This window comes from Mauremys mutica, chromosome 21 (genome assembly GCF_020497125.1).
Source record: "Mauremys mutica isolate MM-2020 ecotype Southern chromosome 21, ASM2049712v1, whole genome shotgun sequence".
Lineage (NCBI taxonomy): Eukaryota > Metazoa > Chordata > Testudines > Geoemydidae > Mauremys > Mauremys mutica.
In genome coordinates this window covers 24634785-24706094 of record NC_059092.1, presented here as the reverse complement: position 1 = coordinate 24706094, position 71310 = coordinate 24634785, and the positions used below count along the sequence as shown (strand labels likewise).

The window sequence follows — 71310 nt, the reverse complement described above, 5'->3', positions numbered from 1 at the left end:
ACAGCAAGGCAAACAGCTGGTCAAATGTTGCATCCGAAGAAGTGGGTATTCACCCACGAAAGCTCATGCTGCAAAACGTCTGTTAGTCTATAAGGTGCCACAGGATTCTTTGCAGCTGGTCAAATAGCCATTCTCCACCAGGGGGAAGGTGTGAAGATGACATTTACATTCCATCACAGGGACACTTGAAGCTCGTATCTATGACAGCCTGTCACCATGACTCAGCTGAGAACTGAAGTGGTTTCTAGTACAAAGGACTGAATTATAAAAAGAGGTGAGGAAGATGCATGAGGCCTGGTCTACACTAGGACTTTAAATCGAATTTAGCAGCGTTAATTCGAACTAACCGCTCAACCGTCCACACCAGGAAGCCATTTAATTCGAACTAGAGGGCTCTTTAGTTCGAATTCGGTACTCCACCCCGACAGGTGGAGTAACGCTAAATTCGACATGGCTAGCTCGAATTAGGCTAGGTGTGGATGCAAATCGAACTTAGTAGCTCCGGGAGCTATCCCACAGTGCACCACTCTGTTGACGCTCTGGACAGCAGTCCGAGCTTGGATTCTCTGACCAGCCACACAGGAAATGACCCGGGAAAATTTGAATTCCTTTTCCTGTCTGGGCACTTTGAATCTGACGTCCTGGCTGGACATCGGGGCGAGCTCCGCAGCACCTGCCACGATGCAGAGCTCTCCAGCAGAGGAGTCCGGCCAATCCAAGAATAGAAAGAGGTCCCCAGCATGGACAGACCGGGAAATCCTTGATCTGATCGGTGTGTGGGGCGAGGAGTCTGTGCTGTCGGAGCTGCGCTCCAACAAGCGGAATGCAAAGACCTTCGAGAAGGTCTTCAAAGCCATGATAGACAAAGGATACAGCCGGGATGCAATGCAGTGCCGCGTGAAAATCAAGGACCTGAGACAAGGGTACCAAAAAGTCAGAGCGGCAAACGGACGCTCCGGAGCCCAGCCCCAGACATGCCGCTTCTACGAGGCACTGCATGCCATTCTAGGTGGGTCTGCCACCACTGCCCCACCAGTGACCGTGGACTCAGTGGATGGCATAGTGAACCTGGACAGTTCCTCCTCGATGCTCGCCGATGGGGAAGATGAGGAAGGGTCTGTGGAGGACGGCGCAGGCGACAGCGAACACAATACCGCTTTCCCTGACAGCCAGGATCTCTTCATCACCCTCACAGAGATCCCCTACCAACCCTCCCCGGCCGTTAACCCGGACTCTGAATCAGGGGAAGGATCAGGCGGTAAGTGCTATAAACATGTAAACATTTATTTTTTATAAAACAGGTATAAAAAATAGAAATACTATATATAAAATTTTCAATGAAAAACTATATGAAAAGTAGGTCCACATATATAGGGATTGAACAATAATCCTCCAGGGACAATTCAACAAAGGTCTCATTTAGGTCCTTGAAAAGCCTCCGCAGGAGGTTCCTGGGGAGAGGTGCCTTGTTGGGTGCTCCGTGGAAGCACACTCTTCCGCGCCAGGACATCCTTATGTAGATGGGAATCATCGCCTCCACAAGCATGGCCGCATATGGTCCTGGTCTCTGCAGGGCTTCCCTTAGCATCCGCTCTTTGTGACTCCGAGGGACCCGCATCAGGGTGATCTCGTTCATGAAATGCTGCATCTAATTAGGGCAATTAGTGTATTGTTACTGTTGTGAATGGTTGACTTTTACTTTGCATAACAATGACCCTCGCTTAACAGCCACGTGTTGTAGGCCACATAGGAAAAGCATACATTGATCTTTCCCGTGCACTGGCGGGAGTGGCTGGAAAAGGGTCAGAGTATATGATTTCCAGATTGCCTTTAGCGGGAGGGCACAGCTATCCATTAACTGATAAGCAGAATGTACTGTAAGGCTTACCAGGACTGTCTGCTAGACGGATTCAGCTGTCTCTCCCCACTTGTCCGCTCTCCTGTTCAATGCCACAGCCAATGAGAGCCTATTCCGAAATCTCGAACTTGTCCTGAGATCTCGTGAGACTTGTTGCCCTGTATGGTCTTGTTCAGAGAAACTGACTAGACTGTGTTCACTGTTCGCAAACATGTATCTGTTCAAGGAAATCAGTTACTTTTCCCATCACACAGCTTCGGCTCTTTCCCGGACTGCCCCGGCATCCCCCTCGCAGAGGCTGGCGCAGATTAGGCGGCGAAAGAAAAAGACTAGGGACGAGATGTTCGCGGAACTGATGGCCTGCTCCAGAGCCGAGGCAGCAGAGCAGAGACAGTGGAGGGAGACCCTATGTCAGCAGCATCGCACACACATCGAACGGGAGGATAGGTGGCGGCAGGAAGACCAGCAGGCGACTCAAACGCTGCTTGGGCTAATGAGGGAGCAAACGGACACGCTCCGGCGCCTTGTTGATGTTCTGCAGGACCGCAGGCAGGAGGACAGAGCCCCCCTGCAGTGTATCTGCAACCGCCCTCCCCCGCCAAGAAGTCCTGCCACCCCTCACCCAAAAGTACAAGACGGAGGGGCGGTAGGGGCCGTGAGAACTGTCACTGCACCACTGCATAGCGCTAATGTACCACACACCTCTCACGCTATAAATTTGTAGAAGTGCTTCCCTTACAGGCTCACCCAGTCCCAAATCCGAGTTTCATCCCCCCACTGTGTATTAGATTATTAAAAGCTGTTTGCTGTTATTCACTGTTTCGGTCACGTCTTTCGTGTCAGAGGATTTTTTTGTGTATGGGGGGGGGGGAGGGGATTTATAATTGCACGGTATAGCCTACATTACCAGGGTACAGACTTGGGGGCATGATCAACTGCAGGGCACACACACACTGCAGTCAGTAGGCACCATGGTCACTCTGTGTGGTGTATGCTGCCCCGGGTCATTCTGTGATGTGTATGTTTGTCCAGGGTCCTAGCGCCTGCCACCCCCTTAATGTTAAGGCACGCTGCCCTTACCATGCACTTCCACCGTAGCAACGAGCCTCTACGCTGCCCTGAGCCCCAACAAGAGCCCTCATCCACGGACAGATACTCACCCTTCCCCCACACCCCTCACCCCTTCCTACGCCCAAACCCGCAGCCCACTGCCGTCATCCAAACCCCTATCCAAAGAAGGCACCACTCGCCCCTTCCTGCAAACCCACCCCTTCCTGCAATCACTCCCCTTCATGCACAACCACTTGCAACCGTCCCCCACCCCAGAGACCTATGTAGGAGCAGGAGGATGTCATTCCTCTATGGAACAAGCGGTCTGTACATCAGTGCACACCGTGCCCAGCACAGTATGCGTCCATGTTTCAACACCTGAACAGAAATGCAAAGTAAAACAAAGATTTATTAATAATGACTGTAACAATAAATTTGCTTTAAAACGTGCTTTGGAAGTGGGGGAAACTTGGAGAACGGGGTATGTAACCGCAGATCGAAATCGACACATACAGACACAGGCCCAGGGTCAGTTTCTCTTGAAAGTAAGTGGAGAGTCATAGGTTACCCTGCTCTCCGAGGAAACTTGCTTTCAAAGCCTCCCGGATACACAGCGCTTCCCGCTGGGATATTCTCTCGGCACGGGTGTCTGGCTGAGCGTAAACTGCAGCCAGGCGATTTGCTTCAACCTCCCATCCGGACAAAAAGGTCTCGCCCTTGCTCTCACAGAGATTGTGTAGCACACAGCAAGCAGCAATAACTACGGGGATATTCTTTTCGCTGATGTCTGAGCGAGTCAGTAAGCTTCGCCATCTCCCCTTGAGACGTCCGAAAGCACACTCCACCACCATTCTGCACTTGCTCAGCCGGTAGTTGAAGAGTTCCTTCTCTCTGTCCAAGGCACCTGTATAGGGCTTCATGAGCCAGGGCATTAGCGGGTAGGCTGGATCCCCGAGGATCACTGTAGGCATCTGCACATCCCCAACCGTTATTTTGTGGTCCGGGAAGAAAGTACCTGCCTGGAGGCGTTTAAACAGACCAGAGTTCCTGAACACACGCGCGTCATGAACCTTGCCCGCCCACCCAACGAAGATGTTGGTAAAACGTCCCCTATGGTCTACCAGTGCTTGCAGCACCATTGAAAAGTAGCCCTTTCGGTTAATGTACTCGCTGGCCTGGTGGGCTGGTGCCAGGATAGGGATGTGAGTGCCATCTATAGCCCCACCGCAGTTTGGGAATCCCATCGCGGCGAAGCCATCTATGATGTCCTGGACGTTTCCGAGAGTCACTACCTTTGAGAGCAGTAGCTCAACGATTGCGTGGGCTACTTCAATCACAGCAACCCCCACGGTAGATTTGCCCACGCCAAAGTGGTTCGCTACTGACCGGCAGCTGTCTGGCGTTGCAAGTTTCCAGAGGGCTATGGCCACTCGCTTCTGCACAGTCAGGGCTGCTCGCATCCGGGTGTCCTGGCGCTTCAGGGCAGGGGACAGCAAGTCACAGAGTTCAAGGAAAGTACGCTTACGCATCCTGAAGTTTCGCAGCCACTGTGATTCGTCCCAGACCTGCAGCACTATGCGGTCCCACCACTCCGTGCTTGTTTCCCGGGCCCAGAATCGCCGTTCCACACCATGAACTTGACCCATTGCCACCATGATCTCCACGGCGCGGCGTACCCTGCTTTGTGAGAGGTCTGCGCCACTCTGTGAATTCCTGTCCTCACCGCGCTGCCGGAGCCTCCTCGCCCGATTTGGCAGCAGCTGACTGTGGAAGAGGTGGACGATAAGGTGCGAGGAGTTGACAACGGCCATAAGTGCAGCGATGATCGCAGCGGGCTCCATGCTCGCAGTGCTGTGGCATACGCGCTGTAACTGACAAGAGAAGGACGCGAACAGATTTCCCGCCGGAGCTTTCAGGGAGGGAGGGCGTGATTGACGGTTCAATGATGACAGTTACCCAAAAGCACCCTCGACACATTTTTCCCCCAGGAGGCATTGGGAGCTCTACCCAGCATTCCAATGGGCAGCGGGGACTGCGGGAACTGTGGGATAGCTGCCCATAGTGCACCGCTTCCAAAGTCGACGCCAGCCCCGTTACTGTGGACTCAGAAATTCGAATTAGTGTATTTACTGTGGATACACAAATTCGACTTCATAAGGTCGAATCCACAAATTCGACTTAAGTAGATTCGAAATAGTCTTGTAGTGTAGACAAGGCCTGAGACTCTCTCTCTCCCCCCTTTCCCTCTGCTCATGACAACTCCTGAAGAACTGAATGTGAGCGGCAGGGGCAGGTTAGGGGGAGTCCTGGCTGAAAGGAAAACCAGCCTGTCAGCAGATGGTGAGAAAAACATTTGTTTTAAATCCCTTTTAGCTTGTTAAGTTAAACATTAGTTTGTGTTTTATCTTTGCATTTCTTTCATAAACAATTCTGACTTTTATGCCTCATTACTTGTAGTCACTTCAAATCTTTTTTTTCAGTAGTTAATAATTTTGTTTCCTTTTTTTATCAAACCAGTGTGTTTGGATTAAAGTGTGTTGGAAACTCCATTTGGAATAACAAGGCTGGTGCATGTCATTTTCCACTAATGAAACAACAGATTTCATATGAGCTCCCATTGTTCAGGAGTGTGCTGGACAGTGCAAGATGCACATTTCTGGGGGAAGTCTGGGAGCAGAGAATTTTCTGGGGTTCTCCTGTGGGGCACTGTAATTTGTGAGTCACTGACTAGCAGCACTCAATATTGTGTCGCTGGGAGCGAGTTACATGCTGGAGACTGCATGTGAACTGCCCATGGGGTGGCTGCTCTCACAGTAGAGCAGTGTAAAAGGCACCCCAGCCTGGGGAACTGAGGGGACACAGCTGTTAACAGTCCAGATTGTACTGTGCTTAATGTCACAGACACTCAATTTCAGAGTCTCTTAAAACATACAGAAAGTAAATCCACATCCCAGAAATCGAAGTCTCCCTGGCACTGCTTCTCGCTGACAGATGGGTCCAGAGACAAAGACAGAGTCCTCGGGAAGCTGGGAACATAAGCGTGGGGCTCAGTGGAGAACGGGAACAGGAAGGGCAGGAATATTATTGAATGCAGGATCTCAGCAGTACTAGATGTCAGGATAACACATAGTGCAGCCCATTGGCAAACATAATCCCAAATATACATATAAAATGATGGGGTCTAAATTAGTTATTTCCATTGATTTATACAAGGGCAATAAGATATTCTCTGTATTACTGTCTATCCCTTTCTAAATAATTCCTAACATCCTGTTTGCTTTTTTGACTTCCGCTGCACACTGCTGGATGTCTTCAGAGAACTATCCACAATGACAAAAAGATCTTTTTCCTGATTAGCCTAATTTTGCCCCCATCATATTGTATGTATAATTGGGGTTATTTTTTCCAATCTGCATTACTTGACATTTATACACATTTGCCATTTTGTTGCCCAGTCACTTAGTTTTGTGAGATCTTTTTGACGTTCTTCACAGTTTGCTTTGGTCTGAACTATCTTGAGCAGTTTAGTATTGTGACGTTATTGATATAATCTGGGACCATATAGAATGTGGTTGCAACCAAGGTCCTGTAGTGGCACCAAATCTTATGTACAGGGGGTCATATAAGGTGTCCAAGACCAGTTTATGGGTTGCTGGTTATAATTATGGTGTCTATATGTATGTATCATTTTGTAGTTGAAGTTATGAGTATTGGCTCTATCCTGTCTGTATTTCAAACTTATGCTGTGCTTCTGGGAGACATCCCAGACAAGTTGGTGTTAGCTCTGCCTAGCCTGCTTGATGGCCCATTAAGGACCATCAGCTATTCAACTGACCCATTGAGAGAAGGCAGATATGCCTTGTGACTCAGCAAAGTATGCAGGGACTCGCCCATGTGACTCCAGACTCCATTTTGCTGTCATTTTCCACAGTAAGAACAAAGAAGTGTTCTTACACCTGGAAAAGCCTATAAAAGGCTGATGCCTTATCTCCATCTTGTTTTCAATCCTGCTTTTTACCTCTGGAGGAACTTTGCTACAAACTGAAGCTCTCAACAAAGGACTGACTGACCCATCCCACAGGAGGACATACTCCAGAGACTTGATTTGAACCTGCAGTTTACTCCATCACTGCTACAAGCCTGCACTAAGAACTTTGCTATTACTGCATGTAATTGATTCCATTTAACCAATTCTAGCTCTCATCTTTATCTTTTTCCTTTTATGAATAAACCTTTAGATTTTAGATTCTAAAGGATTGGCAACAGCATGATTTAAGGGTAAGATCTGATGTGTATATTGACCTGGGTCTGGGGCTTGATTCTTTGGAATCGAGAGAACCTTTTTCTTTTATTGGGGTGTTGGTTTTCATAACCATTCCTCCGCAGGACGAGTGCACTGGTGGTGATACTGGAAGACTGGAATGTCTAAGGGAATTGCTTGTGTGACTTGTGGTTAACCAGTGGGGTGAAACCAAAGCCCTCTTTGTCTGGCTGGTTTGGTTTGGTTTGCCTTAGAGGTGGAAAAATCCCAGCCTTGGGCTGTAACTGCCCTGTTTTAAGCGATTTGTCACTCTCAGTTGGGTCCCACCAGAACCGCATCATCACAAGTATCATCTGCAAACTTTGCCACCTCACAGTTTACCCCTTTCTCCAGATCATTTATGAATATGTTGAATACGATTGGTCATAGGACTGACCGTTGGGGAACACCACTCCTCTCCATTCTGAAAATTTACCATTTATTCCTACCCTTTGTTCCCTGTCTTTTAACCAGTTCTCAATCCATGAAAAGATCTTCCCTCTTATCCCATAATATAATTTATGTAAGAGCCTTTGGTGAGGGACCTTGTCAAAGGCTTTCTGGAAATCTAAGTACACTATGTCCAGTGGATCCCCCTTGTCCACATGTTTTTTGACACCTTCAAAGAACTCTAATAGATTAGTAAGACATGATTTACAGTAAGACATGGTCCCTTTACAGAAACCATATTGACTTTTGCTCAACAATTTTTGTTCTATGTGCCTGACAATTTTATTCCTTTACTATTGTTTCAACTAATTTGCCTGGTACAGACGTTAGACTTACCGGTCTGTAACTGCCAGGATCACCTCTAGACCCCTTTTTAAATATTGGCGTTACATTAGCAATCTTCCAGTCATTGGGTACAGAAGCCGATTTAAAGACAGGTTACAAACCATAGCTAATAGTGCCCCAATTTTACATTTGATTTCCTTCAGAGCTCTTGGTAAATACCATCTGGTTCTGGTGACTTGTTACAATTAAGTTTATCAAGTAGTTCCAAAACCTGCTCTATTGACATTTCAATCTGTGGCAGTTCCTCAGATTTGTCACCCACAAAAGGTTTGGGAATCTCACCAACATCCTCAGCCATGAAGACTGAAGCAAAGAATCCATTTAGTTTCTCCGTAATGACTTTCTCGTCTTTAAGGGCTCCTTTTGTATCTCAATCGTCCAGTGGCCCCAGGCTTCCTGCTTTTGTTATTACCTTTTGAGTTTTTGGCTAGCCCCTTCTTCAAACTCCTCCTTGGGTTTTCTTATTACATTTTTACACTTAATTTGCTAGTGTTTATGCTCCTTTCTATGTACCTCACTAGGATTTGACTTCCACTTTTTAAAAGATGCCTTTTTATCTCTCACTGCTTCTTTTACATGGTCATTAAGCCACGGTGACTCTTTTTTAGTTCTTTTGCTATGTTTTTTAATTTGGGGTATATATTTATGTTGGGCCTCTAATATTGTGTTTTTCAAAAGTGTCCATGCAGCTTGCAGGGATTTCACTCTAGTCATTGTACCTTTTAATTTCTGTTTAACTAACCCTCTCATTTTTGCATAGTTCCCCTTCCTGAAATTAAATGCCAGTGTTGAGCTGTTCTTCCCACCACAGGAATGTTAAATGTTGTTATATTATGGTCACTATTTCCAAGCAGTCCTGTTATAGTTAGCCCTTGGACTAGATCCTGCACTCCACTCAGGACTAAATCGAGAGTTGCTTCTCCCATTGCGGGTTCTTGTACCAGCTGCTCCAAGAAACAGTCATTTAAAGTATCCAGAAATTTTGTCTCTGCATTTTGTCCTGAGGTGATATGTACCCAGTCAATATGGGGATAATTGAAATCTCCCACTATTATAGAGTTCTTTATTTTGATAGCCTCTCTAATCTCCCTTCGCATTTCATCCTCACTATCGCTGTCTTTGACAGGTGGTCGATAACAGATCCCTATTCTAATATTCTTATTAGAGCATGGAATTACTATCCGTACAGATTCTATGGAACAGGTGGTTTCATTTAAGATTTTTACTTCATTTGAGTTTACATTTTCTTTAACATACAGTGCCACTCCCCTCTCCAACCCCCCCCCCCGAGTATGGGAAGATCCAGTGGACATAGTGTACTTAGATTTCCAGAAAGCCTTTGACAAGGTCCCTCACCAAAGGCTCTTACATAAATTATGTTATCATGGGATAAGATAACATTGGAAAAAATAACCCCAACTATACATACAACATGACGGGGGCTAATTTAGCTACAACGAGTCAGGAAAAAGATCTTGGAGTCATCGTGGATAGTTCTCTGAAGATGTCCACGCAGTGTGCAGAGGCGGTCAAAAAAGCAAACAGGATGTTAGGAATCATTAAAAAGGGGATAGAGAATAAGACTGAGAATATAGTATTGCCCTTATATAAATCCATGGTACACCCACATCTCGAATACTGTGTACAGATGTGATCTCCTCACCTCAAAAAAGATATTCTAGCACTAGAAAAGGTTCAGAAAAGGGCAACTAAAATGATTAGGGGGTTTAGAGAGGATCCCATATGAGGAAAGATTAAAGAGGCTAGGTCTCTTCAGCTTGGAAAAGAGAAGACTAAGGGGGGATATGATAGAGGTATATAAAATCATGTTGAGAAAGTGTTGAGTCATATTGAGAAAGTGTTGAGTCATGTTGAGAAAGTGGATAAGGAAAAGTTATTTACTTATTCCCATAACACAAGAACTAGGGGTCACCATATGAAATTAATAGGCAGCAGGTTTAAAACAAATAAAAGAAAGTTCTTTTTCACACAGCGCACAGTCAACTTGTGGAACTCCTTACCGGAGGAGGTTGTGAAGGCTAGGACTATAAGAATGTTTAAAAGGGAACTGGATAAATTCATGGTGGCTAAGTCCATAAATGGCTATTAGCCAGGATGGGTAAAGAATGGTGTCCCTAGCCTCTGTTCGTCAGAGGATGGAGATGGATGGCAGGAGAGAGATCACTTCATCATTGCCTGTTAGGTTCACTCCCTCTGGGGCACCTGGCATTGGCCACTATCAGTAGAGAGATACTGGGCTGGATGGACCTTTGGTCTGACCCGGTATGGCCGTTCTTATGACCTGCTCTGTCCTTCCGATATATTTTGTACCCTGGAATGATTGTGTCCCATTGATTGTCCTCACTCCACCAGGTTTCTGTGATGCCTATTATGTCAATATCCTCCTTTATCACAAGGCACTCTAATTCACCCATCCTATTATTTAGACTTCTAGCATTTGTGTACAAGCACTTGAAAAACTTGTCACTGTTTATTTGTCTGCCCTTTTCTGATGAGTCAGATTCTTGTGTGTGTGAATGCTTCTCGTCTGATCTGGCCCCTACTTTATCCTCTTCCAGCCTCTCTTCCTGACTAGAACTAGAAAATCTCTATCACTAGACTCTCCTCTAAGACAAGTCTCTGTCCGATCCACGAGCTCCTCTGCAGCCATTGGCTTTCCCCCATCTCTTAGTTTAAAAACTGCTCTGCAACCTTTTTAATGTTAAGTGCCAGCAGTCTGGTTCCACTTTGGTTTAGGTGGAGCCCATCCCCAAAGTTTCCCCAGTTCCTAATCAATCTAAACGCCTCCTCTCTACACCATCATCTCATCCACCCATTGAGACTCTGAAGCTCTGCCTGCCTACCTGGCCCTGTGTATGGAACTGGAAGCATTTCTGAGAATGCCACCATAGAGGTCCCAGATTTCAGTCTCTTTTCTAGCAGACTAAATTTGGCCTCCAGGACGTCTCACCTACTGTTCCTTATGTCACTGGTGCCTACATGTACCACGACCACCGGCTCCTCCCCAGCACTACACATAAATCTATCTAGATGCCTTGAGAAATCAGCAACCTTTGCACCAGGCAGACAAGTCACCATACGGTTCTCCGGGTCATCACAAACCCAGCTATCCTTGTTTCTAATGATCAAATCTCCCATTACTAACAGCTGCCTTTTCTTAATGCCTGGGGTTCCCTCCCCGGAGAGGTAACCTCAGTGCAAGAGGTTACCCCAACACCATCTGGGAGGAGGGTCCCAACTATGGGAAGGTTTCTCTCTGCTCCCATTGACTGCTCTCCTTCCCTGGGCCTTTCATCCTCCTCAACAGTGCAGTGGCTGTCTGACTGGAGGTGGGAGAAATCTACAATGTCCCGGAAAGCCTCATCAACATACTTCTCTGCCTCCCTTAGCGTCTCCAGTTCCACCACCCTGGCCTCCAAAGCCTCCACGTGGTCTCTGCGGGCCAGGAGCTCCTTGCACCGAATGCACACGTAAGCCACCCGCCCACAGGGCAGGTAATCATACATGTTACATTGAGAGCAACAAACAGGATAGCCCCCACTCTGCTGCTGGGCTTCTGCCTGCATTCTCTCTTACAGCTACCTAGGTTAACAACAGGGGTTTTGTTTCAATCAAGAAGTTTGTATTATAGCTTAAATGTTTTAAAGAATGGCAAGAGTACCTCGCCCCCTTCCCACTCCCCTTCCAAACTCCCTCATGAAACTCCCCGTTAGCAGCCCTGTTTGAAAAGCTCCCTGGTCACTTGCTCACTGCTTTACAAAGCACTCCCCTATCACATACCCCCCTGCCCCCAGCCCCTGCTTGAGCCACTCAGGGTAGGGGGCTGGGAGCACCCCCAGTACCCCAGCCCACCCTCCCAGCCCCCAGACCTGACTCCTGCATCCCCTCCCCATAACGAGCCCTCACACCCCATGCTCTGACTCCTGCACACCCCCCCACATCCTCAACCGCTCCCTGAGCACCAAATGGGAGCTCCTGCACACCCCCCTCTACATTGCCACCTGCACCCCTCACACCACATGGGAGCTGCCCCAGGTAAGCACTTCACACCCCAACCTCCTGCCCCAACCCTGAGCCCCCTCCTGCATCCTAAAATCTGGCCAGACCCTGCACCCCAATCTCCAGCTGCTCCTGCACCCTAACTCCCTCCCAGACCCTGCACCCCCAGCCCTGACTCCTGTACCCTGAACACCCTGCCCTCCCTGACCCCGGCACCCCCTCACACCCCCAGCCCTTACTCCTTCACCCCTCTCAAACACACCCCAGTTCCCTGCCCTCCCTGATTCCTGCAACCACCCATAACCCCTTCCCTCCCCCACCCCCTGCCCATCACACACCCCCAGCCCTGACTCCTGCCCCCCCACATCCCCACCTGCATTGCTCGCATGAAACAGGAGCTGCTCCAGGTAAGTGCTCCACACCCCAACCCCCTGCCCCCTCCCACACCCTAACTCCTGGCCAGACCCTGCACTCCAACATTTTTATTTTTTAATAAAGGGCTCTTATCCAAAGCACTTTACAATAGTTAGCTAACGGCACAAACAATACATGGAAAGATCATTAAGTGGTGCCAAGACTCTCAGCGATTTTCAAGTGATCTGTGGAAAAATCGGTTAGACGACAAAACCAATCAGTGTACCTCACTTTATTTTCATTTACTTCCTATTACTTATAGGAGGAGGAGGAGGAAGGAAAAAAAGAATGAAAAATGGGGGTGGGAGGGAAATGAGAGAATGTTCTTTTTCTTGCCTATGTCCCAAGGAGGGACCCCTAAAATGGAGCTGAGCACAGGGACCTACTAACGCTAAATCCGCCACTGAGCTTCCTTCTCTGGATACCCCCAGCCAGCATTCAAGGACGCACGGAGTGTCTGTGTGATAAGTGACCTTGGGCCAGCAGCTCTGACTCCAGCAGCCTGCTTGTTACACCCCAAGCATTATTGTGGTCTGGGTGGAGAAGGCTCAGGGTTTGAGAGGTCAGGGGTAGGAAGCTCCTGCTGATTATGCCGCACCTAACCCTGTTTCACTTGAGCAAACAGGAGATATTTGACACTGTGCGGTACGGCTCCTGTGCTCTGTTCCCAAAGCGTTCTGCAGCAGGGGAGGGTCTGTGGCAGTGTGTGTGTGTCACTGGCATATTGGAGTGATGCTGCAACAGGAGAGAGTAGAGGTGGCATTGTGGGGCTGGTGTGAACCATCTCTCTTCTTTTCCCCTTCCAAGAACAGAGGGGAGAGTAACCCTTACCCAGCGAGGTCACATTCTCATAGTTCTCCTGCATGACATCCCTGTAGAGGACTCTCTGAGTGGGGTCCAGCAGAGCCCCCTCTTCCCTGGTGAAATGCACAGCCACCTCCTCGAAGGTCACCGGCCCCTGAAAGAGCAAGAGTCCAACACTCAGTACCTGCTGCCCCACTCACAGCCCCCCCATACATGGGGGACAGGAGCCAAACAGAAGCTCTGGGTGGATTGCAGTCAGAGTCCCACCCCCACCCTGCTCAGAGCATCCAGGAAACACCAGGGGGAGGGGACGAAGCGAGAGCCCCTTGTCTCTCCCAGCAGATCCATCACACACCTACTAGCCACCGACTGATTCACGAGATGGAGCCTCTAGCAGGGTCCAGGGAGAGCTCGCTGGCAGGGAGTCCAACAACCTTCCCATTCTGAAGAGCTGGATGTGAAGGGAGGGGAAGCTCCCCTAAGCCTCACTGGTGGGTGCCCCCTTCATATCTCACAGCAGCCACTGGTTAGTCAGGTCAGGCTCCAGCACTATGAGTCTGGTCAGTTTTCCCAGCCCCATGCAGCTGGGTTATTTTCTGCTCCACAAACTAGAGCATTTCCACCGCCGAACCTCCTGGGTCTGTTCCTAGAATCTAGGCCACATATTAAATAACTCCCAGCAGGGTTAGCACACCCCTGTCCTCCTCCCTTTCTCCACCCTGTGCATTTCCTGCAAACCAGACTACAACCTCCAAACCAGCCTGTGCAAACCTTCCCATCTCCCACGTATTTGCTGTCCCTCTCCCGCCCTGGAGGAACCCACCAGCACCCCCCTGATAATACCTGCCTGAACTGGCTCCTCTGCAGCCATTTCTCTCCCCTGTCCAACGAGAGGACGGGATGAACTGGAGCGAAACATGGACGTTATTCTGCAGCCTGGCAGGGCGAGAAGGGCAGTTGTGAAGGTTTCAGAACAGGCTTTAACTCATTTCACAGCATGATTCCCCCAGGCCCTTTCCCTGCAGACAGACACCCTAGAGTCTGCCATGCTGAGAAAGTCTTGATCTCTTTATACGGTGTAGACCTGGCCTCTCCTGCCAGGCTAAGCCCACAGAGACATTTTTAACCTCCTGTCTCCCTCCCATCACCCCGTAACAAAGTCTCTGAACACAAGGCTAGAAAAAAGCAGAACCGAAGGAGTTACTGTGGGGGATCCCCTCAGACACTGACCCCATGGCAGCCACACCCCAGCAGGAGGGATATGGAGTCAGGAACTGGATTTTCCTCTGTCTGATTCTCATCTTTTCCACAGGAAAGTGACTCTATCCAGGGTGCAGCAATACATCTGTCTGGGCAGATCAGAGATCTGGAAATCTCTCTCCAAACTCTTCTCCCCCACAGCCCCTTTCAATCTCTCTTTCTCCTTCTATCTCCTTTTCCCCTCTCCCTGCCCGTCTGGTAGGAAAGTCCCATTCCTGGGTAGTTTGCTCCCCCATGGCTGGATTTGCTCCTACAATTGTTAATTGGATGAGAAACGAGGGGGGTCTGTTTGTGTGGAGTCATTTTAAGGCCAGACCCCAGCATTTTCCCTTCGTTTCTTTCAGTTACTTGGAATGTCTGGCTCAGAATTTAGTATTAACAGGGCCCAGGGCTGCCCTAGGGGGCTAGGACCAGCTGGAGAAAGTCATCCCCTGGGCCGGGCAGAGAAGCAGCTTTAATTCAGGTCACTTCCCAGCACAGAACCCCGCTGGGGGAGCAGCAGCTGCTAAGCCTGGTCTCCCAGATCACTATGGAGGCTGCAGCGTCTGACCCAGGAAGCTGAACCCCAGTATCCTGAGCAGAGAGGGACAGAGCGTTTGAGCAGCTTCCCTCCTTTAGCTCTCTGGGGAGAGCAGCTAATGAGAGCCCCTCCTCACAGGGAGAATTGCTGATCTCATTTGCCCCACTGTCCATCCGGAGTCACTCCTTGTCTTTCCATACAGTGACTCTGGATTAACATTGGTCTCAATGAAACCAGAGTTCAGAAAGAATGAGTCCAGAATGCTGGGGAAGGGACCATTGTGCAGCAGTGCTGACCCCCTTCCCACCTCCCTCATACCCCAGATCTAGGACAAGGACGGGGGGTGCACAATTTTCCAAATGGAACTGAAAGTTCCTGCAGTTTTCAAAAGAGTAGAAAAGCAAAATCTGTGATTTCACACTAACGGTGACTGATAAGTGGATAGAAAGTTATCACAGTGACAGGGCCTGTGACTGGGGAATGCCAGGCAGTGCTTGGAGCCAGGACTCTGACTCTGTTCTGCAGCCAACAGCGACACCCACCTCCAGGACCAAAGCCTCAGGGCTGGGCACATCAGAACCAACCCCCCCAAACCTCCAGAACCCACCAATTTGATTAGGGTCCCACCTGCCCAGTCACCTAAACAACTCCCACTACCACAACACCCCTTCAGCTCCAGCTGAAATCTCCCCACACAGACACCCCTTCCTCCAGTGCAACAGTGTTACCTGACAGTGCCTGAGAAGCGGATAGAAAGTGACCACCGCCCCCTGCTGGCCAGTCACACAGGCAGAGGGAGCCCTGGGGGATGTCTCTTGAACTGGAGTATGGAAGGCCTGGAGGGACAAAATAGGTAAAAAATGTTCGTGCCTGTTACTAACAAATAATGGCCACCATGGATCCACCCCAGAGGTGGCTACATCTTAGCACTGTGGGAATCAACCTCTCACAGAGACCATTTGTCATGGGGTTTGGGATACTTCTGGACCCACACTGCACTCAGAGTGACCTCCTCATCCCGTGCCAGCTGGAGAAAAGAAAAGGGTCCAGCCAACTCTCCCGTTACCAGCTGGGGACCACTGATCCCGAAACAGGGGGAGGGCTCGAGCTTTGATGTGTATTAAAGATGTGGCTGGTCTCTTTCTTCGGCAAACATTTTAACAGAGATAAGGGGGGGGGGGGAAGAAATGGTTCTCAAAGGAGAGGGGAAAGATCAACACTGGGAAATTTACCCCCCTGCAACCTCCAGGATGGAGAATGATTCAGGGCAACAGGTTTCCTCTAAGAAAGGAGAAGTTGCTGGGATTGAGAAACATGGGGAACAGCCCCAAACATGAAAGGATTTTTAATTGATATTTGATAATAATGTAGAACTGAAAGAGAAAGGGGGAAAATCTGAGAGATTTTGGCTCTATTTTTGCAAATAATAGAGAGGAAAGTGGAAAATCAAAGGGATTTTATATCAGTTTATATCTGATATGCAGTAAAATGTCAGTGTTTCACATCAGTATTTGTTAAATGAATAGAGAGGAAATGGGCAACATTTGCAAACATTTTATATCTATGTTCAAGAAGCTGAGAAAAGGGGCAAATCTGAGATTTTCTTTTTATTTTATAATTAGAGAGACAGGGGGAAATATCAGGGCATATTCAATTAGAAATAGACAAGTAGAGAGAAGTGGAGCAAATGTTTAGGGTATTTTATATCAACCTTTGAGATTTGCAGAAAAAACATGTCACAAACTATGCAACTGGAGGTGGAAAATCAGAATCCTGGAGAGACCAGGGGGAAAAGGGGGAGACGGGAGAGCGGCTCATTGGAGGGGAAAGGGGCGAATCTCCCCGGATTTTATAGCCCGGGTGAGACACTGAGCGAGAAAAGGGGCAGAACTAGAGAGAATTTGTATCGGGGGCGAGAGGCAAGTGGCACAAACAGGGACAGGATCCAATTAACCCCCCTCCCCCCTTTGCCCCCCCCCGCATCCCACTGACCTTCCCACCCCCCCACAATTCCGGCTTCTCTCCTCCCTGCCTGACACCCCCCCATCTCCCCCCACACCACAGGGGATCCCCCCGCCGGGCCCCGGCCCCCCCATCCCAGCGGGGGGGGGCGGATCCTGCTGCAGCTCCACTGGGGCCGAGGCGGCTCCGAGGCTTCTCCCGGGTTCCCCGGGGCAGAGTCACGTGCCCGCCCCCCCAGCACCCCCCCCCCGGGGTCTCTCACTCCCCGGGGGCTCCGGGCGGGGCTGGGGCGGGCAGAGCTGGAGAAACCCCCCCCCCCGGCCGGGCCCCCCCGCACAGACCCGCCCCCCTGGGGAGCAGCAGCGGCTCAGCCCGGGCCCGGGCCCGGCTCACGCGGAGGCGGCGGCAGCAGCAGCTTTGTTCTCCCGCCCGCAGCGGGGCTCGCACGGCGCATGCGCGATTTTACCTGCTGAAACCCTCCCTTCCCTGGGCTGGAGAGAGTGGAAGCGGCCCCGGGGCAGGCTGGAAGATGTAGTTCTTGACTCTCCCTGGAACGGAAGTGACGTTGGGGAGAGAGACCCCCCCCGCCGAGTTGCAAACGCGCGCGGGCCCCTGCGGCTCTGCCTGGCTCGCGCAGGGCCGTTGGAGCCTCTCTGCCCGCCCCAGCCCCAGGGAGTGAGAGACCCCGGGGGCGGGGCGGGAACGTGACTCTGCCCCGGGGAACCCGGGAGAAGCCTCGGAGCCGCGTTGGCCCCAGCGGAGCCGAAGCAGGAGCCGCCCCCCCCCCGCTGGGATGGGGGGGGCCCGGCGGGGGGTCCCTGGGGGGAGGGGGGTGTCGGGCGGGGGGGGAGAAGCTGGAGCTGGGGGGGGAAGGTCAGTGGGACGCGGGCGAAGGGGGGAGGGGGGTTAATTGGATCCTGTCCCTGTTGGTGCCACTTGCCTCTCGCCCCCGATACAAATTCTCTCCAGTTCTGCCCCTTTTCTCGCTCAGGGCTTGGCTACACTTACAAGTTGCAGCGCTGGGAGTTACAGCGCTGGTCATGCAGCTGTGTAGGGCCAGCGCTGGAGTGTGGCCACACTGACAGCTACCAGCGCTGCAGTGTGGCCACACTTGCAGCACTTTCCAGCGCTGTATTGAGAGGTGCATTGTGGGCAGCTATCCCACAGAGCACCTCGTCCCGTTTTGGCGCCGTTTTGGCGCTGAGTATTGTGGGAAGGGGAAGGAAGTGTGTGGGTCATTCCGCTTCCTGTTCCAACGCCCCGTGGTGCATCGCTTCACATCCCAGCATTCTGTCTTTCCGGCAACATTTGGCGCCATTGTGAGTGTCTTTCTGCTCTGTGTGTGAATCGCGATTTCTGTGGGAAATGGAGCCCGAGCTGCTGAGGACTGTGCTGATGAGTGTCGCCAGCACAACACGTTTGGCAGTCGAGCTATTCCTTCAGCTCCAAAGTGACAGTGAGGAGTCTGACGATGATATCGATATCGATTCTCCTGCCCCGTGTGACACTAAAGTGCTTGTGGCATTCACGGAAATGCTCAGCACCGTTGAACGCCGCTTTTGGGCTCGGGAAACAAGCACTGAGTGGTGGGATCACATCGTCATGGAAGTCTGGGATGATGAGCAGTGGCTGCAGAACTTTCGTATGAGAAAAGCCACTTTCATGGGACTGTGTGCTGAGCTCACCCCCACTCTGCGGTGCAAGGACACAAGATTGAGAGCTGCCCTGACGGTGGAAAAGCGGGTGGCTATTGCAATCTGGAAGCTGGCAACTCCAGACAGCTACTGGTCGGTCGGGAACCAGTTTGGAGTGGGAAAGTCGACCGTTGGAATCGTTTTGATGCAAGTTTGCAAGGCAATTAATCGCATCCTGCTAAGAAAGACCGTGACTCTGGGGAGCGTGCAGGACATTGTGGATGGCTTTGCACAAATGGGTTTCCCTAACTGTGGAGGGGCGATAGATGGGACGCATATTCCTATTCTGGCCCCCCACCACCTGGCATCAGAGTACGTTAATCGTAAGGGGTATTTCTCTATGGTTCTCCAGGCGCTTGTGGATCACCGTGGGCGTTTCATTGACATTTACACAGGCTGGCCTGGAAAGGTGCATGATGCACGCATCTTTCGGAACAGTGGCCTGTTCAGGAAGATGCAGGCAGGGACTTTTTTCCCAGACAGGAAGATCACAGTAGGGGACGTCGAAATGCCCATTGTGATCCTTGGAGACCCCGCTTACCCGTTACTGCCTTGGTTCATGAAACCCTATACAGGGAAGCTTGACAGGAGCAAGGACCGGTTCAACTACAGGCTGAGCCGGTGCCGAATGACTGTGGAGTGTGCTTTTGGCCGTTTAAAAGCTCGCTGGAGATGTCTCTATGGGAAGCTAGACTTGGGGGAAAGCAGCATCCCCGCGGTTATATGCGCTTGCTGTACCCTCCATAATATTTGTGAAGGGAAGGGTGAAACATTCAGTCAGGCATGGACCACCGAGGTTCAAGTCCTGGAGGCTGAATATGCACAGCCAGAGAGCAGGGCTAATAGAGAGGCCCAGCACAGGGCTTCAAGGATTAGGGATGCCTTGAGGGAAGAATTTGAGGCTGAAAGCCAACAGTAATGTTTGCTGCCTTGCATGGGAGTGAATTGCACTGTTTACACTGTTATTCTATTATCCCTAAAATGATTTGCAGTGCCTCTTTCTTTACTGGGCTAAGGAATCTTTCACTATCTGCTATAATAAAGACTGTTTTCAAAGCCAAGAATTGTTTTATTGAAAAGAAAAAAACTTCCTTGACAGACAGACACACAACATTTCATGAACACAAGAGGGCAGGGGTGTGGGTTGGTGAACTGTACAGTCACAAGTTTGCATATGTCCTGTCTGGAGTGCTGTTTAATGAATCCTGCACTTCAGGGTGCATATACTGCATGGTGATGGGGGTTGAGTGCAGAGGGTAAGGGTGGTAGGTATCAGGGCTGGTTGGTGAACGTACAGGTGTTGGAGGCAGCTGGTGGTGGTAAGAACCTGGATGCTGGGGAAAGGTGGTTTGAGCTGACATTGGGGTACAAGGCAAAAAGCTTTGGGACGGGGGGGGGTGTGGAGTAGCACGGTAGTGCTCTGCTTGCATGGCAACGAGTGACTCTATAGAGTCCGCTTGGTGCGACAGGATGCTTAGCAGCCGCTCTGTGCTTTTCCTCTTGGCCACTGCATTTCTCTTGCGGATCCTGCTTTCCTTCTCTCTCCACTCCTTCAATTCCTTACTCTCTCTAGCAGAGTGATGAAGAACAGTTTTCAGCATGTCCTCTTTGCTCTTTCGGGGATTTTTTCTCAAATTTTGAAGCCTCTGTGCTGTGGAACATCTGCTCAGTCCAGTAGTCAAGGTCACTGTAGAAACCCAGAAATGACAACATTTAACAGGGGCAGCATTGTATCCACTATCTCCAGACATGAATTGTTACACTGAGGGAGTTCTCACTTTAGCATTCTTTTACCACACGCATAACACGACAGAAGCCACGAAATGGTGAGTGAGGGGTGCTTATAGAGGGAGAAGTGGGGCTTGATTGATAGAGGGGAGCTGGTTGCTTCGGGTAATCTGGAGTGATAGAGGGGTTGAGTGAAGATGCAGCTGCAGGGGTGATCTTCACTATCTCCCTATCTCTTCACCAAAGAGTCTCCCAACATTTTTCACAGGAGTTAATCCTGGAAGATGTCTCCCTGCTGCGAGTCACTAGGGAACAGCGGGAGGCTCTTTTAGAGCAATGTGGATTCCGCCCGGGACCCTATGCGGCTTGCCTGTGTTCAGAAATGGTCCCCCCACCACTCGCAGCACAGTGGCGCGGACGCGTCAGCGTGACTGGGACAAGGAACACAGTGGCTCTGCCTATAAACCTGCGCAGGCATATTGCCCACGCTCTGGATGAAACTTTTGCTGAGATAACTGAAGCAGATTACCGCGACGTGATAGACCACATCAACGGGCTATTCCACATCTAGTCTGGCATGCATGCAGCCATAACCCCCCTTCCTCTCCAGAAACATTTCCACCCAGAAAATAAAAGCCGCTTACCGGTAACCCGCTCCTCTGCTTGTCCTTCTGCAACTGCTGGCTGCTGCGACTGGGTACTTTCCTCCTGGCTTGAGAAGAGCTCCTGGCTGCATGCCCACTCTGGGGTGTCTTCCCCCATCCCAGGAGCTTCACTCGCGGTTTCCTCCCCCCCCCGCCGCCGCCGCCTCCTCCTGTCCCCCAGCCTGCTCAGAAGTGTCCATCGTTGTCCTGGGATTGGCAGTGGGGTCACCCCCAAGTATCGCGTCCATCTCCCTGTAAAAACGGCAGGTCGTGGGGGCAGCTCCGGATCGGCGATTGCCCTCGCGGGCTTTGTAATAGGCACTCCGCAGCTCTTTAACTTTCACCCTGCATTGTAGTGCGTCCCGATCATGGCCCCTATCCAGCATGGACCTTGATACCTGCTCAAAGATATCGTAATTCCTACGGCTGGAGCGCAGCTGTGCCTGCACAGATTCCTCCCCCCAAACACTGATGAGGTCCATCAGCTCGCCATTGCTCCATGCTGGGGCTCGTTTGCCGCGTGGAGGCATGGTCACCTGGAAAGATTAACTGATTGCACTCCACACACACCTGGCTGCAGCAAACAGGAAGGAGATTTTTAAAATTCCCGGGGCATTTAAAGGGCGGGTCACCTGAGGCAAGAGCAGTAGAGTGCAAACTGATGAGCAGAGTGGCTTAACAGGAATTCTGGGATAACTCCTTATTCCCTGGAGGACAATTAAAGCGCTGGTGAGTGTCCACACCTGCTGAGCAGCGCTGGATCACCAGCGCTGCACTCCTTATACCCCTGCCGGGATGAGTTTTCAGCGAGCGCTGCAACCAGGGAGTTGCAGCGCTGGTTGTGCCCTGCAAGTGTGGACGGGGTGTAATTGCAGCGCTGGAAAGCCTCCACCAGCACTGCAACTTGTAAGTGTAGCCAAGCCCTCAGTGTCTCACCCGGGCTATAAAATCCGGGGAGATTCGCCCCTTTCCCCTCCAATGAGCCGCTCTCCCGTCTCCCCCATTTCCCCCTGGTCTCTCCAGGATTCTGATTTTCCACCTCCAGTTGCATAGTTTGTGACATGTTTTTTCTGCAAATCTCAAAGGTTGATATAAAATACCCTAAACATTTGCTCCACTTCTCTCTACTTGTCTATTTCTAATTGAATATGCCCTGAGATTTCCCCCTGTCTCTCTAATTATAAAATAAAAAGAAAATCTCAGATTTGCCCCTTTTCTCAGCTTCTTGAACATAGATATAAAATGTTTGCAAATGTTGCCCATTTCCTCTCTATTCATTTAACAAATACTGATGTGAAACACTGACATTTTACTGCACATCAGATATAAACTGATATAAAATCCCTTTGATTTTCCACTTTCCTCTCTATTATTTGCAAAAATAGAGCCAAAATCTCTCAGATTTCCCCCCTTTCTCTTTCAGTTCTACGTTATTATCAAATGTCAATTAAAAATCCTTTCATGTTTGGGGCTGTTCCCCGTGTCTCTCAATCCCAGCAACTTCTCCTTTCTTGGAGGAAACCTGTTGCCCTGAATCATTCTCCATCCTGGAGGTTGCAGGGGGTTAAATTTCCCAGTGCTGATCTTTCCCCTCTCCTTTGAGAACCATTTCTTCCCCCCTTTATCTGTGTTAAAATGTTTGCCGAAGAAAGAGACCAGCCACATCTTTAATACACATCAAAGCCAGAGGCCTCCCCCTGTTTGGGGCTCAGTGGTTCCCAGCTGGTAACGGGAGAGTTGGTTGGACCCTTTTTTTTTTCTCCAGCTGGCACAGGATGAGGAGGTCTCTGTGAGTGCAGTGTGGGTCCAGAAGTATCCCAAATCCCATGACAAATGGCCTCTGTGAGGGGTTGATTCCCCCTGTGCTAAGATGCAGCCACTTCTGGGGTGGATCCATGGTGGCCATTATTTGCTAGTGACAGGCCATGGACTTTTCTTACCTTTCTTGCCCTCCAGATCTTCCATTCTCCTGTTCAAGAGACATCCCCCAGGGCTCCCTCTGCCTGTGTGACTGGCCAGCAGGGGGCAGTGATAACTCTCTATCCACTTAGCAGACACTGTGAGGTAACAGTGTTGTGCGGGGTGGGGGGAGGTGTCTGTGGGGGGAGATTGCAGGGGGTACCCTAGTGAGGTTGGTGGGTTCTGGAGATTTGGGGTTTCAGGGGGTGGTTGTGATGTGCCCAGCCCTGAGGCTGTGGGTCCTGGAGGTGGGTATCGCTGGGGGCCGTTGGCTGCAGAACAGCCGGGGTGGGCGTCTCTTGGGGAGGCGGGACAGGGGGTTAGAGGGAGCCTGGTGCTGTGCCAGGAGCTCCGTCTGGGCTTCCCCGGCTGGCTCCTGGGATCGCTGCCGTGCCCAATGCACAGAGCTGGGGGAGGGGATCCCTGGCACTAGGTCAGGGGATACCAGGGAAGCAGAGTGAGGGGTCCCACTGAAAAGCATCAGGGGTCCCGCTGGGTGGAGGACGGGGTCCCAGACAAATGGCAGGGCAGTTCCTGCTGGTGGTGGTGTGCGGGGCGGGTCCTAGGCAGGCAGTGAGGAACTGAGTTCCCAGTAGGCAAGTCTCTGGCTGCTGGGGGCTCTTGGTGGGGGGAACCCTTTGGGATTCCCAACCTGACAGTCATGGTCTGGTGGGGCTTCCCTGGCCGGTGGGGCTTTGAGGGGTATCTGGGGTCCCTGGCTGGGGACTCTGGGGGCTGCATCCCAGGGAATAGCTGGTGGGACCCTGGCTGTGGGAACTTCTACTAACCATGATCCTTCTCTCTGATCAACTCGTGTCAGAGTCCTGGCTCCAAGCACTGCCCGGCATTCCCCAGTCACCGGCCCTGTCACTGTGGTAACTTTCTGTCCACTTATCAGTCACTGTGAGTGTGAAATCACAGATTTTGCTTTTCTCCTCTTTTGTAAACTGCAGGAACTTTTGGTTCAGTTTAGAAAATTTGTGCCCCCAGTCCTGAGAGCAGCTAGGGGGCATCACGGTGAGAGAACAAAGAGGGACCCCTTGTCCCTCCCAGCAGATCCATCACACACCTACTAGCCAGAGGCTGATACAACCCCATGGTGGGGAACCCAACACCCTCCCCACTGCCAGCAGCTGGATGTGAGGGGCCGGGACATCTTCCCTACACCTCCCTGCTGGGTGCCCCCTTTCCATGTCATACCAGCCCCTGGCTAGCAGACTGAGGATTCAGCACTGGAAGTCTGGTCAGTTTTCCCAGCCCTGCCCAGGGGGTTGGTTTCGCTATTTCCTGTTTCACAAATTAGGGAATTTTCTCCCCCAACACCCAAGTGTTTGTTCTGAGGATCTAGGCCCATGTTAACAAGTCCCAGCAGGTTTGTCACACTCTGTCCCCCTCCCTTTCCTCACCCAGGGTATTCCCTGCCCCCCTCCAGCCCTAACTCCCCAGAAGTTGCCACCTCTTCAGTATTTCCTGCCCCTCCCCCTCCAGCAGGAACCCACCAGCAACCCCCCAATTACCCCTACCTGAGCTGGCGCCACTGCAGCCGGAGAAGCCCCCCCCCCCGGCCAGGCACAGAGGGGTTAATGCCTTCCTGTGCCCTGCAATCCTCCCCCCCCCCCCACCCCCGCTCCCCGCCGCTCCAGACCCTCTCTGTGCTCCGCAACCCCCCGCCCCCCCGGGCTGCAGCGCTCACCAGGGCGGGCTGCAGCAGCTCATCACTGGCTGACACCCAATGCAGGGGCTGGGGGTGGGGGGGAGCTGCTACACTAGCCCCTGCCCCCGCTTTTCTCCTGGGGAGCCCCGGCCCCTCTCCTGCCCCCTCTGGGCTGAGGCGGGTCCCCACGTGTCCCACCCCCTGCGTGGGGCCCGGGGGCGGGGCCAGGCCTGGGGAGGAGCCGCCCCTTCCCGCCCCCCCCCCGGCCCTGCCCCCGCCCCCGCCCCTTGTATGGCAGCGGGGCCATGGCTGGGGCCGGAAGCGCAGCACGGGGGCTCCTGCAGCCCGCGGGGCAGCGCGGTGGGGCCGGGGGCAGTGCGGGGCGGGCAGGGCCGGGGACACGCGTGGGGCGGACACGCTCCTGCCGGGGGCGGGGTCAGGGCTGGGGGTTGGGCGGGGTGCGGTTATTACCTGGGGGTCACAAGCCCCCCCAGCTCTGCCGCTCGCCGGGAAAAGGCGGGGGGGGGGTCTGAGAGGCACCGGCTGGGAGAGGGGGCGGCGCCGGGGGAAAGGATGAGCGGTGGGGGGAGGGTCTCGCTGGCCCCGGGGACCTCCCTTCCCTGGGCTGCAGAGAGCGGAAGCGGCCCCGGGGCAGGCTGGGAGATGTAGTTCCTGACTCCCCCCGGAGCGGAAGTGATGTCAGCGGGGGAGCCGGAACCGGGCTGCGAAGGAGCGTTGGGCGCTGCGGCTCTGTCTGGCTCGCGCGGGGCCGTTGGAGCCTCTCCCGGGCCGTTGGAGGGTTGGTGCCGGTGGAGCTCTGGGCATGCGCAGATCGCGGCGGGAGAGCCCTTCATTAACCCCCCCCCCCCGTGCCCGGCCCGGGCCCTGCCCCGCTGGAGCCGCCCTGGGGCCGCCCCGGGCTCCGCCCGCCCCGCTGCGGAGCTGCAGCCTCCAGGTCCCGGAGCGAGCCCCGGGGGCGGGGCCGGGCGGTGACTCTGCCCCAGTGTCCGGGGCGGGGGGGACCAGGTGTACCGACAGAAACATGAACCGCTCCCGATTCGCTACTTTGGCTGCACTGAGCATGCGCGGCCGAACTGAGCATGCCCAGTAACCTCCGCTGTCGCCACTGCCCTCTCTCTGCCCTCACTGCTACTCACTATTTGCTGCCTGGTCTTTGGGGGCGTTTAAAAGGCTCAAGGGGGCAAATCGCAGCGGGGGGGCTGCCAGGGTCTGAGCAGGGGACACAAATTTACTGGCCAGGGGGGTTCAAGCTGCTGTAGGCAGCGGCAGGAGAGAGGCTGAAGGGGAAAAATCGGGGGTGGGGGGTGGGAGCCGCGGTTAAGCCCGGGGGGGAGACGCTGCCAGACCCTGTGCGGGGACAAAACCCCCGTTTAGGGAGGGGGTGGTGGGGGGGACAGGGGCCCCTCGGGATGAGCCACCTGCTGCGCTCGCAGATCTGGGGGTGTCGGGGTTGTGGGGGGGGGGGGGCACAGGCTGTTTTCAGTTGTGCCCTGTGTCAGCCCCGGAGCAGGGGGCGGGTTCCTGGGGCTGGGTCTTAAAGGCACAGGCAGCCCGATTCCTACACTGTCAAAGCGTAGACAGCGAGGCTCCTCTCTATCCTATACAAGTGCTGCGGGGCTGTTACTGCTCCAGCCAGGAGACTGAATGTGGGGAAATATTGTACAGACGCCCCCTCCCTCCCTCCCTCCCTCAAACTCTGCCTCTCACATTTTGACTATGTAAAAGTGTCTTCTATCATTTTCTATGTCTCTATGAAATCCCTGCAGCTCCTTTCTCTTATACAACGTGCTGATTTGGTAACTCCCTCCCAGAGCCCACATGTCTGTACCCCCTCCTGTACCCGAATCCCCTGCCCCAGGTCAGAACCTGCACCCGTCACTCAAACTCCCCATAGCCTGCAAGCCTCCTGCACCCCCAACTCCATCCCAGAGCCTGCACCCCAAACAGGGCCAGATTAACCTGTTGTGGGCCCAGTGCTAAACATATTTGTGGGTCCCCATGGGGGAAATGGGGACATGAGGCAGGGGGGCAGAGTCCTCAGAGCGAGGGGCTGACTTGGGGCAATGGGAGATGAGTCATGGCACGGCAGGGACAGCCCCACTCCACCCAGCCCAGTACAAGGGCCCTGTTTACAAACCAGGAGCTGCCAGACCCACGCTGTCCAGCCCAGCCCTGCACTGCCATCGTTCTTCCCCTTGGGGGTGGGCCCATGCTGCACCATGCTACCCCCTGCTCAGCACCCCTCTGGCTCCCTACGCCCAGTGCCGCACCACCCAGAGACCCCCACAGACCCCCTGCCCAGCACCCCTCCGGCTCCCTACGCACAGTGCCACACCACCCAGAGACCCCCACAAACCCCCTGCCCAGCACCCCTCCGGCTCCCTACGCACAGTGCCACACCACCCAGAGACCCCCACAAATCCCCTGCCCTGAACCCCTCTGACTCCCTTCACCCAGTGCCGCACCACCCAGAACCCCCACAAACCCCCTGCCCAGCACCCCTCCGGCTCCCTACGCCCAGTGCCGCACCACCCAGAGACCCCCACAAACCCCCTGCCCAGCACCCCTCCGACTCCCTACGCGCAGCGCCGCACCACCCAGAGACCCCCACAAATCCCCTGCCCTGAACCCCTCTGACTCCCTTCACCCAGTGCCGCACCACCCAGAACCCCCACAAACCCCCTGCCCAGCACCCCTCTGACTCCCTTCACCCAGTGCTGCACCATCCAGAGACCCCCACAAACCCCCCTGCCCAGTGCACTCCCAGATCACTCCCCCACCCACTCAGAACCCCCCCACAGATCCTCTCACTGACCAGTGCCCCACAGCTGAAGACCCCCCACAGCCCTCCCACAACTGCCCAGTGCCCCACACCTTCCCACCCAGAGCCCCCCTACAGATCCCCTCACTGTCCAGTGCCCCCCACCACCACAACTGCAGTGACCCGCACAGACCCCCCACACTTCCCAGCACCCCCTGACACACACACAGATCTCCCCACCCCCCAGTGCCCAGCACCTACCCAGACCCCCTAGAGACCTACTCTCCCAAACCCTAAGCCCCCAGCCACAGTAGCCAGCCCTGATGGGAGGTGACTGTGGCTGCGAGGCTGAGATGGCAGCGCAGCCAGAACTGCTCCTGGGGCAGGATAACTCTGGCCTCTTGGGAGTGGTGGAAGCAGCCAGGCTGGAGCAGGAGCAGAGCCTACCCGGGCCAGGCTCTCTCAGGACCCAGCTGAGCCTCCCCCCTCCCCGACTATTCCCTGTGAGTGGCTGAGACTGGCCCAGCCTCTGCACCAGTCCCAGGTGGCTCTTCCCCCAGGGAGGCAGGTGGGGCCCCACAGGTCCCAGGCAGTGGAGACAGCTCATAGCTGGAGCAGTGCTGGGTAGCGGGCAGATCCCTGAGATGTGACTCCCGCGATCCTACCCAGCCAACCCACACCCATTGGCCCCGTGGCCAGCAGCCTTGCAGAGCACACACCTCTCTCTCTCCCTGCTTTCCTATCACCAGTTATGTTACTACAGGAATGAAATCGAGACATCCCGTAAAACAGCTAGTTCCACATTGTTCTTCAAACCTCAGATCATTGAAATGTAGCTTTGCATTTGAGATACTATATGACTGTAGTACATTTTGCACCGCCTGCATCTACACTGACATCAGGAGAGGAGAAGAGGACAAGACTGTCCCTAGCATATATGATTTTAAAGAAAGGAGAGACACACACACCCACTATCAATACAACAAGAAGGGAGAACAGTAGCTGGTGCCAAGAGAGAAGATGCAATGAAACCCTTCTGTACCCACAACTGATGTCTGAAAAGCATCAGTCACTCTGTAGATCAAAGAAAGAAAGAGCAGCCAGTTTCAGACAGATAGGATCCTTATGACCTATATAGGAGAAGTGTACTTCCCTATAGCAGTTTCCCACCATAATAAATAAATCCATAAGAAAATTAAGCAAAAATTAAGATTAGGAGTCTGATTGAAATTATGTACATTTTCAGCGTTAGTTTAGTATGAAAATATTGCAGCTACTTTTCTTTTACTCCTGCCTTCATAAAAAGCAACAGAGTTATAACAGATAATTACAAAGACTAAAGTGCATGCTTTACTATAATTAGGACCAGGCAATCCAAGATGAAAACTACACCGTGGCAGAGTCCTATCACCAGGTGTTTGAGGCCAATCCCTTTATCAATAGAATCCTCAACCAAAATATGAGGAAGGAGACGAGTCACCCTCAAACTTTTGACAATAGCTCAAGGTCAGACACCAAGAAGACCAGCGCCATTCGTATTCTGGTTTTGGATAAAATACTTGATCTTGCCTACATCATAGAAACCTTCCTCTCTCCAAGTCTACACCCCACTACACCCTTTAGCGATAAAGTAACCATTAAAGAAGTTCTGAATCAGTCGTCTTTCTTCCCAATTTAGGTTTAACAATAAAGCTGCAACCTAAGTAGCTATGGGAGATGACAGTGCAACTACTAGGTATTGGTGGGGGAAAAGTGTGCTACTAATGTCCTGGATATACTGGCAGGGCCGGCTTTAGGCTAATTCAACCAATTCCCCTGAATCGGGCCCTGCCCCTAAGAGGGTCCCGCGCCCAAGCCCCGGTTCGGTGTATTGGCAAGAGTCAGTGCACTGTACCGGGGTGGCCCGGCTTCTCCAGGGGACAATTTAAAGGGCCTGGGGGCCCTTTAAATTGCCACCACTGCCACACTGCTGGAGCCATGGGGTAGAGGTGTTGGGATCTGTGGGCTACTTAAAAAGTCCGTGGCTCCCGTTGCTTCTATCGCCCCAGCCCTTTAAATAGCCACTGGAGCCCCGCCGCTTCCCCAGGGCTCCGGCAGCTGTGTACATGGCCAGGGCTGTGGAAGCAGGGGAGCCCCAGGTGGCTGCTGCTACTCTGGTGGGGGAGGGAGGAGGAGAAGGGAGCACTTACCATACCAGGTGGTCTGTACCCCCTGTACCTGCACCCCGTGCCCTATCTCCAGCTAACCCCTGCTGCACCCCCCCTGCCTGAAGCCAGCCATTCCTGCACTCCTCTGTCTTCAGCACTGCCAATCTATGCCACACCCCCCTATGGCCCTGCTTGAAGCCAGCCAGCCCACCCCACCCCACCCCATACACCCCTGTCTCCAGCCATTGCTGCACCCCTTGCCCTGCCTGCAGCCAGCCCCATGTCCACTGGTGCCCTGCAATTCCCTGGGCAGTAACCCTGCACACCTGCTTCAATGATGGGAGAAGAGAGCAGCTGGTACCCATGTGCACACCCTAGGGTGACCAGACATCAAGTGTGAAAAATCAGGATGGGGTGGAGGTTAATAGGATCCTATATAAGAAAAAGACCCCAAGATTGGGACTGTCTCTATAAAATCGGGACATCTGGTCACCCTAGCACACTCCCAGGGAGTGGCGGGGACCCACACATGTGAAACGGAGCTCATTTCTAGTTCAGTCCCATCTTTTTAAAAAAGAACTGTAGGTAGTGTTAACATACAGCCATATTTTCCCAGACATGTCAGACTTTTTGGTTCTTAAATTGCTGTCCAGGAGGAATTTTTAAATCTGGAAATATAGTAACCCTATTGGTACCAGAAATACATATTCTGGCACATCCCTTAAATCAGAACTTTTTATAGGGAACCGGTTGCTAAGAAAGGAAAGGCTTTTTTTCCCCACCTTTTTTTCCTTTTTTTTAAAGTCATCCCTGCTGGGGCCCCGCTGAAAATGTTTGAATTGGGTGGGCCCCAAACTTCCTAAAGCCAGCCCTAACTAGTCTGTTCAGTGTTATAGCTTTTAATATGCTACTGCAAACAATGTAACAGAGCATTAATGTCCCAGTGTACTGTAGCTTGTTTTAACTTACCGTAATACTAGAAGTGGTGCATGTGAACATTGCCGTAACGAGGGCAAGGAGAGTGAGGCACTTGCCTCGGGCACGGAAAGTGAGGGGCTCAGAAAGTCTCTCCTTCAGCGGCAATTCGGCAGCAAGTCCTTCCCTCTGAGAGGGACTGTGGTACTCATTGCCGAAGTGCCGCTGGTCGTCTTCAACGGAGAGGGGCGGCGCATACGGCTCTTTTGCAGAAATTCGTTGGTGGATCCTTCCCTCCAATAGGGAAGAGCCAGACATGCTGCCTCTGTTCCTTGCCTTGTGTGCCAAAAATCCCTAGTTACGGCTCTGCATGTGAAGCTCTCTTAAAAGCTGACACTACAGTAGTGATATTCCCAAGCCAGCATGCATAGGGCTGGCAGTGGGGAAGGGGAGTGCATTTAGGTATACCCCCAAACCTTACCTCCCTTTTCACGTACTCACACGCAAACGAGTGAAAGAGCGCGCCTCACTCATCCAATAGGTCAATTTGGCACATTAGCCAGGAGGAAGCAGATCGTGAGCGTTTTTGACCGCAAAGCCCATCCCTCCAGATTTGCAACCATCCCCGGACCAGTGACAGGGGCACAACCATCCCCAGAACAGTGACAGGTGCACAACCATCCCCAGAACAGTGACAGGTGCACAACCATCCCTGGACCAGTGACATGTGCATAGGGAGCCAAGTCATTGGAAATAATCAAGGAGGAAGCCAGTGGAAAAAATGAATGGGGCCACTCTGGTTACCACCTTGGGGTCAGGGGCGTCCTCTGTACCCCCAAACCTTACCTCCCTTTTCACTTATTCACACTGTGACGAGGCAGTTCTGGCGGTACCAAAGTGAGAGTGCCAGTTCAGGACAAATTGCTCAAACAGGGCAATTACAGCCCTCGGCTGGGGGTTTTCCACATCTCCCAGTATCACCACCAGACCCACTCGTCCTGGGGATGAATGGTTATGAAAACCAACACCCCAATAAAAGAAAACGGTTCTCTCGATCCCAAAGGACCAAGCCCCAGCCCCAGGTCAATATACACATCAGATCTTACCCACAAATCACGCTGTTGCCAATCCTTTAGAATCTAAAATCTAAAGGTTTATTCATAAAGGGAAAAAGGTAGAGATGAGAGGTAGAATTGGTTAAATGGAATCAATTACATAGAGTAATGACAAAGTTCTTAGTTCAGGCTTGTAACAGTGATGGAGTAAACTGCAGGTTCAAATCAAGTCTCTGGAGAACATCCCCCGCTGGGATGGGTCACTAGTCCCTTGTGTAGAGCTTCATTTCCTAGCAAAATCCCTCCAGAGGTAAGAAGCAGGACTGAAGACAAGATGGAGATGAGGCATTAGCCTTATATAGGCTTTTCCAGGTGTAAGAACCTCTTTGTCCTTACTGTGGAACATTACAGCAAAATAGAGTCTAGAGTCACATGGGCAAGTCCCTGCATACTTTGCTCAGTTACAAGACGTATCTGCCTTCTCTCCATGGGTCGATTGTGTAGCTGATGGTCCTTAATAGGCCATCAAGCGAACTTATCAGAGCTAACACCAACTTGTCTGCGGTGTCACCCAGAAGCAGAGCACAAATACAAAATACAGACAGTACAGAGCCAATACTTATAACTTCAACTACGAAATGATACAGACCGCATAATCATAACCACCAACCCATAACCTGGTCTTAGCCACCGTATATGACCACCTTTACCTAAGATTTGGTGCCACTACAGGACCTTGGTTGCAAACCATGTTCTATATGGTCCCAGTTTATATCAATAATGTCACACACACACAAATGAGTGGAAGCGCGTGCCTCAATCATCCAATAGGTCCATTTTGCACATTAGCCAGGAGGAAGCAAATCGTGAGCGTTTTCGACCACAAACCCCATCCCTCCAGATTTGCAACCATCCCTGGACCAGTGACAGGGACATAGGCAGAAAAGTCATTGGAAATAATCAAGGAGGAAGCCAGTGGAGAAAATGAATGGGGCCACTCTGGTTACCATCCTGGGGTCAGGGTAGTGCGCTGTACCCACAAACCTTACCTCCCTATTCACATATTCACACTCAAAAAAGTGGAAGTGCACGCCTCATTCATCCAATAGGTCAATTTGGCACATTAGCCAGGAGGAAGCAAATCGTGAGCGTTTTCGACCACAAACCCCATCCCTCCAGATTTGCAACCATGCCTGGACCAGTGACAGGTGCATAGGCAGCCAAGTCAATGGAAATAATCAAGGAGGAAGCCAGTGGAGAAAATGAATGGGGCCACTCTGGTTACCACCTTGGGGTCAGGGGAGTGCGCTGTACCCACAAACGTTACCTCCCTATTCACGTAGTCACACTCAAAAAAGTGGAAGTGCGCGCCTCACTCATCCAATAGGTCAATTTGGCACATTAGCCAGGAAGAAGCAAATCGTGAGCGTTTTCGACCACAAACCCCATCCCTCCAGATTTGCAACCATCCCTGGACCAGTGACAGGTGCACAGCCATCCCTGGACCAGTGACAGGTGCATAGGCAGCCAAGTCACTGGAAATAATCAAGGAGGAAGCCAGTGGAAAAAATGAATGGGGCCACTCTGGTTATCACCTTGGGGTCTGGGGCGTCCTCTGTACCCACAAACCTTACCTCCCTTTTCACGTATTCACACACAAAACAGTGAAAGAGCGCACCTCAATCATCCAATAGGTCAATTTGGCACATTAGACAGGAGGAAGCAAATCGTGAGCGTTTTCGACCACAAACCCCATCTCTCCAGATTTGCAACCATTCCCGGACCAGTGACAGGGACATAGGCAGCCAAGTCATTGGAAATAATCAAGGAGGAAGCCAGTGGAAAAAATGAATGGGACCACTCTGGTTATTACCTTGGGGTCAGGGGAGTGCTCTGTACCCACAAACCTTGCCTCCCTATTCACATATTCACACATAAAAAAGTGAAAGAGCATGCCTCAAGCATCCAAAAGATCAGGGTTCAGCAACCTTTCAGAAGAGCTGTGCCGAGTCTTCATTTAGTCTCTCTGATTCAAGGTTTCACATGCCAGTAATACATTTTAATATTTTTAGAAGGTCTCTTTTTATGGCTATAATATATAACTAAACTATTGTTGTATATAAAGTATATAAGTTTTTTAACATGCTTAAAACGCTTCATTTAAAATTAAATTAAAATGCAGAACCCCCCAGAACCCTGCAATAGGTCAAGTTGGCACATTAGCCAGGAGGAAGCAGAATGTGAGTGTTTTTGACCACAAACCCTGTCCCTCCTGATTTGCAACCCCATGGATCAGGCGGCAGCAAGTCCTGAGCAGGAACCCAGATGGCTACGTTGTCCGGCAGAAACTGCAACTGGTTGCAAAACGGGAGGGTTTCGAAATGTGTCGGTACACCGGCAGCTTGTGGTGCCTCCTCCACGGAGCTTTTCCCCGGGGGTGGCCTGGGCGCAGCTGCGATCAGCTGTTTGCTGGGCAGGCTCCACTCAGCTGCTCCCCCCCCCGCTGCTGGGGGCTGAGTGAGCCCCCCCCCCAAACAGCCCCAGGGGTCGGTGTGGGGGGGCGGGGCCAGCAGCTCCAGCCCGAGGAAGCTGGAGCAGCTGGGAGCGGGGTGGGGGGGTTGTGGGGCACGGGAAGGGGCCGGGGCAGCGGGGGCGGGGGTTGTGGGGCACGGGAAGGGGCCGGGGCAGCGGGGGCGGGGGTTGCGGGGCACAGGGAGGGGCTGGGGCAGCTGGGAGCGGGGGGGGGGTTGCGGGGCACGGGGAGGGGCTGGGGCAGCTGGGAGCGGGGGGGGGTTGCGGGGCACGGGGAGGGGCTGGGGCAGCTGGGAGCGGGGGGGGGTTTGCGGGGCACGGGAAGGGGCCGGGGCAGCGGGGGCGGGGGTTGCGGGGCACAGGGAGGGGCTGGGGCACCTGGGAGCGGGGGGGGGGTTGCGGGGCCCAGGGAGGGGCTGGGGCAGCTGGGAGCGGGGGGGGGGTTGCGGGGCACAGGGAGGGGCTGGGGCAGCTGGGAGCGGGGGGGGTTGCGGGGCACAGGGAGGGGCTGGGAGCGGGGGGGTTTTGCGGGGCATGGGAAGGGGCTGGAGCAGCTGGGAGCGGGGGGGGGTTTGCGGGGCAAAGGGGGGGGCTGGGGCAGCTGGGAGCGGGGGGGGGGTTGCGGGGCACAGGGAGGGGCTGGGGCAGCTGGGAGGGGTTTGCGGGGCACGGGGAGGGGCTGGGGCGGGGGTTGCGGGGCACAGGGAGGGGCTGGGGCAGCTGGGAGCGGGGGGGGTTGCGGGGCACAGGGAGGGGCTGGGAGCGGGGGGGTTTTGCGGGGCATGGGAAGGGGCTGGAGCAGCTGGGAGCGGGGGGGGGGTTTGCGGGGCACAGGGAGGGGCTGGGGCAGCTGGGAGCGGGGGGGGGTTGCGGGGCACAGGGAGGGGCTGGGGCAGCTGGGAGGGGTTTGCGGGGAACGGGGAGGGGCTGGGGCGGGGGTTGCGGGGCACAGGGAGGGGCTGGGGCAGCTGGGAGCGGCGGGTTTTTGCGGGGCACAGGGAGGGGCTGGGGCAGCTGGGAGCGGGGGGGGGGTTTCGGGGCACAGGGAGGGGCTGGGAGCGGGGGGGGTTGCGGGGCACAGGGAGGGGCTGGGGCACCAGGGAGCGGGGGGGGTTGCGGGGCACGGGGAGGGGCTGGGGCACCGGGGAGCGGGGGGGGGGTTGCGGGGCACGGGGAGGGGCTGGAGCAGCTGGGAGCGGGGGGGGGGGGTTGCGGGGCACGGGGAGGGGCTGGAGCAGCTGGGAGCGGGGGGGGGGTTTTCGGGGCACGGGGAGGGGCTGGGGCAGCTGGGAGCGGGGGGGAGGTTGCGGGGCACAGGGAGGGGCTGGGAGCGGGGGGGGTTGTGGGGCACAGGAGGGGCTGGGGCAGCTGGGAGCGGGGGGGATTGTGGGGCACGGGGAGGGGCTGGGGCAGCTGGGAGCGGGGGGGGGGGTTGCGGGGCACGGGGAGGGGCTGGAGCAGCTGGGAGCGGGGGGGGGGTTGCGGGGCACAGGGAGGGGCTGGGGCACCTGGGAGCGGGGGGGGGGGGGTTGCGGGGCACAGCGAGGGGCTGGGGCAGCTGGGAGCGGGGGGGGAGGTTGCGGGGCACAGGGAGGGGCTGGGAGCGGGGGGGGGTTGTGGGGCACAGGAGGGGCTGGGGCAGCTGGGAGCGGGGGGGATTGCGGGGCACGGGGAGGGGCTGGGGCAGCTGGGAGCGGGGGGGGGGTTTGCGGGGCACGGGGAGGGGCTGGGAGTGGGGGAGGCCCCAGGAGGAAGGAGGCAGGCGCCGGGAGAGAGAACAAAGAACCGGGACCATCAGCCCCCCGGCAGCTCCGGAGAGACCAGACGCTGCTGCCTCCATCGGGAACTGAGCAGCTGCTGCTTCCCCAGAGGGGTCTGTGCGCGGGGGGGGGTGTGTGACATTAACCCCTCCGTGCCCGGCGGGAGGGGAGGGTTCTCCGGCTAGAAACCGCCCCGGGCTCTGCTGAGCTGAGACTGATCAGACCCTGGAAGTACAGCCATGGAGACACCACACACCAGCCTTGCCTAGCTGGCAAGGATCAAACCTTCACAGAAAGGCACCCATGGTTTTCTAGCCCAGCTACCTAAGGCCTCAGCCACAACCACTTAACACAGGGGCCTTTCTACACTCTGGTTCTGTTCTCACTGAAGGGTCATTTCCAATTGTTTGCTCAGACAAGCTTCCCCAGCACACTCACTGCTGTGCAGCTCTGTACGTGTGGCCATGGCTGAACAGCCAGAGTTCCTGCCCATTTTCCTACTGGCTGGAGCATGATTAGAGTGTGTTTGTGGTTAATGATGTTGCTGTAGATTGTTCATTCCCTGCCTTGGCAATTCAGACAGTCCCTTTTCCCATTGTATTGCCAGCACCTCTGAGAGTCCAATAAGAGAGGCAAGTTTTCTCTGGGCACTGAGATTTTTGAGGACGTTGGTGGAGCCTTTCTTTCCTCACCCTGGAGTAAACTCAGCTTTTTATTCCATCCTTGATGACTCATGGAATAACAACAGCAGCATGAAGAGGAGAGTGAATATCTCACTGCCAGGGGGAAGGTGGACGCATTCCCTCTGTCTGACCATTGCCATTGCAGGAGAGAAGGTTTCAGTGGAATCGAATGCCCTGGCTCAGACAAGAGACACAGGGAGGTTTTGCTGTTCATGGATCTGTGCAAAAGAAATTGTGCCTCTGTGTGAAAATGAGGAGGGATATGAAATGTCCACGTGGTGGTGCCTAAGGCAAAAGGGAACCCTAGAGGATTAGAATAGGATAAGCTCTCAAGCAGCATGTTTCTTACTTTGCCCATCTGTTAGTTTTGATGATTATCGATGGAAAGATTTTGCCATTGGCTCGTGTGTTTACACAGAAATTGACATTTACCAACAAATACGTAATTCTTCCAAGCCTGCCTAGTCTGCTGGTGGTGAGTTTAGAGGGACACACTCCCTCTTCCCACCCCCCATGCCAGGCCTGTGCTCTCCAGAATGTCAACTTCCCACAGAGCTGGGATCCTTCCCTCATCTCCCCCCAGACCACTGCCCCACCCCCACTTCTGGGGTCCCCTCCCAACACTGTCCAACTCCCCTGCTGGCAGGATCCCTTCCCATTCCTTTCATTTCCTGCCTCCCCTCTGAGCAAAAGCTCTGCACTGTTCCCACACTGGGAATTGAACCGAGGCCGCCTGGGTGAAAACCAGGAATCCAGATCACAAGACCATATGGGACATGTAGAGTTAATAGCACATTTACACATTCACACCCAATAATTCAAAGTAGCCATTCAAAAAAACTTCAAAAACAGACTTCAAAGAGAAATTGCAGAGTTACAATTGATTTGCAAACGTAACACCATTAATTTGAGCTTGAATAAGGACTGGGAGTAGCTGGCTCACGACAAAAGCAATTTTCCCTCTCTTGATATTGGCACCTCCCCATCAATTATGGGGAGAGGACCACATCCACCCTGACTGAATTAGCCTTCAACACTGGTTCTCCCCTTGTACGGTAACTCCCGTCACTTCATGTTCCAATCTATATTTATGCCTGTATCTGCAATTTGCACTCCATGCATCTGAAGAAGTGGGCTTTTTACCCATGAATGCTTATGCCCAAATAAATCTGTTAGTCCTTAAGGTGCCACCAGACTCCTTATTGCTTTCAATTCTAAGCTGATCTTAACCCTTTCAGTACCCTTACAAACTCAGATGCTTCTCACCACAGGCTGGCTGGTGGCTTTTCAGCCGGGCTCTCCCCTTTCATCGGCTGTTCAGTTGCTTGGTGTGGGGGTGTCTGTAGATGAAGGTAGCAGAGAGAGATAAAGCCTGGCAAATGTCTCTCCTTTTATCATGTCCTTTCTTCCCTCATGGCTTTCCCCCCCCCTCAGAGTCAGGTGAGCATCACTGCGTCTCTCCAAGCAAGTCTGAGCAATTCCCCTGGGGTGTCCTCATGCAGGTGAGTCATTGCATTGTAGCTCTCTTGCTGGACAATGGCTGTCGATGGGTTGTTTGACACCCTGTCCGGGTGTTGGTTACTTGCCTTGCTGTTGCCACTGGGGAGCTAATATTTGGCTGACTCCCCCACCTTGCAGCACAGTGACAACCACACTGCACAATCCTCATAACTTCCTATGCATGAATGGTCTACATCTATGGGTAGAGAAGTGACTTTCAGCAGATCATATCCTTTCCCTGATACCTTACAAGTCATGCTCTATATGTAAGATCACGATGATATGAAAATGAGGATTATGGGGGTTACAGCCGCTCCCCCAAAGGTATAGAATGTCACACTGAGATTCTGTGTTCATTTGTTCTGTAACAGCATTACAGAGATCCAATGACTGACCAATGGCATTTCCAAGTGCTAAAATAGCAAGCGATGTTGGTCTCTCATTGGCTATCAGCGACTGAAGATGTGGTTTAATGAGCTGGAGCTTCAAGGCGAGGGTGGCTCTGTCCGCTGCCTTCCATTGCGCTGCTGGGCCCCAAGTCCCTGGTGGCCAATATGTGACGCTGGGAGAAGAGAGTGGGGTGGCAAGTGGTGGCAGGACTTTTGCCACCAGGGTCTAGCTGCCCAACTTCCTCCTGGTACTGCTGGCCCCCCGTCGCCTTCAGGTAACCCAGGAACTAAGGCAGGAATAGGGCGAGGAAGCAAGTAAAGCCGAGCAAGGAAGGCAAAAGTGAATCTTGTCTTCATGGGCCGCTCGCAATGACGTCCTTTTTCTGTGCCACAGCTGACAACAACATCCCAGACAGAAAAGTAATAGGCCAAAAAGAAACCGAGCAGCTGCTGAAGTAGTTCAGTTGGGAGCGTGCTAGACTAACAGGCTCTTCTATCCCCCTTTGTGCACAGGTGGGATGTTTTCTGAAAGTGCAGGAGTTCCTTTAACTGCCACGAGTCCCTCATATCAGGCTATGCAGCAGGAAAAGACAGCATGGGCTTCTGCACCGAGTTGGCCCACCTGACCTTTCATTCTTCTCTTGCTCTTTGTCAGCAAGGGGAAGAAAAAGAAGCTCTCCCTCAAGCTGGAGTCACAAGGGCGACGTAAGGACGACTTCCTGAGCGCCCGCTCCAGTGCTCTGCTCTGCCAGCTGACCCATCGAAGGGCTGTCACCACTTTCTCCAGGTTTGTCCATCGGTCTGTGCCAGGGTGAGCAAGAGCCAAGCAGATGGAGTTTCTGTAGTGTAGTGGTTATCACGTTTGCCTAACACGCAAAAGGTCCCTGGTTCAAAACCAGGCAGAAACATGCTCGCTTCCTTTTGCCAGATCCCCTTGCTGTTCAGGAAGATGCTCCTCCTTCTCCTATTGGCCTGTCCGTGGGATAACTCCAACCCCCGCATGAGAGAGGGTGCTGACAGCAGTGGAGAAAGCACCTTGGCATCAGGCTGGAGAACCTAGAGGAGTTAGGCGTGTTACCTTTTGGAGGCTTGTGGCTTGGTCTCCTCTGCTGTTGGAGGTTGGCTGGTGGAGGCCGGCTCTTCCTGCTGGCCTCCTCTGCGTGACTTGCCAAAGGAGGAAGTGAGGCAGGAATGGGGCAAAAGAGGAAAGTCGAGCTGAGAAAGGCAGGGCAGAAGCTAAGCACCTCAGTGCGGCTAAGTGGGATTAGTAGAGCGTCACCATTCGTTCTGCAAAGCCGGGGGAGGTGCGGTTGGCTGCTGGGAGGCAGAATCCTGTGCCTGCCTCTTGGCCTCCCAGGGATGGCTCCTTGCAGCCCAGGAGAAGCGGGGTTCTAGGGGGACGGAAAAGCAGCAATGGCGAGGCTGAGTGGGCTCCTTTCTGGCCGAGATGGTGGGCTGTGGTGGGTCTGGGAGTTGCCTGTAAGCCATAAGTGGACTTGGTGGAGTGAAAACCGCTGCTCCATTCTGGCTGACCTGGGGGAGCCATTAATGACTTGGGAGTGGGGGCAGGGCACTGGCTGTGAGCAAAGTCGTCATCTTCTCTCCTGCCATGGGGAGCCCGGCCTAGAGCCTGCCCAGCATGCACTGCAGCTCGAGCATTAAGCCTTCCTGTGGCATAACTACGGCCTAGTGTAATAAGGTGTAAAGTTTAGATTGTGAATTTATCTTTAATTTCCATGGTAACTTACTTTGATCTTTTATGCCTACCACTTATAATCCTTAAAACTCCATCTTTCCATAGTTAATAAATCTGTTTTATGAAACTGGTGTATTTTGCTTGAAGTTCTTGGGAAATCTGAGCTCCATTACAAGGCTGGTTCATGTACTATTCACAGTGAGGGAGGGGTGGACCCTGCGTAATAAACTCACTATTGTGTCATACAGGAGGCCTGTGATATGCAGGGGGTCAGATTAGATGCTCTAATGGTCTCTTCTGGCCATAAAGTCGACTCATTTCTGAAAAACTGAGTGTAGCATTGGGAGCAGCATCTGATGTTTCCCTGTCCAGCCGGCTTGCTGCCTAGAACAAACGCTGCTTGAGTGGGGTGATCCACAGGGAGTAGCTCAAACCTCCAAAGTGCCTGGCCAGGGGCAGGACATTAGCCCAGCAAGGGAGGGGTGTGGCAGTGACATCACAAAGGCCTTTTGCAGGACCTCAGGCTATTGGTCCAAGGCGGTGGGGAGGTGGTGACCTCACAGAGAGATGCTGACATCAGCCAGGCAGGACAGGGGCGAGGGGCCAGGGAAACCTCAGAGACCCTGTGGCTTTGCTTCAGCAAGTCTCCTTCTCCAGGTCTCTCTCTGAGGACTGAGAGAGTATTCGGGTTCACGGACGTGAGCGCCAGGAGGAACCTCTTTCAAGTTTTCTCCTTCCCTTTTAGTGATTTTACTAGAAAACAGCCGTCCCTGTTTAGAAGGTAAGAGCCTCCTGGAGGTTTGAAACCTGTTCAGTCTGATCCAGCTGGTAAGAGTTGAATTCTAGGCATGGAAAACACAAGCTTAAGGATGCAGAATTTTATTCCACACCTGGGATTTTGTCCCTTAGAATCACTGGGGACATTAGGGTTTGTCCTTTTTGTTTCACCGTTTCCTCCCTCCCTCCTTTCTCTCTGTCTCTTGCTTCTTTTTTCCTTTCTCCTGTTCCCCTCCCAACACTAGGAGAGGTAGGGGTGTGTGTGTGTGTGTGTGTGTGTGTGTGTGTGTTGCGGGGGAGTGCTCTGCAGCTCCCACTGTGGGAGGTCCACCCAAAACTGGGGGGCTGAAATAGTGCTCGGGCAGTGTTCCCCACTAGTGACCTGGGCCATCCTTTGGGCTCTCTGGTGAGACCCCTCAGCCTCCCGTCCTCAGTCTCTACCCTGATTGGCTCAGCAGGGGGTTATTGACAGGGAGGAGACTCAGGTCCTTGTTGTTCTCTTTTAAGACAAGTAAATAAGTCAGAACCAGTTCTGTGTTTGATGAATTTTGCTGCTTCTCTGCATTAATGGTCTCTGAGCAGTTCATGATTCTCTCTAACATTGCAGTTCTCCTCAAATACTTGCTGAATAATTCCTGTGCACTGTTGTTGGTCTGGAGCTCATGTGAGAGCACTTTATTCAGGTCACTCAATGTCTAAAATTCAAGATCTGATGGTTAGTTTGAAAATCAGGGCTCTTGGGTCCTATTCCCAACTCTGCCACTGACTGGCTGTGTGACCTAAGACAAGTCAATTCTCCTTTCTCACACGTAGCTTCTCCCTCTTTCAAGTAGGGATAATAATGATCTGCTCCTACTTAGCTCAACACACTCACTCTTCCCCAACACACACACTGTCTCTCCCCACACACACACAGTCTCTACCCCGCCACGCACACCGCAGTTGAAAAGCAGCTGGCAATCTAGTAAGATGCCCATGGAACGGTGGGATAGAGAAACCTGCCTCATGTGATGCTCTACCAGCCCGTGAGGCATTGCAAACCCTTCCCAAAACACCCTGCAGCCAGTTGCACAGTGGGATAGTTGCCCACAGTGCACTGCTCTCTGTTGCCATCCAAGAACTGCTAGCGTGGATGTGCTCTGGTGACACACGGGGCATAGGGAGGACATTCAATAGCTGTTAACTAAACACTTTAACTAAAGCAGCAATGCCGGGGGGTTGGTGGCTCCTTTCTTTCCTCACCCTGCCCGCCCCCAAAGCCCTGGCCCCGCCCCTTCCCCCAAAGCCCTGCCACCCACTGTGCCCGCCCCCAAAGCCCTGGCCCCGCCCCTTCCCCCAAAGCCCTGGCCCCGCCCCGCCCCTTCCCCCAAAGCCCTGCCCCCCCGCTGTGCCCGCCCCCAAAGCCCTGGCCCCGCCCCTTCCCCCAAAGCCCTGCCACCCGCTGTGCCCGCCCCGAAAGCCCTGGCCCCGCCCCACCCCTTCCCCCAAAGCCCTGGCCCCCGCTGTGCCCGCCTCCAAAGCCCCGCCCCTTCCCCCAAAGCCCTGCCACCCGCTGTGCCTGCCCCCAAAGCCCTGGCCCCGCCCCTTCCCCCAAAGCCCTGCCCCCGCATCGCCCCTTCCCCCGAGAGCCCACCCACACAGCGCCTCTTTCCCCAATGCCACACTGCCCATTTCCCCCTGAGTCCCGCCCCCACACTGCCCCTTCCCCTTATGACCCCACCCCTGCACCACCCATTCAACCGAGACCCCGCCCTCCCACTGCTCCTTCTCCTGAGACCCCGCCCCTGCACCACCCAGTAGCAGGCCAGACCCCGGGGAGGGAGGGGGAGAAACATGCTTTGCTCTGCCACAGACTTCCCGAGTGTCCTTGGGCACATCACTCAGCCTCTCTGGGCCTCAGTTCTCCCGTCAAGGAAATGGGGCTGGTGGCGCTTCCCGCCCTCGCACGAGCTGGGAAGAGAACTACCCTGTGAATTAGGAAGAAGCTCCCAGTCCCCCTGCTCTCACCTCTAGACCCCCCTCTGCTCCCAGAGCCAGGGATAGAATCCAGAGGTCCTAGCACCCAGCCCCCTCCCTGCTCTGACCACTAGCCCCCACTCCCCTTTTAGGCTCTCTGCCTTTTCTATCCACCCAGCCCACCTGTCCATCCCTTTGCTGCAGGTTTCTGGGGTGTCACCCCTGCTCTGCGCTCCCCCAGTGCAGCCCAAGGCCTTTCCTCCCCCCAACCACACATCCTCTCCCCCTCGTGCTGGATCATCTGCTTGGCCCCCCACCTCCTCTCGGGGTGCGCTGTGGCTGGGGATTGTGCAATGGCTCAGCACCAGGCAACGCAGAACGTAAACTACAGGCCCTGCCCCACCCCACCGGAGCTGCCCTCCAGGTGCTTTTGAGCCCAGCACCTTGCATCTGTGCTCTCCTGCCCCACAAGGGGTGAGCTGCAGTCCCCACCATGCTCTGCTTGAGGGATCCTGGCACAGGGGCTGGGGGGAGAAAGGATTGTAGATTCTGACCTGTGCTCTGGAGAGGAGGTAATAAGTGAAGGGGCATTTTTGACTCCTCCCCTGCCTCAGTGTCCCCAGGGCTGGAATTCTACATTCCACAGGGGCAAATAAGGGGGTGAAGCCATTTGGCTAATGAAAACCAGTGCTCCAGATGAGGTTTGAACTCACAACCTCAGCATAGCTCCTCTCAACACTGCCCTGTAAGCACTATGCGCTAATCAATTGTGCCACTAGAGCACCTGTTAATTACACTGCTCCAAAACCCCTAGGCTGATAAAGCCAAGGAGTGACCTCAAAACATTCTCAGTGGAGCTGGCACCAGGTAGCGACAAGTGTTGGTGTTGAGTCTGAACTTTTGATGAACTGAAACTTAACTCAGACTTGATGTCTCTGTCTGAAACTTTTAATCAAAGCTCTGACCTGCGAACTACTCATGACACCCCCCCTCCCCTTAAGTAGCCATCTCCCCCTTTGTCTTTTCTAATTTACATTTTAACCTGTTTTATCCTGTAGAATCTTGATTGATTATGCATGACCATTATGATCTGTTAATCACTTTGTTTACTTCTGTGTATAAATATTGATGCTCACCCCTAATAAACTTGCCACACTTACTCCGAAGCCTTTTAAGCTAAGGATAAGTGTGAGCCCGTTGATCAACGAAGTGTTGTCTGGTCTCTGACAGATTGTGAGCCCCATACCAACTCCGCACAAACTCGGGTGCTGGAGAGGTGAGTAAGGACTTGCTTTTTACCTAACAATTTGGGGGCTCGTCCGGGATTTCCTTCTGGTGCGGTGCCTCTGTCCAGTGGTCAGACCACTCATATACGAATTGGCAGGCGCCACGGGAGATTTCTCCCAGCCAATTCAATATTGAGGGGTCGTGTACTGGACAGCAGGATAAACGCCAGTTGGAGGGCTCCTGTCAGACACCATGGGTCAAGGGACTAGCGTGCCTCTTGAGAGTCCGCTGGGGATTGTAAATAAGTTATGGAATGAAGGAAAACTCCCAGTACAGACAGGAATGTCTAGGAGGAAGTTGTACACACTGTGTGTAAGGAATTGAACTGGGTATACCGCGGTATTGGCCGACCCGGAGATGAGGTGGCCTTCGTATGGCTCTTTCGAACAGGCTGCCTTAAGAGGAGTAAGGAGCCAGATCGAAAAAGACCATCCGGGACAGTTATGTTACTGGTTTTGTTGGGACACAGCAGCAGAGCTGTGGAAATCTTTAAAAATTATGGCAGTCAGGTATTCTCCCGAGGGTGAACCCCCTCCATGTTATTTCGATAAAGGGTGTAAACCACGGCGTGTTTTAACTCGTCAGTTGGTCCCCACTGCACCTGCCCCTATTCCTCCGCAAGGGGACTCTCTCCAGAGCGCAGAGGGGAATCTGCAGGACTCCAGATTGGAATCTCTGCAGAGGGATAAGGAGGAAATGGAGGGGCACACCTCGGGAGGAGTTTTGCATGGGAGAAAGAAAGGGAAAGTAGTAAAAAGAAAGAGAAAAAGAAAGAATATAAGTTGATGGCTTTAGCTTTTTGCGGTGGTATTCGAGGCAGAAGCCATGGCCGTGGCAGGGGATTTCAGGGTGCTCGGGGAAGAGGGTCCTGGCAACCCCAGCCACCAGGAAATTGTTTTCAGTGCGGACAGCCCGGTCACTTTAAATGTGAATGCCCCTGGGAACGCCCAGAGGGTCCGGTCGCATCCGCAGATACTTACACCAGGGACGAATACACCCCTGCACCACCAGCTCAGCCCGTTCCTCAGGCCTGGATCAACTATGGGCAACAGCAGCAGCTGCAGCAAACTCAGCCTTCTCAATGACGGTACCCCGGGGGCAAAGGCAAACAATGTGATGGTCTTATTTCCTTAATGTCTTTAGCCGGCTTCTTCCTCACTTTCTCCCGTCCCAGCAAAGAGCCTCGTCTAACCCTTTCAGTCCAAGAACTGCCTGTCTCTTTCCTCATTAATACTGGAGCGACTTTCTCTCTTTTAAATCATGCCCCCTCTCCCTGGCTATCCTCTGAGGTTAAAACTGCAACTGGGGTGGAGGGCAACCCACAGTCTCTGGGACTCACTTTGCCTCTAAATGTTATTTATGCTGATAAATGTTTTTCTCACCGTTTTCTTTTTTCCCCAGCTTGTCCGATCCCTTTAATGGGCCGGGATTTACTCTGTAAGCTTCAGGCTACTTTAACCTGCACTCCTGAAGGGGTAGGATTATTAATGACAGTGTTAGGAGATCCGGCCCCAACTCAGGGTAATTGGGAAACCCCCCCGTCTCTCTCCCCTGACCTCACTGACTTGCCTTCAACCCTCTGGGGAATTTCTGACACTGATGTTGGCCTGCTCCTTTCGGCAAAGCCAGTAAGGATTCAAGTGAAGCCCTCCTTAGCCCCCCCCGTCAGTCCCCCAATACCCCCTGTCGCTGGAAGCCCGGGAGGGCATCCGCCCCATTGTCGAGGGATTCATTGCACAAAAGTTAGTCCGCCCTCAGCGCACTCCCTGTAATACCCCTATACTGCCTGTCAAAAAGCATCCTAAAAAGGACGGAGACCCTATTCGCTGGCGCTTTGTACAGAATCTTAGGGTTATTAATCAGTATGTGGTCCCTCTTCATGCAGTAGTTCCTGATCCAGCTACTATCATCAGCCAAATCCCCTGGAATGCTGAGTGGTTCACTGTTATTGACTTAAAATCAGCCTTTTTCAGCATTCCTGTGCACCCAGACTCTCAATATCTCTTTGGTTTCACCTGGGAGGGACAAAGTTATGTCTGGCAACGACTTCCTCAAGGCTACAGAGACAGCCCCACGATTTTCAGCCAATGCCTCCGCCACGACTTGGAAAGCTTCACCAGTCCGCAGGGATCCACGTTAGTCCTATACGTAGATGACATCCTACTAGGTAACCGCGAAAAAGCCGCCCTCCGCATCGATGGTAAGGCACTTTTATTATACCTACACACCAGAGGCCACAAGGTAGACCCTAACAAGATTCAGTGGGTCTCACAGAAGGTCCGATATCTGGGCTTCCTGTTAACCCCAAAGGGGAAACAAATGGACCCAGTCCGCATAAAGACTATCCAAAACTGCCCTCTGCCAAACACCAAGAAGCAACTTCGAGGTTTCTTAGGATTAATTGGCTTCTGTCGCCCCTGGTTGCCGTCCTGCGGGGAGTTGAGCAAACCGCTCCACCGACTCACTGCTAACCTTGCTCCTGACCCTTTGCAGTGGTCCCCAGACACGATCCAAGCCTTTCAGTTACTCAAGGACAGTGTGGCCTCCTCCATGTCTCTCCGCCCCCCCAATTACAGCAAACCCTTTCACCTTTTTGTCCACGAGAGGGGCGGAATTGCTAGTGGCGTCCTTACCCAGCTGAGCGGGCCCCACCATTTCCCGCTTGCTTTTTACTCCCAGCAGATCGACCCTGTCGCTCAGGGAACCCCATCCTGCACCCGGACTCTGGCAGCAGCTGCCCTGCTGATCACAAAGGCAAAGAGCCTGACCCTGGGTCATTTTACCACGGTCTGGACCTCTCATGCCTTGTCAGCCCTTCTGCGTACGGGCACGACCCAAGTCTTTTCGGCCCATCGTCAGCAGCAGCTAGAGGCCGAACTCCTAGAAGACACTAACCTAATTTTTAAAAGGTGTGGGCCCCTTAATCCAGCGACCTTGCTTCCTGACCTGCCAGTCCTCCAGGATCAACACAACTGTGTGAAAGTAGTTCATAGCATCTTACAGATAAGGAACAACCTGTTTAACGTGCCACTGGACAACCCTGATTGCATCCTCTTCTCGGACGGAAGCTCCTTCTATGTTGATGGCAAGCGTTTCACCGGTTATGCAGTCACCTCTGAATGGGACATTCAAGAGGCCGCCTCACTGCCAGGCAACTGGGGAGCCCAAGCCGCCGAACTCTATGCCCTGGCCCGAGCTTGCTAGTTGGCCGCTGGTAAGACCGTTACCATTTTTACTGATAGCAAGTATGCTTTTACCCCGTACCAGTACCCGCTGCTGAACTACAGTCGTGAAAGAGCCTCGGAGCCACTCTGGTCAAAGGGACCTGGCTTATGCCGGATGGCCGAGCCTGCCTCCCTCGCTCCACATACCCCGTGGCAGTTCGCTGGCACCATAATAAGGGGGGTCACTATGGCACGCACACCCTTGTGGACACCATCGCTCGCTTTTGGTATGCTCCAGGCATTCAACCCTACTGCCTGTCAATAGTGAAAGCATGCAGCACATGTCAGCGTAATGGACCTGCTCCGCCTCTTAACAAAATTAAGGGTGAAAGACCTCCGCCTGCTGCTCCATTTCAACATCTTCAAATTAACTTTGCAAATATGCCAAAGGCTTTTGGAAAAAAGCACCTCCTTGTTTTGGTTTGCCCTCTGACTTCATGGGTCAAAGCTTTTCCTACTGCTAATTGTACTGCTGCCACAGTGGCAAAGATTCTCCTTAGAGACATTGTACCCCGTTTTGGCATCCCTCTCATACTTGATTCAGATCGCGGACCCCACTTTACTGGTAATGTCCTTGGCCGTTTAGAACAAGGACTTTGCATTTCACACTCCTTTCATACACCCTAACACCCCCAGTCTAGCGAAAAAGTTGAGCGTATAAATAGGGAGCTTAAGCTCACATTGGCTAAATACTGTCAGAAAACAGGGTTAAAGTGGCCTCAGGTACTTCCCTTGGTCCTGTTTCACCTTCGTACTCGCCCAACCCGCGTATGGGAATTATCCCCCTTTGAACTGCTCTATGGACACCCCCCTTTCAAAGGCGGGGCGCTACCACGTGCTGATGTTTCACTATTGGGAGGGGATCATATGACCGCGTGCCAGTTTCTCTCCCTACAGGCTCGCCTCCGTACCCTTTGGAAAGCCTCGCAGTTTTCCCAGACCGTGCCACTAGAAGAACAGATCCACCCGTTCCAACCAGGGGACTTCGTCTGGGCCAAAAAGTTCGTTCGTGGCGACACCCTCCAGCCGAGGTTTACTGGACCCCACCAGGTTCTTTTAACAACCCAAACTGCAGTATTCCTGAAAGGACGCAAATCCTGGATCCACCACTCCCACGTCAAGCCAGCCGTAGTGGACCACAGTGACGGACCAGCAGCTCTTGCCACCACTGAGGACACTGCCTCTGACCAGTGGACCAGCTTACCTCTTTCAGACATCAGACTTAAATTGACTCGAAAAAAATGAAAGGACCTTTTATTCTGAGAACTGTATGTTTTTATTATGCCTTTTTAGTTTATTTTCTGCTTATGAAGATAATGCTTTTATTAGATATTCCCACGAGGTTAAAACTCGTATTTTAGAAAATAGAAGTAATTGCTGGGTATGTACTCAATTTCCAGTAAATGCAGAACAGGGACTCCCCTTCACACCCATTCCCCTGACCACTGCTAATATGACTTGGATGCCACCGGCTAGAATAAAAGATCCAGTCCAACACAATCTTACATGGGACAAAACAGGAGTGCCAATTAACAAATATCTCAGGGTAACAAATCAGACAGGATCACTGTGTTTTGTTAAAGAAAAGGGGTCAACTTTTGTGGAAACCAGTAAATGCAACATGTATTTTAATGGCACCGCCTTTAGTAAAAATCTTGGCTTCAAGCCTTGCGCATCCCACTTATCCCATATGTAAATCCCTCACCCCGATCCAACTTTTTCATGGGTGGGCAAGCCTTCAGAGTCAGCTTTTAAAAAGCCCTGCTCAGATCACAAGGGTGTCCAACTAAATGTTAAGGGATATACGATTGCCTTCTACAACTGCTCAAGCAGTACTACACTGCACTTTAAAAACACCACTACCAAATTGTGCCTCTGCGGTTCACACAACGACCCCTCTGCGTTACCAGGGGAACAGTGGTCCAACAGGTGGTGGGTTACCTCCTACTTTAAGAAATGAAATACCCGAAACGCAATGTATGAAACATACTGGGTGTGCGGGCCCAAAGCTTATTACTTTCTCTCCCCTAATTGGGCAGGGTCATGTTATTTAGCGTGGCTCACACCGCCTTCTCGCATCTCCCTCACCCCCCCCCCATTTTCCCCACGTTCGTAACATCTGTGAAACCTTCAGAGATATTAATATCCGTGATGGTTTGTCGTGGCAGCGGTGGGCTGGTCTTATTAGCTTGAGGGGTGGTGTCATCCGTCTACAGGGACTACTAGAATCTTTAACCAATAAAACTGCGACCCTATTTGAAAATCAGGCCGGGAAAATGTCCCAACTGCGCCAGTTAGCTTTGCAAAACCGAATGGCTTTAAACATAATGTTAGCAGCCCAGGAAGAAACTTGCGCCCTCATAAATGAAAAATGCTGTGTTTTTGTAAATGACACCTACCCTGACACCTTTCAACGTACCAAACATCTAAGAAAAATGGCTAAGAACTACTCCTCTGGCCAGCCACCTTATGATTGGTGGGAAGCCTTATGAAATTGGCTGCCTGAATTTGGGTGGGTTAAAAAACTCTTGGTGGGTATTGTTGGGGCCATAGTAATCCTTATAATACTGTGTTGCTGTATTCAGTGTGTCCCCTCCCTCATAAACTCATGTGGGTCAGTTTATTCTTTTCCTACTTCAGCCAAAGGCCTTACTCTCTTCGAGTTGGCCCAGGCTGAAATTGCCAAGCGGCCCTTGGCTCCTTAAAATGGGGTGTAGCTTTTGGTAAATAGTTATCCCAAAGCTACAAATGGAGGAATGTTGAGTCTGAACTTTTGATGAACTGAAACTTAACTCAGACTTGATGTCTCTGTCTGAAACTTTTAATCAAAGCTCTGACCTGCGAACTGCTCATGACACCCCCCCCTCCCCTTAAGTAGCCATCTCCCCCTTTGTCTTTTCTAATTTACATTTTAACCTGTTTTATCCTGTAGAATCTTGATTGATTATGCATGACCATTATGATCTGTTAATCACTTTGTTTACTTCTGTGTATAAATATTGATGCTCAACCCTAATAAACGGGCCACACTTACTCCGAAGCCTTTTAAGCTAAGGATAAGTGTGAGCCCGTTGATCAACGAAGTGTTGTCTGGTCTCTGACAGATTGTGAGCCCCATACCAACTCCGCACAAACTCGGGTGCTGGAGAGGTGAGTAAGGACTTGCTTTTTACCTAACATTGGTACTCGGTGGGGTGGATTCTTGTTAAGGGTTCCAGGCCCCATTTGACCCTTTTGTTCTTCCCTGTGTAATAACAGCTGATTACGACTGCCTGCTTCTCCTGGCACTTTTTTTCCATCTGAGACTCAATGGAGAGTCTTGCTGCAGCCCAACAGAGCTGTAATCACTGAGAACCAGCTCTAAGCATTAGTCCTGCTTTGGGACAGTGTCTCTCAGGCAAGAAACTGCCCAGTCTGCGCTAGCAGTGAGGCTCCCTCACTAACAGCTGAAATCAGGGAGAGCTGTGCAAAGTGCAGGGCCCCAGGGGGGCCTGAACAGGGGGGAACAACACCCCAGGACTTTAAAAATGGGAGGGCTCTGCCTTGCCACTTTGTAATGACCGTAAGGGCGAGTGAGGGTGGGGAGGGGACGGAGAGCAGTGAGCGGGAGGAGGGGTCTGGGGGGAAGAGGCAGCGTAGGAGCGGGGCCTTGGGGAGAAGGGGTGGGGCAGGGGCATGGCGTTGAGTGGAAGGGGTGGGGCTACTGTTCGGGCTCTGGTGGCCGCTCCTTTTAGGGAGCCTGTTCCGCTCCTGGTGGGACCACAAGATGTCAAGAGGAGAGAGGGTGGCCAGCAGAGCAGTGACTGGGTGGAACGGCAAGTGGCCGGCAATGTGGCCAGACAGCGGAGGGAGAAAGGGGCTTTCCCCCCAGGAGGTGAGAGGTGAACTCTGGGTTTTCACTGACCCAGGGCAGCAGCTGTGGGTGAGGTGCAGTGAAGGGAGGGGCACATCCACAGAGCTTCTGGTGTCTGGATTTAGGAGCCCGAGGCAAAAGGCCACTGCCCAGCGCACTGTGGGGGAGTGTTTTGCTCATAGTGTTGTGTTATGATTGTGGTGTTTTCCCAAGTTAATACAAGGTGATTTTCCTCCTTTTTATTAAAGTTTCTTTTCTACACTCAGTGGCTGTGAGTGGGGAAAGTATCACCTCTTAGAGGCACCCAGTGGCCAGGGTTAGTTTCCCCAGGTTACTGGGTGTGGGCTGAGGCAGATTGTGTGTTGTATTGTTGAAGAGGAGCCCCAGGCACCCAAACAGGGAACTGTAACTTCAGCCTTCAGAGTAAGAGCCAGAGGTGCTGCCAGCTGAGCTAGCCAGGCTGCCTAAACGTATTAACCCCTTTTACCGCAGGAGCAAACACCGGGTACTTCCGTGCTTCTCAGCCGCTGGGAAAGAGCCTCTTGGGGGAAATGTCTCCTGCCCCACCGCCAAAAGGAGCCCCTGGAGTGGGAACGGTCAGAGGCCGCACCAGGGGGCTGGCCCTGCTTTCCAACCGCCTTGTGATGCTGGCCGGCCGCAGAACGATTGCTGGTCTGTGGGTGGCCTTCAGTGGGGGTTCGGCATGGCAGGGAGCAGGGAGCAGGCTGGCCGGGTGTCTCTGTGGCTCTCTGCTGGCCACGCATAAGCATGGTTCTCCCCTCCTCTGGCCCTGCCCTTGGTCGCTCTGTGGCTTTTAAGCTTCCCTTGGAGCTGTCAGCACCAGCCGCCTCTGCTCCAGGTGCCCAGAGGAGGAGAGGTGCCGGGCTTCAGCCTGGGACTCTTCCTCCCTCCTGCCTCGCCCTGACTATGAAGCCTGGCCCTGGCCCTCCTTCCTTTAAATGCCATGTGGGCAAGAGGAAGAGTGTGGCAGCTGCAGGGACCAAAGTTGTGGGCATCAGGTGAAGCAGCGAGAAACAACCATATGGTCAATGCACAGGACTCTCTAGCCAGACTGTTAAGTTCTAGGACCCCAAGCTATAGCCGCCAGCCCATTGAACCAGCCGGACCAACGACCTATCTCCAGTGGGCATCAGTCACCCAGCAGGAGGGAAAAACCTCACTCTAGTTCACCCTGAGAGAAGGTAGCCAAGCACATTGAGCTCCAGGGCTTTGCAGCAAAGCAACATATCTCTAGGAGGTCCCACTGAGATTTGAACCCAGTGCTGCCCATTACACCATGGGACCTGCTGCTATTTCATTTTCTAGACCCCTGTGACTCTCAGCTGGCTGCTTTGCCCTCTGCACTTATTGCTTCCCACCAGCCGCTTCCTCTCGCAGGACTCTCTCTCCTCCTCCAGCGACTGTGGTCCTGCACTACCGGATCCATGGGTCCTGCCCTGAGACCCCACATCCCCCTCCTTTGTCTCCATTCCCTGCAGGCTGCAGAAATGTCAGGGGAGGCTGCCCCTCCCTTCACTCGGTGCTCCCGCTCAAATCAGCCAGCTGCAGCCTCATCTCCTGGAACTTGGGCAGCTGTCGCTTGATCCGGTCGTACAGTCACACGCTGACTGGCTCCCCAGCCTGGATGCTCTTGTGGAAATCCCACAGGCGACGCTGCAGGACTTGGCACCATTGGTTTCTTTAATGTTGTGGTGTTTGCCCGACTGCCAGAACAAAGCTGCCAACTTCCCTCTCACCAACTCCAGTCAATCCCTCTGATTGCCATAGAACCCTCTGATGCTTTCCCGTTCTGCCAACACCGCCAGGCCTCGCCCCCCCTGCACTGCTAGGGGTCAGGGGGCTGGGTGACAGGGGGGCGTTGGCTCTGGGGTGGGACTGTCACTTCCCCCCCGCCAAGCCAACAGGATCACAGCAAACGAAACCAGCTTGGCCCACAGGGGAAGAGTTCAGTCCAGGGTCTGGCGCATTCTGGGAGCAGGGGCGGTGCAGAGAAAGGGCAGATATGGGGCAGGTCTGAACACTCCACGCAGAACTGCCTGTCCTGTCCCGCAGCCCCTGTTACAGGGGGCTTTTAGCCATAGTTTTAATCAGGCCAATAAATTGAAACAAACCCCTGTTAAATCATTGCTCAGCCCGAGTCCTTCACCCACATTCCTTAGGGCATTGGGTGTTTCATTTCCTGCCTCAGTTTCCCACAGAGACACAATTTCCTTTGCATAGATCCGTGAAGAGCAAAACCTCCCTGTGTCTCTGGTCTGAGCCAGGGCATTTGATTCCAGTGAACCCTTCTCTCCTGCAATGCGATGGTCAGACAGAGGGGACGTGGCACCTGCATCCCTGGCAGGGAGATATTGGCTCGTCTCTTTCTTTCTGCTGCTGTTGTTAGTCCATGAAACATCAAGGGTGGAATGCAATGCTGAGTTCATGCACCAGCCCCCTGAAAAAATTTCAGTGCCGCAGAGAAATCCTGCCGCCTGCTATTGGAACGATGTGCTGGAGATTTGAATGGGAAAGGGACTGTCTGAATTGTCAGAGTGGGGAATGAACAACAATCTACTGCAATGTCATTAACACAAACACACTCTCATCCTGCTCCAGCCGGAAGGGAAATGGGCAGGAACTATTGCTGTTCACCCAAGGACACACTTACACTGATGCGCAGCCATGAGTGTGCTGGGGAAGCTGGTCTGGGCAAACAATTTGAAGTGACAATTCAGTGAGAACAGAATCATCATGTAATGATCCATGTGTATGTCAAGTAGTTGTGACCAAGTGGTTAAGGTAATGGACTAGAAATCCATTACCAATATATACCAATCTCCTAGAGCTGGAAGGGACCTTGAAAGGTCATCAAGTCCAGCCCCCTGCCTTCACTAGCAGGACCAATTTTTGCCCCAGATCCCTAAGTGGCCCCCTCAAGGATTGAACTTGCAACCCTAGGTTTAGCAGGCCAGTGCTCAAACCACTGAGCCATCCCTCCCTGCCTACTAAGCTATCCCTCCATTGGGGTCTCCCTGCGCAGGTTCAAATCCTGCCAGCTACGCAAGCACTGCACTGTTGTTATTATTACTGTAGTCTTAGTGCCTGAGCATCCAGAGTGCAAACTGGAGCCAGATCTACTTTCACTCTGTCTACACTTAAAATGCTGCTGTGGCACTGCTATAGCACTTTGGAGTAGACAGTGACTGGAGGGGTTTTCCCATCCCTGTAATAGCTGCATTGACACAACAATTCTTCCTCTCCTTTAGCACTATCTAACCAGGGCTTAGGTCACCTTAACTCTGTGGGTTTGGGGGGAGGGGGGATTCACACCCTGAGAGACGTTGCTCTGCCAGTGAAGAGCCCAGCGTACACCAGCCCTTAGATCCCTCTTGGTATTTCAATGCAGGCACTGACCTGTGAGAGGAAAACATCAGCTCACAAACACAGACTGAATTCCCCACATTTAATCTCGCTGCACTTTCCAGAAAGTCACAACATTCATTTAATTCTTGCTAGGGCAGAGAAAAAATAAGTGACACTAAGTTTTTGGCTTGGTTAAATAAAATTAAGTGTTTAATTAACATAGTAAAAATATGTCCTGATTCCGCTAAATAACACCATAACATGAAATAAGAAGAGACAAATCTTGTCAGTGACGACTAATTTCGCAAATGATCTTCCCATTATTACGTTGGAGGTCTGGGCACCTCCAGTGTCACTGCTCTGCATTCACCTTCCCCTTAGAATTGTTCTCGGACATTCCCAAATATGGAAAATTGTGCAGTTCAGAATCTGAATAGTGACCCCGGTTCCTTCCTGCACCTGCTCTACATTGCTCAACAGCAGCTTCTCCCCCTGCAGAGTCACCCCCGCACTGCAGTGCAGCCCCCAGGGTTTTGCAAAAATTAATAATACAGAGTTTGGAGGAAAGGAAACATTTGGGAGTTGTGGAAATAGAAAAAGGCAACAGTTGTTGTGTTACAAGAAGGGTAGTTTTTGGTTTAATAATAAAACCCAGTTATATAAATGTAACTGTATGTGCAGCTCTGTGCACTCATGTTGGATGGAAGCTTAGTAATTAAATTGTACAAGGGGGTCAGGTAAAGTTTTGTCCCGAGAAGCCTTTACAGACATTCTGAGGGGAAATGGGCCCTTTGCCCACAGAAATGGTCTATAGGGGACGGCTGCAGGCAGCAGGCGGAGAGATAATCTCATCAAAATGATTTGACTCCTGGGTAATGTAAGCAAAATCACTACAGGAATGTCCGGGGTTTCTATTGGAACTTAACTTGCCTGCCCCTGACTGTCTCTGGTTGTACAAGATGCAAGGGATGTTAGACAAAACAAAATTTTGTGTGTAATTGTGTAAGGTTTTAAAAACCTAAACTGAGATTTACGGTTTGTAATATAATGTTATGAAGGTTAAATTATGGAAGGAATGTGCGTTTTCCCAGGACGTGTGCAGTGTATATTGGAGAAGGGGTAAAAGAAATGCAAACAAAACATGGTACTTAGCTCAAACCCTATTAGGGCTCCAAAGGGAGCCACAATAGGTTGTGGTTTCTTTTTCAGATCTGTGTGTTTTGAAGCAGAAGATGAAAGTGGAAAGTAATCAGAACTCGGGTGGAAGTTGATTGTGTCCCTTTTAAGACAGTCTCTGAGCAGCTGATGGCTTTGGATCCAAAAGCAAGCCCGAAAGCCGGTGTGAATGCAAATGACCTCACTGATGGGGGAAGGAGAGAACTGCCCATCAGTGGCAGCACAAAGGAGCTGCAAATAAGGAATACATCTGGTCAGCAAACAAGCTACTGGAAGACTCAGATTGTGGCCCTCCAGGAAAGGGAGGAGAAAAAACAAGTTAAGCCTGAAAATAAGGGGGACAGGTTAACCCTAAGGAGTGTGTGTGTGTATGTACTGTGCTAAAGCTAAATCTAAAGCTGTCTCTCAGCTATTACCTGAGGATAAACTTAAAGCTTGGTACAGCAGAGAAACTATTGCAAACTGGATCTGTTGTACAAGAGAGGAAACTGAGGCACACCACCTCATGAATTTCATAAATGACCAGTGAGTGGGTAATTCACTATCTGACTATAGAACAAAGTACGGACAGCCTGGAGGGAATTCTTCTGTTTTTCCTGCAATTAGCAAGGACATTTGTAAAAGGAAGTGGTATTATTATTATTAAGCACTAATCTGTCCCCACCAGGGATGTGTATGGAAATTGTTTCTTTTGTTTTTCAGACACTCTAGAAGCAAGCTGGTGCCAGCAAAAGACTAACCCATAATACCATGAATCTATGTTTTGTGTTGTTTCTCTGTGGTGTTTGTCTGGTTGTTAGCATTGTTGTGTTTCAATGAACAGAAAACCTCATGACATGGGTGGGGATGGCTTCAAAAGGCTGACCTGGGGGAAGATGTGTATGGAAATTTAAAATGCTCGACTAGGAGGCCAGCACCCGTGTAATAGCTACCGTGGTATCTGGAAGTGAATCGGCAGCTAAGGTGGGCCCCACAAGCCCTATGGGAATAATGAGAAGGGGATTTGCTCGCTGGGAATCAATGGAGGGGTGTGTAAAATGGTGTAAATCCAGAGAAGATGTCTGACTGTGCCCCTCCCTGATGGCCGTGGAGGAGCACACCCAATGGCCCGTGGCAAGGGGTGGACAATTGGGTGTACTGTGTATGAGGTGTTTTGCTGGAAATGTGCATATTACTGGGGCACAATTACACCAGCCCCTAATCAAACTCCACATCTACACGCTGCTCTCTGGGCTTTGGCGCACAGATAGATCTGTGAATCTTACTGCTGTGAATAATCGAACCAGCGCATACAGCCTGATTCCACACCATGTGGTTAAGTTGGTTTGGACAATAACCCATTTCTCTGTGGACATTCAATGGACTTATGATATGGACAAAAGCACAAAAACCTGCAGCGGCAGCGTATGCAACTGCCAGCAACTGGACATGTTAAGAGCTTGACCCCGTCGAAGGAGGAGAGGAGGTGTTTCGGTGGTGGCCGGGATGCTGGACCATGCTGCAGTGCTCAGGTCTCTCGGTGTTGCTGTGGATTATTACAGTGGCTGGTGTATTGCTAAGTATACTTGTGTTACGTTGCCTATGGAAATAACCTAGAAGTAATGGAGTAAGCCCCTCCCCCCTGCACTAGACAACCTGGACCCAACCTTCTTGGACCCACTATAGTGGGAAGTCTGGAACACTAATTGGAACAGGTGTGGCCCGCCCGTACGAGAGAAGGTGTAGGGCACTGTACTACGCACGGGGCAGTGGGACAAATGGAATATCAACACCTTCCACCTTGATGCCTGGCCCTATCAGGAAATGTGTCACCATATGTCCTATGTCTTGCTAAGGGGGAGAATGGGAACAGGGACACAGGCAAGGCTCTGTGGCGTCAGGGCTGGGATGGGGACACCGAGGAAGGAAACTGGAATCGTTGCTTGCTGGAAGCTCAACCCAATAAACATCTAATTTTTTGCACCTTGGGACTTTGGGTATTGCTGCTCTGTGTGTACGCAAGAAGGACCCGGTAATGGGAGGGTGAAGGGATAAACCCTCTAACACTAACTAACATCTAACACACATTTGAACCTCTTCTTTTCACACCCTTGCTCATTCTCAGGGGCTGCTTTGTCTCCAGACAGATCCATTCTCTTTCCGTCTGTTTCCCTCACTGAGGTGTCAGAGTAAACACTCCCCTTCCCTCTAGTCTCAAACACTAGTATTAACTGTTTGCTACTGAGGGGTTTAGAAAACATTTGTCAAGACGCCATTTCTGGGGGATTTTTCCCAAGATCCAGTATTTTGTGTTCAAACATCTCCCAGCTTCCTTGGTGAAAATAAGGCCAAGGTTTCTTTGCAATATAGAGGCAGTTTTTCACCCCAGATAGGACTCGAACCCACAATCTCTGACTTAGAAAGCCATTGCCTTGTCCATTAGGCCACTGGGGCCCTAATGAAAGAAGGGAAATTCCATCTCCTAAATGCATATTTCTCATATTAACTTGGAAGCCAAATACCCTCTTTCTGCACCTTACAGAAATGTCTGCACCCCCTGGCAGCGAGGCTACTGGGGAGGTCGCTGACAGAGCTGAGCACCACCTTTCTGCCAGCCATCTTTAGAGAAGAAGGCTCTTTCCCCTGACAGCCACACAGCACTGTCTGGCGTCCCGAGAGCCTCCCTCGTGTTCTCCCGCAGCAGCCGCCTGCCGGTGTGGGTGGGAAAAGGGGACCAGGAAGCAGTGCGGCCTCATTCCGGGACAGGAGGCCCTCGCCACACCCAGGCCTGCCTCTTGCCTTCAGCCCAGGCAGCCAGAGGTGCCGGGGAGCTCCCTGGCAGGCCGCCGCCTCACCCAGGAAAAAAGGAAAAGGCGATGAATGAAGAAGTCAGGAAATAACAAGGAAATGAAGAGGTTTGTCCAACGGGTTTCTGCCTGATTTACCATCTTCTCAGCTATCGCTCAAAGTTAAAGACCTAAAGTCGACCTATCGGCATAAGTACAGATGGTTGTATGGGAATTAAAAGGAGCTGCTGTCACAAGTGTTAGGTGCCTGCAAGCAGCATGCAGACCGTTTAAAAACGCTGCAAGTAGAGGCTCAGATGAAACGTTTGCCCTAAATCAGAAGCGACAATAGGAGGACCAGCAGAACGCCACTCTAGGTAAACGGCCGAGTACTGGAGGCTGTTAGAGGCAAAAAGTCATTCCTCAAAATTTGGAAATCAGATCCTAGTGAGGATAATAGGAAGGTGCACAAACTCTGGCCTGTTAAGTGTCAAAGTGTAACAAGTCAGGCCAAGAAAGAATCTGAGAAGCAACATGCTAAAGACACAGAAGCTAAGCATAAATCCGGTCAGTGCGACTCCTGGCCTGTCCTCGCAGAAAGGTGAACCCCCTCTGTGGCTGGACTGAGCTCCTCTAAGCCGACCTCACTACAGACCTGCACCAGGTAGTGCTCATTGTAAAAAGGTTTCCTCTGACGGTCGGGAAAACGGGACCAGCGGTCCTCAGGCCGGCTGACACAATTAAAATCCCCCACCCCACCCCACCCCACCCCAACACCAAACACCATGCATTCCAGAGGAAGGGAGCCTTTGATCTTCCCTCTCATGCCTTAACTGGGGACCATACACACTAATATAGCAGTAACCAGTGCCACAGAGCACAAAGCCCACCAGTAATGCCCTCCCTGGTCGGAGCTCCCCCACCTTCTGTACTCGCACCGCGAATGTGAAGAACAAGACTCCAGCCCCATCATTCTTCCCTGGCCAGGAGGCCCTTCCTCCAATCACCCTCTGCCCATTGATCTATCCTAAAGTCATGAACGTGCATTTCCTGAACACCCACCATGTCGAAGTCCAGCTGCTCCAAGGCACTGAACATCAAGCACCTCCTCCTGGGCCCCCAAATCCCTGCCACCTTCCACAGGGCCACTTTCACAGATGCCCCTTCCCTGGTACTGCCCTTGCTCAGCTGCACAGAGGAGTTTTCACCCCCAGTCCCTGCCTGTCACTGCCCAGCAGCCCTCTGGCACCACTCCTGAGGGTCACCCTGCCTCACTCTCTGCCTGCCATGTTGGGAAAGACAGCTCCCATCTCTCCTTGGTAAAGGTCAGGTGGGCCAACTAGGGGCAGAAGCCCATTCTGTGTTTTCCTACTGCAGAGCCCAAGATCAGAGACTCACCGTCAGGGCCACCCAGAGGGGAGGCAAGCAGGGCAATTTGTCCCAGGCCCCGCAGGGGCCCCATGAGACTACAGGATTGCAACTTTTTTTTAATGGAAGGGGCCCCCAAAATTGCTTTGTTCCAGACCCCCTAAATCCTCTAGGGAAGCCCTGCTCATCTTGGGTGTAGATACCACTGTGCTCCCAGAGAACGAGCTGCCCCTGCACAGAGAGGGATGAAAAGACCTGCCAAAGCCTGGGATTGAACCAGGGACCTTTAGAGCTTCAGTCTAACGCTCTCCCAACTGAGCTACTTTAGCAGCTGTGCAGCAATATTTTGATCTGTTACTTCTCCGCCCGGGAGGTTTTTGCAGCAGTTGCACACAAAAAGGACGTCACTGTGAGCGGCCCATGAAGACAAGACTCGCTTTCGCCTGCCTTGCTCAGCTTGACTTGCTGCCTCACCCCGTTCCTGCCCTAGTGCCCGGGTTGACCTGGTGGTGGAAGGGGACTGGGGGCCAGTGGCGCGGGGAGGAGGTTGAGCTGGATCCTGAGCTAGACTAGACCCTGGCAGTGAGAGTCTGGCCACCACCTGCCGCCCCACCCTGTTGTCCTGGCTTCCCCCACTGGGCGTCATTTCGGGAGGGAAGTGGGGCTTCTGCCTCCCCTCCCCGATTTTCACACCGCAGAGGAGTGCGAACAGGAAAACGAACGGCTGCTCCACACCCCCAGCGGAGGAACCCGACGCCCTTAGCTGTGGGGAGTAAGAAGTGGCTGTTGGCTGACAGAAGCTGGAACAGCAGCTGCCGCCTCCCTCTCGGCTCCAGGCTGTGGGAAATGCTCATTGCCTGGCTGCATGGGCGGCTGCTGCTCCGGGCTCTGGAGAGCGTCTGTATTGCTCTGTCAACTCCCCGTCTTCACTGAGCCAGTCTGGTCAGGTCCCAAGTGCCCCCTCCGGCCTGGCAGCTGAGAGTCTGTGCAGACATCAACCCCCCTGCCAGCCCCACAGGCAGCAGCAGCGCCAGCCCCCCAGCACCACAGGGGCACTCGATGCACTTCCTGTGGGGAAATGGCTCCTTGGCGTCCAGCTGCTAGAGTGAGAGCCAGGAGAGAGCAGTGTCTGGCTCACTGTGGGGGAGAGAAGAGACCTGGTGAGTGAGGGTCTCCCTCAGCCTCCCCCGCAAGGCTGGTCAGTTTTATTGTCACTGTGATAGTCGGTGCTTCCTTTCAGGGCCGGCCCTAGAGGGGTGCAGGCCCCAGGACAAATCCCCCCTTTCCTCCCCAGGCCCAGCCCCCACTCCTCCCCTTCCCCCAAGCCCCCACCCCAACCCGTTCCATCTCTTCCCACCCTGCACCTTCCTGCCCCATTCCTCTCCCTCCCCCACCTCTTCCCGTCTCTGCTCCTCCCCCTCCCCGCCCAGCCCCTCCTGCACCCCACTGAACAGCTGGTCACTGGCAAGTGGAAGTCACTGAAGGGGAAGAGGAGGAGCTTGTCGGCAAGGCCTGTAGTGGGCGGGGGGAGCTGGCTGCCAGTGGGCGCTGAGCACCTATTTTTCTCTGTTGGTTCTGCAGCCCCGTAGCTCCCACAGAGTCGCAGACTTGGCTCCTTTCACACCCTAGAGAGAGGAGCAGGACCAGAGCTATGGCTGATCTATGGGGCACCAGGTGAGTGGCAGAGGCTTCAGGCGCTGAGAGTTTGCCTGACCCCTCAGGGACACAGTGCGAGGGGGTGTCCCAGGGATCTCTATGAAAGGAGCAGAACAGGATTTCCTTGGGGTGGGGAGAGAATTGAGAGTGTCTCAGGGGGTTGGACAGAGGTGTTGCCCCCGTGAGAGACTGGCTAAAACACAGGCCTCGCTGTGAGCAGGATTTGAACCTGCGCAGGGGAACCCTATTGGATTTTGACTCCAACGCCTTAACCACTTGGCCATCACAGCTGTGAGCACAAAGCTTCCCCCATGCCAGAGACACTGGTAAAGAATCCCAATGCCCAGGCGTGAAGTTGTTGAGTCTGAACTTTTCATGAGTTTAAACTTACTCCAGACTTGATGTCTCTATCTGAAACTTTTAATCAAAGCTCTGACCTGCGAACTGCTCATGACACCCCCTCCCTTTAAGTAGCCATTTCCCCCTTTGTCTTCTCTAATTTACATTTTAACCTGTAAAATCTTGATTGATTATGCATGACCATTATGATCTGTTAATCACTTTGTTTACTTCTGTGTATAAACATTGATGCTCACCCCTAATAAACTTGCCACACTTACTCCGAAGCTTTTTTTAAGCTAAGGATGGTGTGAGCCCGTTGATCAACGAATTGTTGTCTGGTCTCTGACAGATTTGTGAGCCCCATACCAACTCCGCACAAACTCGGGTGCTGGAGAGGTGAGTAAGGACTTGCTTTTTACCTAACAATTTGGGGGCTCGTCCGGGATTTTCTTCTGGTGCGGTGCCTCGGTCCAGTGGCCAGACCACTCACATACGAATTGGCAGGCGCCACGGAAGATTTCTCCCAGCCAATTCAATATTGAGGGGTTGTGTACTGGACAGCAGGATAAACGCCAGTTGGAGGGCTCCTGTCAGACACCATGGGTCAAGGGACTAGCGTGCCTCTTGAGAGTCCGCTGGGGATTGTAAATAAGTTATGGAATGAAGGGAAACTCCCAGTACAGACAGGAATATCTAGGAGGAAGTTGTACACACTGTGTGTAAGGAATTGGACTGGGTATACCGCGGTATTGGTTGACCCGGAGATGAGGTGGCCTTCGTATGGCTCTTTCGAACAGGCTGCCTTAAGAGGAGTAAGGAGCCAGATCGAAAAAGACCATCCGGGACAGTTATGTTACTGGTTTTGTTGGGACACAGCAGCAGAGCTGTGGAAATCTTTAAAAATTATGGCAGTCAGGTATTCTCCCGAAAGTGAACCCCCTCCATGTTATTTCGATGAAGGGTGTAAACCACGGCGTGTTTTAACTCGTCAGTTGGTCCCCACTGCACCTGCCCCTATTCCTCCACAAGGGGACTCTCTCCAGAGCACAGAGGGAAATCTGCAGGACTCCAAATTGGAATCTCTGCAGAGTGATAAGGAGGAAATGAAGGGGCACACCTCGGGAGGAGTAATTACTAGGCAAAAGATCAAGCAGATGCAGCAGGATGCATACCCCTCCCCTGAGGATAGCCCAGAGGCTGCCTCTGCCAAACTTTTTGTGAGTAGAGAAATGCCTTTACAGGTGCACGACCAACCTTTTGTGAACAATAATGGCCAGTTACAACATACTAATATTGTGGAATATAAAGGATGGCTAGAATGGGACTTGAAAGAGTGGGGACGGTTGTCAGGGTCCTTTGGGGAAAATCCCCGAAAGATCACTGAACTTTTAGAAAGATTGTTTTCAAGTCATAATCCTACTTATACGGATGTAGATCAGTTGTTAAGTAGAGTTTTGACCGGAGAGGAACGTAGTAGATTGTGGATGGCAGAAAGGACATGGGGGGATAGCAATGTGGTTAATACCACTTGGATGGATAGGCGGGATCAAGCCGCTGGCTGGAATCCCCTAGACTGGAGTCAGCAAAGGCTGACTCAGCTGCGGACAGATCGAGAGCGATTGTTAAAGAAACTCAAAAAAATGGCTCGCCGCTCGCCTAATCAGGCTAAGTTCATGCAGATTCGGCAGGAATCTGATGAGCCACCCAGAAAGTTCTGGTCGAGGCTATTGGAGGGGGCCCGAATGTTCACTCAGATGGATCCTGAGAGAGAAGCAGACCACCCTACTCTTATTTCATTTTTTGTGAATCAGTCAGTACCCCCTGTAAGGGATTATTTCTTAAAGTTTCGCCCTGGTTGGGGAGGTGAGTCAGTCACTTCAGTGTTGGACGTAGCTGATTTTGCATGGAAGAAAGAAAGGGAAAGTAGTAAAAAGAAAGAGAAAAAGAAAGAATATAAGTTGATGGCTTTAGCTTTTCGCGGTGGTATTCAAGGCAAAAGCCGTGGCCGTGGCAGGGGATTTCAGGGTGCTCGGGGAAGAGGGTCCTGGCAACCCCAGCCACCAGGAAATTGTTTTCAGTGCGGACAGCCCGGTTACTTTAAACGTGAATGCCCCTGGGAACGCCCAGAGGGTCCGGTCGCATCCGCAGATACTTACACCAGGGACGAATACACCCCTGCACCACCAGCCCAGCCCGTTCCTCAGGCCTGGATCAACTACGGGCAACAGCAGCAGCTGCAGCAAACTCAGCCTTCTCAATGACGGTACCCCGGGGGCAAAGGCAAACAATGTGATGGTCTTATTTCCTTAATGTCTTTAGCCGGCTTCTTCCTCACTTTCTCCCCTCCCAGCAAAGAGCCTCGTCTAACCCTTTCAGTCCAAGGACTGCCTGTCTCTTTCCTCATTAATACTGGAGCTACTTTCTCTCTTTTAAATCATGCCCCCTCTCCCTGGCTATCCTCTGAGGTTAAAACTGCAACTGGGGTGGAGGGCAACCCACAGTCTCTGGGACTCACTTTGCCTCTAAATGTTATTTATGCTGATAAATGTTTTTCTCACCGTTTTCTTTTTTCCCCAGCTTGTCCGATCCCTTTGATGGGCCGGGATTTACTCTGTAAGCTTAAGGCTACTTTAACCTGCACTCCTAAAGGGGTAGGATTATTGATGACAGTGTTAGGAGATCCGGCCCCAACTCAGGGTAATTGGGAAACCCCCCCCCTCTCTCCCCTGACCTCACTGACTTGCCTTCAACCCTCTGGGGAATTTCTGACACTGATGTTGGCCTGCTCCTTTCGGCAGAGCCAGTAAAGATTCAAGTGAAGCCCTCCTTAGCCCCCCCGTCAGTCCCCCAATACCCCCTGTCGCTGGAAGCCCGGGAGGGCATCCGCCCCATTGTCGAGGGATTCATTGCACAAAAGCTAGTCCGCCCTCAGCGCACTCCCTGTAATACCCCCATACTGCCTGTCAAAAAGCCTCCTAAAAAGGACGGAGACCCTATTCGTTGGCGCTTTGTACAGGATCTACGGGTTATTAATCAGTATGTGGTCCCTCTTCATGCAGTAGTTCCTGATCCAGCTACTATCATCAGCCAAATCCCCTGGGATGCTGAGTGGTTCACTGTTATTGACTTAAAATCAGCCTTTTTCAGCATTCCTGTGCACCCAGACTCTCAATATCTCTTTGGTTTCACCTGGGAGGGACAAAGTTACGTCTGGCAACGACTTCCTCAAGGCTACAGAGACAGCCCCACGATTTTCAGCCAATACCTCCGCCACGACTTGGAAGGCTTCACCAGTCCGCAGGGATCCACGTTAGTCCTATACGTAGATGACATCCTACTAGGTAACTGCAAAGAAGCCGCCCTCCGCATCGATGGTAAGGCACTTTTATTATACCTACACACCAGAGGCCACAAGGTAGACCCTAACAAGATTCAGTGGGTCTCACAGAAGGTCCGATATCTGGGCTTCCTGTTAACCCCAGAGGGAAGACAAATGGACCCAGTCCGCATAAAGACTATCCAAAACTGCCCTCTGCCAAACACCAAGAAACAACTTCGAGGTTTCTTAGGATTAATTGGCTTCTGTCGCCCTTGGTTGCCGTCCTGCGGGGAGTTAAGCAAACCGCTCCACCGACTCACTGCTAACCTTGCTCCTGACCCTTTGCAGTGGTTCCCAGACACGATCCAAGCCTTTCAGTTACTCAAGGACAGTGTGGCCTCCTCCATGTCTCTCCGCCCCCCCAAGTACAGCAAACCCTTTCACCTTTTTGTCCACGAGAGGGGCGGAATTGCTAGTGGCGTCCTTACCCAGCTGAGCGGGCCCCACCATTTCCCGCTTGCTTTTTACTCCCAGCAGATCGACCCTGTCGCTCAGGGAACCCCATCCTGCACCCGGACTCTGGCAGCAGCTGCCCTGCTGATCACAAAGGCAAAGAGCCTGACCCTGGGTCATTTTACCACGGTCTGGACCTCTCATGCCTTGTCAGCCCTTCTGCATAGGGGCACGACCCAAGTCTTTTCGGCCCATCGTCAGCAGCAGCTAGAGGCCGAACTCCTAGAAGACACTAACCTAATTTTTAAAAGGTGTGGGCCCCTTAATCCAGCGACCTTGCTTCCTGACCTGCCAGTCCTCCAGGATCAGCACAACTATGTAAAAGTAGTTCATAGCATCTTACAGATAAGGAACAACCTGTTTGACGTGCCACTGGACAACCCTGATTGCATCCTCTTCTCGGACGAAAGCTCCTTCTATGTTAATGGCAAGCGTTTCACCGGTTATGCAGTCACCTCTGAATGGGACATTCAAGAGGCCGCCTCACTGCCAGGCAACTGAGGAGCCCAAGCCGCCGAACTCTATGCCCTGGCCCGAGCTTGCCAGTTGGCCGCTGGTAAGACCGTTACCATTTTTACTGATAGCAAGTATGCTTTTGAAGTTGTGCATTGTCACATCCACCTCTGGAAGTTTCGAGGTTTCCAGACAGCTGCCAGTAAACCCATTCAGCACCTCCCCCTCATCCACAAGCTTTTGGATGCCCTCCAAGAACCCTCGGTCCTGGCTGTAGTTCACTGCTGGGCCCATACTAAAGATAATAGCCCCGTCACCCGTGGGAATGCCCTGGCTGACGCCTCCGCCAAGGCGGCTGCCGTCTTACCCTTAGCCATGCCCACGTTGGCTGTTGTAACCTCCTCCTTTACTCCACCGCACCCCGTACTGGTACCCGCTGCTGAACTACAGTCGTGGGAGAGCCTCGGAGCCACTCTGGTCAAAGGGACCTGGCTTATGCCGGATGGCCGAGCCTGCCTCCCTCGCTCCACATACCCCGTGGCAGTTCGCTGGCACCATGATAAGGGGGGTCACTACGGCACGCACGCCCTTGTGGACACCATCGCTCGCTTTTGGTATGCTCCAGGCATTCAACCCTACTGCCTGTCAATAGTGAAAGCATGCAGCACATGTCAGCGTAATGAACCTGCTCCGCCTCTTAACAAAATTAAGGGTGGAAGACCTCCGCCTGCTGCTCCATTTCAACATCTTCAAATTGACTTTGCAAATATGCCAAAGGCTTTTGGGAAAAAGCACCTCCTTGTTTTGGTTTGCCCTCTGACTTCATGGGTCAAAGCTTTTCCTACTGCTAATTGTACTGCTGCCACAGTGGCAAAGATCCTCCTTAAAGACATTGTACCCCGTTTTGGCGTCCCTCTCATACTTGATTCAGATCGCGGACCCCACTTTACTGGTAATGTCCTTGGCCGTTTAGAACAAGAACTGGGCATTTCACACTCCTTTCATACACCCTACCACCCCCAGTCTAGCGGGAAAGTTGAGCATATAAATAGGGAGCTTAAGCTTACATTGGCTAAATACTGTCAGGAAACAGGGTTAAAGTGGCCTCAGGTACTTCCCTTGGTCCTGTTTCACCTTCGTACTCGCTGTGGAGGCCAAGAATTAATTAATAAAGGTTTGAAGGGATCTTAATGTATGTTAGCTAATTAGCAGAGGTTAAGCTGTTACCCTGTATCTGGTGCAGAGTGAATTGTGTGAAAAGTCGTTACGACCTTGTGAATTGCAGTCTTGTTTTCTGTTCTGGTATTGCAGACAAATAAGATAATGAATAGGCTTATGTATAAACAAATGCAAATGTTTACTTTTACTGTCTGCAAGTATGCTAACCATGGTCTGCTAGAAAGGTATAAAGAGTGTTATGATTGTTTACTAATTGAGAGAGATCTGTCCAGGACAAGGGGCAACCCAGTTCCTGACACTCTCTCCCTCTTGTGTTCACTAGAGTATTATAATAAAGTATTTGTTTTTGCTGCACCCAAACATAAAAGCGAGAACTGAGTTTTTCTTCGACAATTTGGGGGCTCGTCCGGGATGGCAACGCCCACGGACACACAGACGGCTGCTACGGATCGTTCCCCTTCGAACCCCATGGCGCCACAATAGAGGTAAGAGACCTTTTGAAATCTCTATTGGGGTATCGGAGGAGGACTGTCTGTGGGGGACGTCTGTTTCTGTTGGGCTCACGCCATCTGAACTTTTTGACTGTGCAGCAGGATCAAATGCAGAGTGGTATTGGGGAGAGGCCCCAATAAGGTTAGTTATAGCAGTACTGGGAACTGCTGAGTTGGCCAACAGGTAATGCATAAGGTAATGCATTAGAATGCACCGGTGCTGAGGGGTTTTTACCGCCTCAAGAGGGGTTGTCATACCGCCTCATGGTATTGGTCCGGACCAGGTAACGATGCATCTTGGTTAAAAAAAAAAAAAAAGATAAAAAAAAAATAAATAAAAATAAAAATAAAAATTTTTTTTTAAAAAGGTTAAAAAAGGGTTAAATAGAGGAAAAGAGGCCTTGGTGTGTGTGTGTGTGTGTATACCTGTGTGAGTGTTCGTTACTGGAAGACGCCCAGATTGCCCTGTGAAGCGATTGCTAATGATCAGGAGTAGTCTAACGCAAGCCCAGTAACTAGTGGATCTTTAGGAGATCCGACCCACGGTGGGCTGACTCAGCTTGGCATAGTCCGGCGAGGAAGCTGCCTGGGTCTAGGAGTGTGTGAACCCATCTTCCCTCCCTTTCCCTTCTGTGTGGGCTACTGACAATCTGATCGTCTCCCTGGAAGCAATTAGAGTATGTGGCTTTATCTCCTAGAGATTAGCCGACGCTCTTTGCTGAAAGGGGGTGTAAGAGGGTCGTAGTCTTTCTTGTGAGTCTCTCCTGTACGTGAGTGCCCTGTAGGGAGGGATTCTTAGATTCTGGTCCGCTAGCGCGGACAGGGACCCCCTCGGTTGGTGTGACTGGAAAATGGGGGGGAACAGTCTAAACTTTCCACTTTACCCCCTAAGGGTACCCCAGCATATTACATGTACGTACATTATGGTCCTAACACCTGCAGGTATTTAAATGATTGAAATCTGTACACGCGTGAAAATTCATTTAAACAATGCCCATTAGAAGGTACCTTTGAGTTAGATAAACTTACATACCTCAGAGAAACCCTTAAATCACACACCTCTGCTGCGCAGTGCGAGCAGTTTCTGTCTTGGTGGGAGGAAGCAACAAAGAGACTCCATGAGTCTCGGGTGCGGAGTCTGAAGGACTCCCAGGAGAAATTAAGAACTGAAGTACAGGATTTAAAACTTAAATGTCAGACATCCAAATGTCTTCCTGCTTCAGTGCAGCCCTCTGCTTCTCTTTATCCTCAATTAGTTAAACCTGAAAGTGAGGAGGAGACTACAGAAGATATAGTGGATTTTTTTAGCAGCATTCCACAGCCGCAGCCCGTTTCCCCCACGGCCCCCCCTTCTCGGGCTGTGCAGGCAGTGATTGTCTCGTCGCCGCAATTATCAACTGCACAAGTTGTTCATTCTCCTTCTTCGGAAGAATTATCTTCTTCCCTACTGACTGACACCAGTAGTCCGGTTAACCCTGCTTCTGCTGATAACCATGCCGGCTACTTTCTTAGAAGCACGACACAGGCACTCCAGGCTCCTTTAAGAGACTTGCCTGGAGCTGGAGCGATAGAGGGGTTAGTTAAGGTACATGCCCCTTGGACACCTGGAGATCTTAGAAACTTGGTGAAAGAATTTCCTAAAATCAGGGAGGAGCCAGTAAAGTTTAGAGAAGAGCTCCAGACAGTGATTCAGTGCTATAATCCATCTTGGGCAGATATTAATCAACTTTTACGAGCTGTACTGCCCGCCGAAGTTCAGCAACGACTTAACAGACAGGCAGCTTGGCCTGATACCGACCCTGGTATTGGGGATGCTTTGACAGAGGCTAGGAATCGTCTCTTGACCTCTATTTCAGAAGTTTGTCCTAAGAAAACAGATTGGACCAAGATTGCAAATTGTAAACAAAATAAGGGGGAATCCCCTGCTGATTATCTTGATAGACTGACTAAGGTCTTTGAACAGCATTCGGGAATTACTGATCCAGCTGATAATGCCAGGGAAGCGGTAGGAGCTGCTTTTGTTCAGGGACTCTTGCCAAAAGTTCATCAACCATTGAGAACTATTTGTATTGGCTGGCAAACTAAACCCCTTTCAGAATTGGTGACAGTTGCAAATCATTGTACGGCTTGCATAGACCAGAAGAAAGAAACCAGTGAAACAAAACTTATGGCTTTACAGTTACAAACTTATCAGAACAGGGGTCGTGGGGGAATGAGAAGAGGACGGGGACGAGGTCGTGGGAGAGGTATGGGACGGGGTTCCTCATATCCTGCCCGGAATCCTGCCCCGACTGGGAGCACTGCATGCCACTTGTGTGGTCAGGAGGGACACTGGAGAAATGAGTGTCCAAATCGATTTGCTCAAAATCCTACTCAGTTCCCCAATCCTGAAGCGCCTGTATTCTCCCCACAAGGAACCCCTTACTAGGACAGCCTGAGGGAACGTAACTGCATCATGAATCCTTTAATTTCTATTAATCAAGAAGGCCCATTTGTTGATTGTAATATTGCTGGTAAATCTGTTACTTGTCTTGTAGACACTGGGGCTAGTAGATCTGCTCTGAGTTCCTCGGAGTTTCCCTCTGTTCCTTTGTCCGCTTTGTCTGTTAATGCTGTGGGCATTTCAAACTGTCCTGTTTCGCATCCTGTCTCAGTACCCCTCGATATTTGTCTTGGCCCTCTAGAAGATAAACATTCCTTTCTACTCAGTTCTACTTCTCCTGTGAATTTGCTGGGAAGAGATCTGTTGTGTAAATTAGGTTGTACCATTTACTGTACACCAGATGGCGTATTCTTACAGGTTCCTGATGAGAATACAAACCTGGTGTTGGCTACACTCCATATATCCGAGCCAGCTGCGTCGAAGTCTCCACTCAGCCCTGACCTTGTGCATTTGTTGTCACAAGTGCCCCCCCATCTCTGGTCTCGTCATGCAAATGAAGTGGGACAGATTAGAACAGCCGAGCTGGTTAAGATTTTTGTGGACCCTGCTAAGCTTTTGCCAAGGATTCCACAATACCCACTGCGTCCTGAAGCAGTGGCAGGCATAGCTCCGGTTATAGAATCTTTATTGCAACAGGGTATTATTGTTCCCACTATTAGTTCTTGTAATACTCCTATCTTTCCTGTAAAGAAGCCAGGAAGGAATACCTATCGGTTTGTTCAAGACCTTCGCGCTATTAATGCTGTGGTTTTGCCTTCTTTTCCAGTGGTTCCAAATCCAGCTACAATTCTTTCTTGTATTCCACCGTCAGCCACTTATTTTTCTGTTGTAGATTTGTGTTCAGCATTTTTTTCTATTCCAATTCACCCAGATAGTCAGTATTTGTTTGCCTTTACTTATAAAGGATGTCAGTATACCTGGACCAGGTTACCCCAAGGGTATACTGAATCTCCCTCCCTGTTTTCTCAGATCCTGAAGAAGGATCTGGATGATGTGGTTTTCCCTGGAAAATCAGTACTTA

The 71310-nt window shown here is 52.1% G+C and overlaps 3 non-coding genes across 3 annotated transcripts; 1 reads left to right on the top strand and 2 right to left on the bottom strand.

Moving 5' to 3' along the window:
• The first annotated feature begins 39260 nt into the window (after positions 1 to 39260).
• Positions 39261 to 39333, top strand: TRNAV-AAC. Its single transcript has one exon. It is a non-coding gene; the product is annotated as a tRNA-Val (tRNA).
• A 20816-nt stretch (positions 39334 to 60149) lies between these two features.
• TRNAF-GAA lies at positions 60150 to 60222 on the bottom strand. Its single transcript has one exon. It is a non-coding gene; the product is annotated as a tRNA-Phe (tRNA).
• A 1535-nt stretch (positions 60223 to 61757) lies between these two features.
• On the bottom strand, positions 61758 to 61839 carry TRNAL-CAA. Its single transcript has one exon. It is a non-coding gene; the product is annotated as a tRNA-Leu (tRNA).
• Positions 61840 to 71310: the final 9471 nt, after the last annotated feature.